This window comes from Eptesicus fuscus, chromosome 10 (assembly GCF_027574615.1).
Source record: "Eptesicus fuscus isolate TK198812 chromosome 10, DD_ASM_mEF_20220401, whole genome shotgun sequence".
NCBI classification, from domain to species: Eukaryota; Metazoa; Chordata; class Mammalia; order Chiroptera; family Vespertilionidae; genus Eptesicus; species Eptesicus fuscus.
In genome coordinates, this window is record NC_072482.1 from 97,310,052 (window position 1) to 97,371,285 (window position 61,234).

Sequence of the window (61,234 nt, forward strand, 5' to 3'; positions counted from 1 at the left end):
TTCAGTCCGCAGGTCAACGCCCTATCCACTGAGCCAAACCGGCCAGGGCGAGACCGGCTTTTAAATGCAAAGAACAGACACCCTGACTTCACCGGAAACACAGGACGCTTTTACCGCCTCCCAGTTAATCAGAGGCAGACGCAGCCTCAGCGGGAGCTGGTGCAGAAGCAGAGCCGGCAGGTCGGCAGGTCGGCAGGTCGGCGGCGGCTGCAGGCTGACACCGGGGGCTGGCCTGGGCCCACACCTGCATCACTAACAATGTGCTCGCTCTCCACGTCCAGGCTGGTGGACAGACATGCTTCTCCCACTCCCCTCACTACGGACACCCGACACCTGGGCCGTCTCCTAGACAACAAACCCGCGGCGACGAGCAGGCGGAGAGAAGGCAGCCGGGACCAGGGTAACGGAGGAAGCTCCGGCTTCCGCCCGTGTGTCCCACACTTAGAGCTGAAGAACACAGTGACCCCGAAATGCCCGTGGGCACAGGCAGGAGGGAGCCCCGACGAAGCTGCTGCCCCGTGCGGGGAACAAGGGTACCCCTGCCAGGCTGTAAGGAGGCACCCCAATGTCCCCACACGGGTGGCACCCACTGGCCCCGGCAACGAGGCCACCCCCCCTTTGTACCAGGCGAGGTCAGCGGGGAGCCAGACAGCCCCCCCCACACACACACACACGGGAGAGTCGATGAGGCCGTGCAGACCCGGGCCTTGCACCGTCCCTGGCGTAACAAGTGGCACCACTTCCTGCTGGGGTGGCGTCAGAGGGGCCGTTAGACCAGAGCCCCGATAAGACCTGCAGCCGCAGCTCAGCATCCTGAGCGCGCGCTTCCGCTAATCCGCTCCCGGCCCAAGAAGGGCGATCTCACTCGCAAGGAGAAAGCCAGGCCACGACGAGGCGACGGTAACGCCCTGACGACGCCCCAGCAGCCGGGAGCTGCTCCAGGGAGCAGTGCACACAGCGGCCCCGGAGGCCGGGCGCCAGCCGAGCGCGGGAGGCCTCAGCCAAGGACAGCGGGCGGGCGGGAAGCAGCAAGAGGAAACCGGGTCTGAAGACACAGCCCCCGGCTGGGCTGGAGAGCCGCCTGAGGGAGGCAGAGGCCGGACGCTGGCCTCCGACGCCGAGAGCAAGGCGAGCAGCATCGGCCACACACCCGGCACAGTGACCACGCACACGGGCACAGTGACCACGCACACGGGCACAGTAAACACGCACCCGGCACAGTGACCACGCACACGGGCACAGTGAACACGCACACGGGCACAGTGAACACGCACACGGGCACAGTGACCACGCACACGGGCACAGTGAACATGCACACGGGCACAGTGACCACGCACACAGCACAGTGACCACGCACACGGCACAATGAACACGCACACGGGCACAGTGACCATGCACGTGGGCTCAGTGAACACGCCACAGTGACCACGCACACGGGCACAGTGACCACGCACACGGCACAGTGACCATGCACACGGCACAGTGACCACGCACACGGGCACAGTGACCACGCACACGGGCACAGTGAACACGCACACGGGCACAGTGACCACGCACACGGGCACAGTGACCACGCACACGGGCACAGTGAACACGCACACGGGCACAGTGACCACACACACGGGCACAGTGAACACGCACACGGGCACAGTGAACACGCACACGGGCACAGTGAACACGCACACGGCACAGTGACCACGCACACGGGCACAGTGAACACGCACACGGGCACAGTGACCACGCACACGGGCACAGTGACCATGCACACGGGCACAGTGACCACGCACACGGGCACAGTGAACATGCACACGGGCACAGTGAACACGCACACGGGCACAGTGACCATGCACACGGGCACAGTGAACACGCACACGGGCACAGTGAACACGCACCCGGCACAGTGACCACGCACACGGGCACAGGTGACTACACACATGGGCACAGTGACCATGGAGTGCCGCCGAGTCCAGAGTGAGCCTGGGCCTCTCGACAAGGGGGGTTCACTAGGAGCCCCTGAGCCGTCCACCGCCCCGCGGCCTGGCCACCTGCGCTGTGACTGGCACCTCGCCCTCGGGGGGAGGCAGGTCCTGCTGGGAGCAGGGGAGCGCGTCGGTGGAGGAGGCGGGGGCCTCGCGGCTGGAGGAGGCAGCCACACGCACAGGCACAGACCGAGAGGGCGCAGCCACGTGGCCACAGACCACGAGACACGTCCCCTTCCCACTGAGCTACCACGTGCCACGCTCCCCCGCGCTTGCTCCGGATGTGGGTGTTTTTAAAAAGTGGCTTCGCTGTTGAGAGTCTTACGGATGTCCCCCCTTTTCCTCCCCCTGGACCCCCCACCCAGTTCCCACCCGCCCCCGGCCATCGCCACCCTATTGTGTGTGTTCATGGGCAATACTTACATGCACACGAGTTCTTTGGTTCACCTCTTCCCACCCAACCCCTGACCCTTGACCCCCGCCTTCCCTCTGAAGTTCATCAGTCTGTTCCATGCTCCCATGCCTCCGATCCACTCTGTTCATCAGTTTATTTTGTCACTTAGATTCCACACATAAGTGAGATCATGTGACACTTGTCTTTCTCTGACTGGCTTATTTCACTTAGCACAATACTCTCCAGGCCCCTCCATGCTGTCCCAAAGGGTGAGAGATCCTTCTTTTTTACCGCTGCGCAGTATTCCCTGGTGTAGATGTACCACGGCTTTTTATCCACTCGTCTACTGATGGGCACTTGGGCTGTTTCCAGATCTTAACTACTGTACATTGTGCTGCTGTGAGCACAGGGTGCATACAGTCTTCTGATTGGTGCTTCGGGTCTCTTAGGACAGACGAGCTCCCGTCCTTCCCTGCAATCCACAGGCTACCAGCCCCGCACACACGCCCTCGGCCACAGCCACACGGTCCCACACCAAGGCCCACGCGCCAACCCTCCCAGAGCACATCCTGTGTTTGCTCTCTTCCGAGTGTAGGGACCCCACGCCCAGGCTGACCTGTGGCCAACCGGACCCCGTAAAGCAGAACAGGACAAATCCCCGCCCGCTGCCCCCCTGAGAGACAGGAGGTTTCCTAACGTCATACCTGACTGGACAGCACGAGGGGGAATGGCTAGGGGACAGGAAAGGGTAAAGAGGGTTTTTATGAAAAGCGGATGGTCTCTGTGTGGATGTGCAAGGACAACCAGGCTCCGTTCCCGCCCTTGGCCTGCCCTCTGAACGCCGTGTCTGGGAATCGGGCCACAGCCCTGGGCAGACAGTGACACGCCGGCCTGGTGTGGCGGCACCGACAACCAAACACCGGAGCGGCTAGAACCCACCAAGCGCGGGTGAATGTCAGTCGCCGAAGCAGAGCCACTCGGTGCCGATCACACTCCAGCAAGCACGCCCCCCGCGGAGCTTCCTGAGGCAGTCGATGAACCAGAGGCAAAGCAACGCGTCTCGCCCCGGACGCCTGCGGGCAGCTCTGCCGTCTGTTTGTAGCCTGATCGATGTCCTGGCGCGATGGCGCGATGGCGCTCTGGAAACAGGAGCTGGCCCCATCGTGGCCGGTCAGCCAGTCACGGCGTCCTATTGATTTTTCCTACCGTGGCTCGGTTGTCACCCACATCAACCCCGTCACGGTTGCCATCACCCCGCTCACAGCCTCACTGCGTCACCCTCACCTCCCGCAACAGCGTGTCTGACCCTCCCTCTCCCTCCCTGTTCACCCCAAGACCCCTCCTGAGCTCGTCTTTCTGACATCCTGTCCAACCACGCCTATCTCTCCCCCCCCCGCCCCCGTCAGTCATCTGTGCTGGCGTCTAATCCCGCCCCCACCCCCCATCAGTCATCTGTGATGGCGTCTAATCCCGCCCTCACCCCCCACCCCCCATCAGTCATCTGTGATGGAGTCTAATCCCGCTCCCAACCCCCATCAGTCATCTCTGACGGCATCTAATCCCACCCCCACCCCCCATCAGTCATCTGTGATGACGTCTAATCCTGCCCCATCCCCATCAGTCATCTGTGATGGAGTCTAATCCCGCCCTCACCCCCCTCAGTCATCTGTGATGGAGTCTAATCCCACCCCCAACCCCCATCAATCATCTCTGATGGCATCTAATCCCGCCCCCATCCCCCATCAGTCATCTCTGATGGCGTCTAGTCCCGCCCCCAGGAGACCGCACAGGGGGGTTATCCCCCATGTGCTGTGGTGCGCGGCTGGGGAGGGGCTGGTCCGCAGGTTTTGTCTGTGCCACGGGTTGGAAACATGAGACGCATGCTCACATGGAGGCAACACTCGGGGCAATATTTGGTTTTCCCTGATAAGCCACGGGAGAGCATGTGCCCCAGAGCTGAGCCCGGCCGTGTAGGTTCAGACCTTGAGAAGACACAGCCATGAGAGGGAAGGTGTAGGGAGGAGAACAGGCCATTTCCTGGTCGCTGTGGGTCACAGGTGGCCCCCAAAGACGGATGAAGCCCTGCCCTCCGAGCCCTGGGTGTGGCCTTGTCTGGAAATAGGGTCTTTGCAGACGAAATCAAGTTGAGATGAGGCCATTAGGGTGGCCCTGATCCAGTGACTGGTGTCCTTATGAGACGAGGAGACAGCCCGGCTGGCATGGCTCAGTGGTTGAGCTGTTGACCTATGAACCAGGAGGTCACAGTTCAATTCCTGGTCAGGGCACATGCCCGGGTTGCAGGCTCAATCCCCAGTGCGGGGCGTGCAGGAGGCAGCTGATCCATGATTCTCTCTCATCATTGATGCTTCTATCTCCCTCTCCCTCTCCCTTCCTCTCTGAAATAAATAAAAAATATATTTTTTAAAAAAGACGAGGAGACAGATATGCAGAGAGAAGAAGGCCCGTGAAGAAGGAGAGGGATTGGGGTGAGGGGTCCACAAGCCAAGGACACCCCGCACCGCCCACAGCGCCAGGCTGCTGAGGAGGGGGAGGGTCCATGCCGTCGGGGCCGTGCTCACAGGAGCGGCACTGGGTCCTACGTGGGACAGGCTGGGGGCGGGTGTACGGACTGAAGGGGCTGAACCAATAGAAAGAGAGAGACTCGCCCTGGCCGGGTGGCTCGCTGGTTAGAGCATCGGCCCTTGGACTGAAGGGTCGAAGGTTTGATTCCGGTCAAGGACACATACCTGGGTTGCAGGCTCCATCCCTGGCTCTGGTCAGGGCACATGTGGGAGGCAACCAATCAATGTGTCTCTCCCACATCAACGTTTCTCTCTCTCTGTCTCTTCCCCCTCCCTCCCACTCTCTCTGAACATCAATGGAAAAGATACCCTCTGGTGAGGATGAGCGAAAACTGAGGAAGGAGAGCCTTGGCGGCGGAGGAGAGAAGCTAAATGAACAAATAAGGTGTGAAAGGCGGTGGGGAGGCAGGCGCCCTAGGAGGGAAGAGGCCTCACCCGGGAGTGAAGGCGGGTCGGCGGCGTGGGGTCAGGGGGACACAGGAAGCTGAGGTCCTGAGGCTCTTCCGTCTCTCGGACCTCAGGGGCCGAGGCCAGCTGCCCAGACGGTGAGGACCTTGAAGGGGGAGAGGAAGTGCCCGTGGCCCCTGCCCAGCCGGGAGTTGACAGACACGCCCGTCGCTGCCCCTGCCTCCTCTCTCTCCAGGAGCCGGTGTCGCTGGGCCCTGGGGGACTGTTGGCGCTGACATGGTGACCAGCTCGAGGCTTCCCCGCACTGGGCACTGGGGGGAGCAGGGGTGGGCTCCCGCCTCCTCCAGCCCCGGAGAGAAGTCAGCGGGGCCGCCCTGTGGCCGCCTCCCCCACCCCCGCTCCTGGCGGCTGAGAGCTGCTCAGCGAGGAGGAGGTCCCAGCATGGCCCCTTCGGACGCCAATGAGGCTCTCGGCGCCCTTTGTCCTGAGCCTCGAGGAGCCTCCCGGGTTTCGGCGCGGGAACGGCTCGGCTGCCTCGGTTTCCCTGAGGCTCACGGTGACCAGAGAGCGCCGCGGGGCTGGCCGCACCGACCCCGAGCCCGCGCTCGGCGAACCCTGTTTGTTCCTAAAGCCGTTTTCCCTCCGGCACTTCGACGCTGCACCGTTTGTCTCCTGGAATGCTCAACAGCCCCGATCGATCGCGGGACACTATGGAGCGCACAGGAATGCGACCGCGGCGCAGGCTGGCAGCCACGCCCGGGCACCGCCGTGGGTAACACGCGGCCACACAGAAAGGGTCTCCTGTCAGCTGCGGGGTCGGCTTCCCCGGAGCCGGTCACGGGCTGGATCCCGTCTCACCTAAAGCCACGGCCGGCGGGGCCTCTGCTCACCACGGCGGCATCGCTGTCACGTGCCTCCCTGCCGGACTGCGTGTGACACCTCGTGTTGTCACTGTCCCGTGCCCGCCTTCTGCATGTCCTCATGTGGGTCGTCTTCTCATACACTGACACTTGGAACCTCCCTCACTGCCACATGTTCCAGTTGTGTGTTGATGTACATTTCGGTTATGTCCACTTTATTACCATTATCAGTAAAATGACCGAAAGGGAAGCTATAACTCAACAATCCTCAAAGCCAGTGCTTTGAAAGGAAGTCACCAACATTGAAAAAAAAAAACAACATTTAAAATTGATTTTCAGAGAGAGAGGGAGGGAGAGGGACGGAGAGAGAAACACCGGTGTGAGACGGGCTGCCTCCTGCAACCCTGGCGTGTGCGCCCCCACCCAGAACCGACCTGCGGCCTTCCGGTCACCGAGACCAACCCGCTGAGCCGCGCTGGCCGGGGCGGGACCCCAACGGTTCAGAAACCCTCCCAGCAACTCCCTGGGCCAGGCCCCAGCACAGGTCCTGCAAACCATCACTTGCTGCTGGGAGGCCGCAGAGCGCTGGGGGTGGGGGGAGCCCCACTTTGGAGGAAGACGCAGGGGGGGGGGAGCCCAGGCGCCACGGCCGCTCGAGAGCAGAGCAGAGGCCACGGCAGCGCTGGGAGCAGAGGGTCCACGGTGAAGGCCACGGCCAGACACCCGGGCCGCAGCACGAACACTGGTCTTTCCTGGGGCCTCCGCGGGCGCTGCCCTAAGCTCGGCACATGGTGTGGTCTCAGGCTCGACGCATTCCGTCTCCCACGGCCCCCAAGCGGCTGCCGGGATTCGCTCCACTTTACAGGTGAAAGGGATCCGGCTTCTCAGCTTTAACGTCTACAGAACTGGGCGCAGAGATTCCCTAGGGCGCTGACGACTTCTACACGGACCTGGGAGCGCCAACCCGGCGTTTCAAAGGGCACGTCCGGTGGAGCAACGTCTGATTCCAGCCGTGACCCCGCCCCCGAGAAGCACCCACAGGCGTCACGGCCACTCGCTCCTTTCCCAACACGGCTCTCGAGAGACAGATACCCCCACTGACAGGAGACACCCCGCCTGACCGGAGACGCCCCACCTGACAGGAGACACCCCACCTGACAGGAGACACCCCGCCTGACCGGAGACACCCCGCCTGACAGGAGACACCCCGCCTGACCGGAGGTGCGGGAGAGCCCGGAGCCCGAAGGCGTGTTTTGAGACTCGTGACGCGGAAACGGACACAGGGGGCTGGGACGTGCGCTCAGCCCCACGCCACGCCCACAGCGTTGCTCCAATGGAGACGGTGGGAAAAGCACGAGTTATTTTTATCGAGAGAGAGAGAGAGAGAGAGAGAGAGAGAGAGAGAGAACACCCACCCCCAGAAACAGATGCTCAGGAGCCAGCAGATGTTTCTAAACGCATGACAACCGCGGTGTCTGCGGTGAGTCACTCGATGTAACTTGTCCAGACGCCTCTCCAACCGTCTGCACTTCCTCTTTCCTAGAGAGATGGCGGGTGAGAGTTCCCAATCTGCGGGCAGAGCTACGACGCCAGAGCTTCCACTCGAGCAAACAAACTTAGAAACGTGAATTCCAGGAAACCCACGAGGCCCGAGGATCCCGAAATAAATACTTGGACACAAGTGTTCGGGCAAAAGCAGCACCAGCTCAGCCGGCTGCTGGGGAGGCGGCTGCAGTAACTCCCTCGGAAGCGATGTTCTCCCTGCTGCCTGGGGTGTGTGTGTGTGTGTGTGTGCGTGTGTGTGTGTGCAGTGTCGGATCCACGTCCGGGGGTCACCCGGCCCAGGTCACAGGGAACCTCGGCACTCTCTGTGGGGAGGACAGAGCCTCCACCACGTGGGACGCGGCCCCTAAGAGCTAACTCTGCAGGCCCCGGGCTCCCAGGCCGGGGCGGCAGCCGCAGGGGCAGCTGGGCAGGGAGACCTGGAGGGCAGCCCCAGGGACCGAGGAACAAGCCCAGTCGCCGGGACCCAGACTCCAGCTGCTCCTCAGTCACACGTCCTACCTCGCGCGTGACACCGTGACGGGCAGACGAGCCACGGCACACGCAGGTGAGCACGGCAGCTCTGGCCTTCGCTGCTCTGACAGCGCCGCTTACTCTGCAGAGACCTGGCGAGTGCCCTGCGCCGGGCACCGCTCCCGGGGCGCCCTGGCACCTGGTGCATGGAGACGGCAGGAGGCTGACAACACCTGGACCCGCCCGCCGGCGTGCGCCGTCCTGGGCACGCGGTGCTGCCAGGCTCCCCGCCCCCTCACCTTTCCCACGTCCGTCCGTCACCCCAGTTCCCAGCCCGGCCTCCGTGGGCAGGCCAGGCTCCCGCAGCAGCAGTGAGAGCAGGACCGGCTCAGACCCCGGGAGCCGAGCCGTCTCCTTCCACACGGGCTCTGGCGCTGCCGTCCCCATCGACCGCCGGGGCCACGCCGGGACCCCAGACTCCCCGCAACCGCGAGTCTACGCCTGCGTGCGCCCCCGGGGCCCCGGAAACAACGCTAACGCGCCCACGGGCACCCTGGCGCAGGCCTGGATTCGCGCACCGACCTGCATGTTTCCGCGCAGAGCCTCTGAGGACACGCACCCCGCACACGCGGCTTCCCGGGGCCGCCGGGCCTCACCGCGCCAGGGAGGCAAAGGCCCTGACCGGGGCGCCCGGCCGCCGCCCTGCGGGTCCCCCGTGGGCCATGGCGGCACCGACGTGAAGCCTGGTAGCTGCTGCCCGCACGACCGGAGCCCGGGAGCCTCTGGTGGCCTCAGGTCCCCGGGGCGTTCTGCCTGCAAACACGGCCTCTATGGCGACGGAGGCAGCGCAGCGCTGGGTCCTCCGCCCCCTCCGAGGACGCAGAGGCAGCGGGTCCAGGGCGGCAGGGCGGGTGGGGGCAGGGCGGGCACCAGGGAGACGGCGCCCGCAGGCGGGGGCAGAGCAGCTGAGGCGGTTCGTGTCGTCCCCCACGTCAAGGCTGCAGGTCAGTCTCTGGTCAGGGCACGCACCAGGACCAACCAGGGAATCGTGGACACGTGGACAACACGTCTCTCTCTCTTACATCAACAAATTAAAAAAATGTTTTTTTAAAATGGGGGAGTCCAGCCTCCGGGGCTCAGTGATTGAGCGTCGACCTATGAACCAGGAGGTCACAGTTCAACTCCCGGTCAGGGCACAGGCCGGGGTTGCAGGCTCCATCCCCAGTGAGGGGTGTGCAGGAGGCAGCCGATCCATGATTCTCTCTCCTCATGGATGTTTCTCTCTCTCTCCTCCCTCCAAAAGTCAACAAAGGAAGAAATACGATTTTTAAAAAGGGAAGCTTATGGCTCCTCAAACCTCACCGCACGGTATTCGGAGTTAAGAGAACAGTCTCTATATAAAAGCGTAAGAGACTGGCCGCCCAGCTGACCGGCCAGAACCATGACGCTCAATGACCACCAGGGGGCAGATGCTCAACGCAGGAGCCACCGAGCTGCAGTCAGTTGGCAGCAGCGGTTCTCGGGTGATGCACCCGGAACCAGAGAGGAGGGAGCCGATTCCGGGGGGCGTCACCCAAGAACCGTCCTCTCGCAATCCGGGACCCCTCGGGGGATGTGGGAGAGCCAGTTTCGGCCGGGCCCCCACCTGCAGGAATCGTGCCCCGGGCCGCTAGTATAAAGTATTTTCTTTGAGACTTGGGCTCTTGTGGTAGCGTCCTGAATCTTTTGTTGTAATTATTTCAGTAGTTTCTGATTTAGCCAGAGAACGTGGCATCCAGGCTTGCGTGAGGCTTACAGGAGTTTATTCCCGAGCTCCTTTGTGGGCGGTATTATCCCAGACACACGGGACCCCCCGTCGCTCTGTGACCCCCGAGCCCGTGGGAAGGTGCTCATCGGGGCGTCCACAGCCCCCACACCCTCCCTGGGGGTGGCTCTCTGGAGGCACAGCCATCTTCTCTGGTTATTTTTCGCACAAACTAGAACTCAGGCTCCTGGAGAAATGGTTTAAATGACCCCTCAGGGCACGTCCATCTGGTCTACCACCGACCGGGAGCCATCCCAGGGCTGAGCACCGACCCACGAGCACCTCTCCAACCGCAGCGCCACGGAGCTCTCTGCGAGCGAGCGGGAGCCGCCGGGAGGGCGGGTGCCCAGAGCGGGGCCTCCCTGCGGGCGGGTCCTGGCGCCGGAGTCCGAGGCTGGTCTTCCTGCCGGGACACCATCGGGGCAGGAGGAGCACAAGCCACGGGAAAGCTCGGAAAAGGCGCCCCTGATTCACCACCGTCCCCCTCTTCCACGCTGCCCACAGCACGGGAAACGCCCGCTCGCCGGCCACTCGCTCCCCGCCGGGCGCCGTGTGCCCGGGACAGCGCGGGAGGGGCGGCGGGCTGAGCGAGCCGGCCCTGCAGTCAGAGGCGCTCAGTGTTCCGGGACCCCACCGCCCTGGAGGCGCGCCCCCCCGAGACGCAAAGGCGTTGGCCGGGCCGGGCCTGGGGTCGGCCTCCGCAGGGCGGACGGGCCCTGGGCCCGGGCTGGCCGGCCGCGGCAGATCCGGCGGCTTCGCCACAGAAACCTTTCCCTCTTAATGGGCTTTAAGTGCAGGTGCAGGGAAGCACGTGGGCTGGATGTTGCCATGGTGACACTGGCAGGAGGAGTCTCTCCTGTGGTGCACGGGAGATTGTCATGACAATCGGGCTCACGCGGCTTCCCAACAGTCCCAGGAAGGAGCCGCCTGGGAAGAGGTCTCTCGCGTGTGGCGGCCCCTGTGGGAGGGGCTGCGCTGCCGTCCGGGGGCACCCCCTCCGGGGACAGGACCAAGTGCTCACACCGTGCGGCCGAGAAGGAAACCCGACCAGAAGCGGTTTCCTGCCCCCGTGGACCCCGCCCAGGACCCCCCACAGCCCGCCCCCCCAAGCCCGTCCTTTAGACAATGCTGCCCACACTGGCGGGGAGGGCGGGGCGCCACGCGGCACCCCCAGACAAGAACGCAAACACCTCTCCTACTTGTTTGAAAGACCCGAGGCCGCCCGGCCGGTGTGGCTCAGTGGTTGAACCAGGAGGTCACGGTTCAGTTCCCGGGCAGGACACATGCCCAGGTTGCAGGCTCGATCCCCAGTGCAGGGTGTGCAGGAGGCAGCCGATCCATGATTCTCTCTCTCTCATCATGGATGTTTCTCCCTCTCCCCCTCCCTTCTTCTCTGAAACAAATAAAAATATATGAATTAAAAAGAAAAAGGACATGAGGTCAAGCACGGTTATCTTGCAAAAGAACAGATTGCTTCACAAATTACTAAGAATTAAAACGACATCAACACACACACACACACACAGGCACACACACACACGCAGCACGCGTGCGTCGGGCACATCATCCTGTGTGGTCAGGTCTGGGCGGGCCTCTGCAGCCCTCAGGACTCAAAGCCAAGGAGCCCACGGCGTCCCGTGAGGCCCCGGCCTGCATGGCCACAGGCGGCCCCATGTCCCCGGCCGGCGTGGAGCTACTAGGAAGCTGCCAAACACGCAGAAACCGAGGTGTGTTGCTGTTTAGTATGAACCGGAGGCAGGTTCACGCATTCACATACTAACCACGCGTGACCGGGACCGCGTACCTGCCACACCTGCGTGACCTTCAGCCAGGCAGTTCCTGTGCAGGAAGCACGCTGCCCCCGGACTGTGGGAGCCGAAGAAAGGAAACACCCCAAACCACCTCATAAGACTTCTTATCTGTAATGTCACCGTTCAACCCACACGGCGGCTGGAAACACTTCCAGAAATCTGCCTCCATCTCCAGGGATCCATTCCAGGCCTAACTCCTGGAAAAGCTCCCGATGGGAACCTGGACGTCCCATGCAGAGGCTGGTACCGCTGTGGCACCACCCGCCACCTGGGGGCCACCACCCGCCACCTGGGGCCACCACCCACCACCTGGGAGCCACCACCCACCACCTGGGGGCCACCACCCACCACCTGGGGGCCACCACCCGCCACCTGGGGGCCACCACCCGCCACCTGGGGGCCACCACCCGCCACCTGGGGCCACCACCCGCCACCTGGGGCCACCACCTGCCACCTGGGCCACCACCCGCCACCTGGGGGTCACCACCTGGGGGCGGGCAGACGCAGATGCCACGCCACATCCCAGCTTCGTCTCACTCTCATGTCTCTCTTGCCGTTTGAAAAGCATCTCAGAGGTTTTTGAAGGAACGCGGCACATAGAGCTTTATACAGGGGTGCCCCCCAAAATGCACCCACACGTTAACAGCTGGTAACTCACTTAATTTTCGCTCCTTTTCAGGTTTGATTGGTTTGAAATATGGATGAAGCCAGACTAAGCTTTGAACAGAGAGAATGCACCCTAAACTGCCACTAGCCCTTCTGTGGGGTCACTCGTACATCAGAGACCGTTTACGGACGAAGCCAGCAGCAGCCGGTGACGTGGGGCCGCACAGACTCGGAACAGGCTGGTTCTCGACGTGTGCGACCCCACGGCTTCGTGCCAGCAGCAGCGCCGGACCAGAGGGCGCATCGGTGTGAAAACAGGTGTGGACAAAACACCATTCGTCTCGGTGGATTCCGGCATGTTCATCAGAGTGCGGAGTTTCCGGAACTCCCGAGTGTGGTGTCCCTGGCGTCCACACCGCGGAATAGACAGTCCTCCCAGAAAGCTGGGCGCTTCGTCCCGGCCCCCAGAGCCCTGCGCGGCCGCCTTCGCCTTGCTCACCCCCAGGCCGCGCCTGGCACACGGGCGGGCGGCGGGCGGCGGGCGGCGAGCAGCTTAAACTGCCTGTGTCGGCCCCATCCTTCCTGCCGGCCTCGGGCGGAGGAGAAACCAGACCAACGGAGAGAAGACTGACGTCTAACTTGCTCTCTAATGCAAACCCGGAGGGCGTCTTACCTGGGCAGGCGCGGCCCGCGGCTCCCGCGAGGCGGAGTCACACTGGCCCTGCGGAGGGAGGCAGAAGGCGAGAGAAGCCGTGAGTGGGGACGCGGTGCGGCGAGCAGGCGGCAGCTGCGGGCGGCACGGGGCACCCACCAGGCCCGGGAACCTCCTGCTTCGGAACATGAACCTCCACATGGTGCCGGCCCGGGACCCGCTCAGGACGCCTCTGTGGCGCCCGGAAGGGAACTGGAGGGCTTTGTGCAACAGGACGCTCGCCAGAGGAAGCCACGGTGTCCCCATCGCTAACCTCAGAGCTCAGCCCCGTGCCGTCCCGCCCCCAGGCCCCGGCTCCCTCACAGCCTGGCCCGTCGGCGGGACTTCTCCTCGCCATCCTGTGCCAGATGCTCGTCCGTCCCGGCCCCAGGAGCCTGAAGGCTCCATCCGCCCGCCCTCTGCCTGCGCTCAGACAACAGCCACGCAGCCACAGGGTTCGAGCCCGAGTCTGCACCCCACACGGCCGCCCGGCCTGGGGTCCTGGTTTGCGACCTGGGGCGGGGCAGCGCCTGCGGGGGGGTGGGGCGTGGGAGAGGCCCGGCGTGCAGTGGCCGGCTGGACCCAGGGCCTCTGCCCTCTGCGAGGACCCCGCCTCTGTGAGCCGTTAGCACGCGGCCCCGAGGTGTCTGAACAGACCTCGCTCCTCATTCCCCACCCGTCACCCCGAGGCTGGTGAGGGTGAGAAGCAAAGAAGCACCAGCAGGTGGCGCCGCTGCGCAGGACTGAGGACCGGCTGGGCCCCGCGGACTCGCAGGCCGGCTGCTTCCCCTGCAGAAGAGGCCTCAGAGCCGCCTCCCAGGCCGCCGCGGGGAAGCCGCCGAGACATCAAATCGCTTATTGAAGACGGTGGGTTCTTCCAGACCTTTCTCTGTAGTGTGGGTCCTTTACACGCGTCTTTGGGGGGCTTGGCAGGCACACCCCACCCACCGCACCGCACCCACCTACCCCACCTACCCCGCCCACCGCACCCACTTACCCCACCCACCCACCTACCCCACCCCGTCCACCTACCCCACCCTGTCCACCTACCCCACCGAACCCACCCACCTACCCCACCCCGTCCACCTACCCACCTACCCCACCCCACCCACCCACCTACCCCACCGCACCCACCCCACCCCGTCCACCTACCCCACCCACCTACCCCACCCCACCCACCCACCCCACCCCGTCCACCTACCCTACCCCACCCCACCCACCTACCCCACCCACCTACCCACCTACCCCACCCACCTACCCTACCCCACCCCACCCACACGGGGAGGCTCAGAGCCGGCCCCCAGAGAGTCTGTGTCCACAGGCCCCAGAGCCTTGGCCACCAGGAGGGGGCAGCAGAGGACACACCGCAAGGACCTTCCCCTCCTGCTGGGGAGGCCAGGCCTCTGTCCCCCGAGGCCTCAGGATGCGGAAGAAAATGCCAGTTCCATGGGGCCCAGCCTGTAAGGGAGGTGCCCCTGTTTGCCATCCTGGCCTCTCCCTCCAAGGTCCCCCCCTCTCCCCCTCTCCCCTCTTCTCTCTTCCCTCTCCCCCCTCCCCTCTCCCCGTCTCCCTCTCCCTCTCTCTCTCTCCCCCTCTTTCTCTCCCTCCCTCCCCCTCCCCCCTCCCCTCCCCTCCCCCTCCCCCTCCCCTCCTCTCTCCCTCCCCATCCCCCTCCCCCCTCCCTCCCCCTCCCCCTCTCCCTCCCTTCTCCCTCTCCTCCCTCTCCCTTTCCCCTCCCCTCCCCTTCCCCCTTTCCCTCTCCTCTCCCCCTCCCCTCCCCTCCCCCTCCCCCCCTCCCCCTCTCCCTCTCCCAGGGCCCCTGGACCTGTCAGCCCTGCCTGGGTACTTAACCTCCCAGGGACCCGTCGCGGATTTACAGCTTCCACCCAGAAAGCCGCTCCTTCGGCTGCTGGCTGGTCCCGGGTTGTGATCTGTCTTCTCCAGGGGAAGCAGGCCAGGAGGGGTGACCAGTCTCAGGGGGGCCAGGCCACGACCAGAACGGGGTGTCCGGAGGCAGCTCCCCGCCCCCCCCCCCGCCCCGGTTCCAAGGGTCATGTGTGTGACTTTCTTGAGGAGCTGCTAGATTCTTCTCCGCAGCCACGGAGCCCCCACACCTCCCGCAGTGAGCGGGGCGCTGGTTCCTGCCGCCTCACTCAGAATTCTCAAAGCCACTAGCGTCTGTGCATGCGCGTCTCTGGCGCCCCCTGTGGGAGACGAAAGCCATTTTCCTTGGACACGAGTGACCGATGGAAGCGTGCCTGGGCTAAGGCACAGCGTCCGGGACGCGCGGGTGGATGACGGAGAGGATCAACAGGGACGCACAGAAGGAAGCGCGCACAGCCCTCAGCCGGCAGAGGCTCGCCGCATCCCGCTCCTCCTGAGACAGTGTTATCGAAAAGAAACACACCGCCCCCGCCGCCCCCTGGAAGCGGCCGGGTCGCAGACCCCCTTATCCCCGGGAGACGTTCCAAGAACTCCATGGGTGCCCGAACCCGTGGCTAGGACTGAACCCTGGATACTGTGTTTTTTCCTAAACAAACACACATAACTGGACGCTCCCGTGGGCGTGTCCGAATCGCCAGCACCCCTCTCCTCGCTTCGGGGCTGTTAGACGATACTAGAGGCCCGGCGCATGAATTCACGCTCAGGTGGGATCCCTCTGCCATCTCGCCCAATCCTGATCCGGCCCGTGGCTGGGGAGAGACCGCGGGAGGGCTCCAGGGCATGTCTGGCCCTGTCTCACCCAGTCCTGATTGGCCGAACCCCAGCAGCAAGCTAACCTACTGGTCAGAGCATCTGCCCCCTGGTGGTCGGTGAATGTCATAGCAACCAGTCGGTCGACCACTCGGTGGGACACTTAGCATATTAGGGTTTTATATAGAGAGATAATAAAAGGCTAATATGCAAATCGACCAAACGGTGGAACTACGGGTCGCTATGATGCACACTGACCACCAGGGGGCAGATGCTCAATGCAGGAGCTGCCCCTGTGGTCAGTCGCTCCCACAGGGGGAGCCGCTCAGCCAGGAGCCGGGCTCACGGCTGGCGAGCGCAGCGGTGGTGGCGGGAGCCTCTCCTGCCTCCGCGGCAGCACTAAGGATGTCCGCCTGCCGGCTTCGGCCCGCTCCCCGGGGGCGGACATCCCCTGAGGGCTCCCGGACTGTGAGAGGGCGCAGCCGGGCTGAGGGAACCCCCCCCCCCCGCCCCCGAGTGCATGAATTTTGTGCAGCGAGCCTCTAGTTAAGTAAAATGCGGGTGACTGAGCCCCGCATGAGCCCAGGTGCTGGGACGGAGATCCAGCCTCCGAGACACCACGAAGCGACCCAGCAGCAGCTGAGGCGGGCCCGCGGGGTGGGATGGGGACCCAGCGAGGGCGCGCCCAGGGGGCAGCGGGAGATTTCCGCAGGCCGCGTGCCGAATGGCACGGAATCCGAAACGTCTGTAGCTCAGGTAACGAGGCCGTGGAGGCGAAACCGCAGCTAAGGGGCCGATTCCGAGTCCCGGTCAGCCGTGGACACGCCTCCGGCCCCCCCAGGGCTGGGCGACAGGGGTGACTCTGCCCACCACGCCAGGGCCGCAGCCAGAAATGCAGTCCTGTGACCCGCTCTCCTGAATCAGGGCCTCACGCGGAACAAGGCTCCGGAGAGGAGCAGGGCCGCACGGAGGATCACGGACCCCAACGCCTCGGCACCTCAGCACCTCGCTCAGGGGCAATGGGGGCTGAGCACAGTCCCGCTGCCTGCCTCCCCCCCCACAGCCCCCACCTACCCCCCAATGGCTCCCACCTCCCCCTCACGGCTCCCACCTCCCCCCACGGCCCCCACCTCCCCCCACAGACCCCACCTCCCCCCACGACCCCCCCTCGCCCCCCTCCCACCACGGCCCCCCCCCCCCTCCCCCCACGGCCCCCACCTACCCCCCAATGGCCCCCCCTTCCCCCCACGGCTCCCCCTCCCCCCCACGGCCCCCACCTCCCCCCACAGCCCCCACATTCCCCCCCCTATGGCTCCCACCTCCCCCGACGGCCCCCCAGCTTTCCCTTCAGGCCTCAGCTCACGCAGCAGTGCTCACAGAGTGCCCTCAACGCGAGGGGGCTGAACGCCTGGCGCCCCCCTCCACTGACTGTCCACGGGAACAGCCCAGTGACCCGCTTCCAGAACCTTCCCCGGCAGGTCTGATCCCCTCTCCTGCCACGTCAGGTGTTCCTGCCTCGTTCATGGACAACTTTAAAGACGTGAACCCGCTTGCGGGCTCCGGGGACGTGCTGAGCAGATCCACTGAGCAGCCTCGTGGGGCCGCGTCCTTCGGCGTCACCGGTTCCGACCAGGAACACGGCCAGGGGTGCTGGCGGGTGTGACCCCAGCGACCCAACACCGAGCCGCACCCAGTTTCCTGCAAAAGCCAGAACCCGGCCCCGCGGAGAGTCGTTCACGACTCAGAGGGAATGGCCTCCTCGGCTGTTTCCGAAGAACTCGAACCCGAGACCCCCCGCGTCTCTGTGGGCAGCTCCAGGGCCCGAGGGGAGGGGAGGGCTCACGGCCGGACCCGGACCCGGACCCCCGAGAAGGCGCCGCTGAGAGCAGCGCGGTCTGCCCCCCGCCAAGCGGGACAGGAGCCGGCCGCTCGGCATCGCGCCGAGTCCCGCTGGAAGGCGCCGAGCCGGTGCCCAGGGCCGGTTGTCCTGAACCCCAATGATGGCCGACACGTTGCCTGCGTCTGGCATTCAGCAGCAGCTGGCTGACCCATAGTCCTGACTCATTCCACGTCCCTGGGGCACACACATTTTGTTGTTTTCTGTGTGTGTGTGGTTTTTTTTAAAATATGTTTTTATTGATTTCAGAGAGGAAGGGAGAGGGAGAGAGAGATGGAAACATCCATGAGGAGAGAGGATCATGGTCCGGCTGCCTCCTGCACGCCCCCCACTGGGGATGGAGCCCACAACCCAGGCCTGTGCCCTTGACTAGGAATTGAACCATGGCCTCCTGGTTCCTAGGTCAACATTCAGCCACTGAGCCACACCAGCCAGGCGTGTGCACGCATTTTGCCATAATAAACATATTTAAAGTTTGTCAAAGACACGAATGGCTTTATGCTTAAAACGTGGAACTGCACCAGGATCATCTAATGGGCCACCACGCGGAGAGGCACGGCTGTTCTTCGGAGATTGAGACACCGGTCACGATCAGGAGCCGTGTCAGAAGGGGGCTGTGTTCGCCGGCCAGGAACACGGGAGCATGTTCCTAAAAGCGAATCTGACTGTCAGGCAGCTCTTTCCCTCTGAGGCGCAGGAGACCAGCGTCCTCCTTTCCGATCGCTCATTAGTATTCGCCGGCGCTAAAGGGAGAGATCTCGGCATCCGTGCTAATGCTTCTTCCCCTCAAACCCATTAACGCCGGGGCGTGGCCGCCGGCACGCGGGAAGGCGCTCTGTGGGAGGCGGAGCGAGGGCGAGCTCGAGGGAGCTGCTTCCTGTACACGGTCTTGGGAAGAAAGAGTGACCAGGCATCACTGTGATGAGGATGGAGCAGGAGTTAAAACTGCTCTGCAGCCCTCGCTGCTGCGGCTCAGTGGATAGAGCGTCGGCCTGCAGACGGAAAGGTCCCGGGTTCGATTCCGGTCAAGGGCACATGCCCAGGTTTGGGGCTTGATCCCCAGTGGGTGGCGTGCAGGAGGCAGCCAACCAGTGATTCTCTCTCATCATGGATGTTTCTATCTCCCTCTCCCTTTCCCTCTCCTTTCCTCTCTGAAATCAATAAAAATATATTTTAAAAAAATTGTTCTGCAGCCGCCAGCCCACAGTCTAGAAAATGTTCCTTCTCCTTCGTGTCCCCCTGACTGACGTGGGGCCAGGGAGGCGGGGGACGGGGATCGTGGGGTTACCAGGTTGAGGGGCTGAGCCAGGGAAGGCTGCTCACCAGCGACTTCGTTGGCTGCGATGTGGGAAGAGACGAACATGTGTTCTGTCAAAGTGCCGAACTGTGGGGCCGTGTCCCTGCTTCCAGGCGGCTTGGCTTTCTAGATGCGGACACGCAGCCACACGCTCACGATGCAGACACGCCTGAACCCTAAATCCACACGACCACACCCTCCCGCGGTGTGTCGTCCCGCCGGGACCTGGGACCTGCGGGTACCACTCGGCCTGGGAAGATGTCGGAGCACGAAAGGAGACGGTCCTCTCACGGAGAGCAGGCCTGGCTGCCGGTCCCACCCCGTCTCTTCTCCCCAGGACACGGGCCAGTCGGCGGAGGGGACGGGCGCTCCGGGAAGGCCGTGCGGGCCTGTGGAGCGTCCATGCCAACAGGGTTGGAGAGGAGCAGACCGTAACGGGAGGAACGCCGAGGACGGCGGGCGGAATACGGCGGGAACGGCCGCGCAAGTCTAGTCCGGTGAGGGGTCAGGACCATGGACAGGGCCCGGCGTTGGCCTATTTCTCTTCATTTTCATCGACAAATAAAAGCAGGGAATTCAAACCAGTGTCGATCCTACTGGGAAGCAGCCGTGGGACTCACTTCCACGAGCACCCCGCCCCGGAGAGAGCTTTCGGGGGTTTGAAAACGATGCCGGGGGGGGGGGGGGGGGCTGCGGCCTCCTCTGAGGACGGCGAAAGGCGCTCAGCGACTATGACGATGGGCCACTTGCTTCTGTGGGTTCTCTGCTGTAGCTTTGACCCCTTTTCACAAGGCTAATCCAGGCAACGGAACAAAGCCTCCTCTTCTAGTACCCCGAACCCCAGCCTCCTGCCTTCTAGACCTCTTAAACCGTTTAATGTTCACGTCTGTAACACGGCCCACGCTTCTCCCACCTCTGGCCACGCCACCCCTCCCACACCGCCCTCACGCCCGGCCAACTCCTCTCCATCCTGCAGGGCCCCTCCTCTGACGCCCGTTTCTCCTCGAAGAGTTCCCCGATCTCCTTTCTCCGTCTCAGCCCGAGACCCAGCTAAACGCCTCCGCCTTGAGGCCCACGTTCTGTGGTTTGACCTTGGTTTCCATTATGTGTGGATTCCTCGCTGTGTCGACGGCATTGAAAGAGAAGCCTTGAGCAAGCCGAGGGCTTTGCCTTGGGCTGTTCAACAAGAGCGAGCAGGTCAGAAACATTCCCATTCCCGCCAGCCCACGCTTCACCCGGACGCCTGGCCTGTCCCCAACGCGTGGCTGTGTGTGTGTCTGCCGGGAACATGGAGGGTTTGTCTCACGGACTCCAAGACAAACTCGGACGCTGCGTACATCCCAGAAAACCTCGTCTCTCGGAAGGTAATTGTGCCTGAGAAGTATTTCCAACTACGTGTGTCATAAGAGACTAAAGTGCCTCCTTAACGAAAATAATTAGCCCACTAATGACAGCCTCAGATTATCTTCACTCTAATGAACCAGTTACCGAGTTAAACGTGCGCTGTTAATTGCTCGCTGAGGGACGCCATTTTAAATCACTTCCCTTTGCCTAAAACCTTCCGCAGTAAAACTCAGGGCCTCTACCGCGACTCTTCGGACGCAGCACAACACAGCGCTTTATCAGGAGGGGCTGCAGGCTGCAGGCGACCGAGGCGTGAGCCCTGGCGCGGGGAGGGGGCCACTCTTGTCCCCACAGGCCGGCGGGGCTGGGACGTGCACCGATCGGGATGGAAGAGTGTGGACGAGGCACATCTGAGGTGTGATTTCGGAGTGCTCCGCCACGGACTCCCCCCAGCGTGCGGTGGCCGCCCCGAGACCCGCCCCCTGAGCATGGGAACCGAGTGGGGGGCCGAGGGGGGTCTCCGCTCTGCAGATGCAGTTGAGAGGTACAGGCATCGCCCGCAAACGCACACCAGCACCAGGCGCTCTCGGGGTTGGCCATGAGCCTGTGAACTGGGTCTGCTCGTGAGCGACCACCTCCCCCGAGGCCCACAGACCGCCCCAGCTGGGTGCCCAGGGACATGGCCTCCACCGCAGTTCATTCCTGCAACCGAGAGGGTGTCACCCCCCCCCCCCCCAGTGAGGGGCAGGGGCGGGGGGGCTCCGAGGTGCCCGGCCTCCCCGTGGGACGCAGCCGTCCGTGTGGGCTGCGTGTGGAGGAGGAACGTGACGGCTGTGGTAACCGTGCTCTCAGCCCCCCGGCGGGACGACGCAGCCCACACGGACGCGGAGACGCAGAGCACTTAACAAGCGTGACACACGCGTCCAGACGATGAATCTGACTCATCGCTTAAAAGAGGAGCTGCCAGCCACGGAAAGCTCTGGGGAGGCGACGCAGACCATTAGCGGGGAGAAGCCGATCTGAGCGTCTCCACGCGGTGCGACTCCAACCGCGTGACAGTCGGGAAAAGACAGAAAAGCAACAATGAAACCTGAAACTCGGGCTCCTGAGCTGCTGTGACTCAGCTCCACGCCGCTTCCGGTCCCTCCGCCGGGCCAGCCGAGGGCGCCGCAGGAGGGAGCCTGGCGGTCACGGGTACAAGCAAGCGGGCGAGGGCCCGGCGTTGGTTCCGCTCAGGCTGCAGGAACCCGGGCACCAGCGCGCCTGGGAAACGGGCCAGCGGAAAGGCTCTCCTTTGAAACGACTCGCTGGCTCTCTGCTGCCTCGCTGAGCGCCTTGGCCGCCTCAGTTTCCCCTCCCGAGAAACAGAGGGCGTAGCAGCCCCTCCCAGCGCGGCGTCAGGAAGGACTCTGCGGGGGGCCTGGCCCGGGAGGCCCCTGGGCTGTTCTCCCCTCGTGCTGACGTCAGGAGGCGCCGCCCCACTGTCCGTGCTGCCGTGGACACACCAGCGTCTCCCCATCGACCCCGAGACGGCCTTTCAGGAAGGAAACGCCCAGGACCACAGGAAGGCGAGTGGACCATGCGGTGCTGAGACTGACTTTCCGGACCCGTCTCTGCCGCCGGCAAAGGGGCCTTTCCGAATGAGCCCCGCCGGCACGCAGCCCGGAGCCGCACACACAGCCCCAGGCTTCCCACGGCGTCCCACGGCTTCCCACGGCTTCCCACGGCTTCCCACGGCGTCCCACGGCTTCCCACGGCGTCCCACGGCTTCCCACGGCTTCCCACGGCTTCCCACGGCGTCCTGCGGCATCAGCGACGCGCCTACAAGTCCCCGTGTGCCCGAAAGACAGGGACTGGAGCTCCATTCCGACGGTGAGAGATGAGGGTCTGGGCGGCGTCCACGCCTCGGAAATGGCCCAGCCCCGGACACGCGTCCTCCTCCGGCCCTGCTCGTCCCCGTCCCCAAAACCGCAGCGTCCCCCCTCCCCCCGGCTAATGAACCCTCCCGTGTGGGGTGAGCACCTTGGAGCACAGCGGCCCACACAAACCCCTGCCTGCCGATCGGCAGCCCCCGAAACGAACAGTCCACACGCCCGCCCTGGCCGCCATCCAGCTGCCTCCTGGGCCGCCTGCTAAACAGCCGTTAACCTGCGCCCGAGAACCAAAGTCCCCGGGAAGGCCCAGCCAGTGGCACTAAGGGGCCGGCCGTGCCGGGCTCCTCCGAGACCCGGGCCCCGGGCCTGTCCATCCGCAGGGGCCTCCTCATCCACCTGCTCGGGCAGGTGTGGAGTGAAGCTCCATCTCTGCGGAAAGCCACTGGCTCGGATGTTTGCCCTCTCACCCCGTGGAGGCCCCCCCCCGCCCCCCGGGAATGCGGGCCAGGGGGTCGTGTGGGCACGCTCGGCTGCGAACAGGCAGCGGCCGAAGCCTGGGGCCGGCTCCATCGCGCTCCGGCTCAGCCACCAACGCCGAAGGGCAGCCGGCGAGGACGAGGAGCCTGTGCTCGGCTTAATTTAGCCGACACGGGTGTCACGTGACCGCAGATCCGGTGCCACGGAGCTCAAAATGGGAACTGCTGTGTGTGCATTTAGACTAAGCGAAGGGTGGACGGTCTGCAGACCCGGCCGCTCCTCGCCCGCCCTCCGGCCGACGCTGCCCCGCAGCTGGTCTGTAAGCCAACGGACTCACAGCCTCCGGTCCCCCGTGGGGCACGGCTGAGCCACGGGGTCACTGCGTCTCCCGACCTGCCTGGCCCCGGCCCGTGGTGCCCGCTGCCTAGAAGGAATTCTGTACCAGCGGCAGAAAGACGATCCCTTTCCTGCAGCCTCGACGCAGCTTTGGACTCGGCGTTCTCACGTCCACGCTCCCGCGGACCACACCGGGCACCACGGCTCCCGGTGACCCCAGCGAGGCCACATTGTTCCCACAGCTCCGGCTCTCTCTGCCTCCACTTCCTCCCCGGGACGCCACCCTCCCGGCAGCGTGCAGCTCCGTCTTCACCTGCGGCCCCTCCCTCCCTCTGCAGGCGGCCCGGGCGCTGCCACGGGGAGCGGCCCCTGACCCTGAGCCCTCCCGCTGCACGGGCTGTGCCGCCGGGCACTCACGCCTCTCCGCTGCTCCTACATCCCCAGGCAGGCGAGGGCGCCCGCTCAGACTCCCAGCAGTGAGAGATGTGCCTCACCTGAGCCCCCCGAGTCCTCACACCTGAGTCCCCTGAGTCCTCACACCTGAGCCCCCCGAGTCCTCACACCTGAGCCTCCTGAGTCCTCACACCTGAGCCCCCCGAGTCCTCACACGTGTGTCCCCGAGTCCTCACACCTGAGCCCCCCGAGTCCTCACACCTGAGCCTCCTGAGTCCTCACACCTGAGCCCCCCGAGTCCTCACACCTGAGCCCCCTGAGTCCTCACACCTGTGCCCCCTGAGTCCTCACACCTGTGTCCCCCGAGTCCTCACACCTGTACCCCCCGAGTCCTCACACCTGAGCCCCCCGAGTCCTCACACCTGTGTCCCCCCGAGTCCTCACACCTGTGTCCCCCCGAGTCCTCACACCTGAGCCCCCCGAGTCCTCACACCTGAGCCCCCGAGTCCTCACACCTGTGCCCCCCGAGTCCTCACACCTGAGCCCCCCGAGTCCTCACACCTGTATCCCCCCGAGTCCTCACACCTGTATCCCCCCGAGTCCTCACACCTGTGCCCCCCAAGTCCTCACACCTGTGTCCCCCGAGTCCTCACACCTGTTCCCCCCGAGTCCTCACACCTGAGCCCCCTGAGTCCTCACACCTGTGTCCCCCCGAGTCCTCACACCTGTGTCCCCCCGAGTCCTCACACCTGAGCCCCCCGAGTCCTCACACCTGAGCCCCCGAGTCCTCACACCTGTGTCCCCCCGAGTCCTCACACCTGTGCCCCCCGAGTCCTCACACCTGAGTCCCCTGAGTCCTCACACCTGAGCCCCCTGAGTCCTCACACCTGTGCTATTAAAACACAGGCCACTCCTCTTTAAAAAGCCTGCGCAGCCCTGGCCAGTGTGGCTCAGTGGATAGAGCGTCGGCCTGCGGGCAGAAGGGTCCCGGGTTTGATTCCGGTCAAGGGCACATGCCCGGGTTGCCGGCTCAATCCCCAGTAGGGGGCGTGCAGGAGGCGGCCAATCAATGATTCCCTCTCATCATCGATGTTTCTCTCTCCCACTCCCTTCCTCTGTGAAATCAATAAAAATATATTTTAAAAAAATAAGTAAAAAGGCCGCGCACACCCAGGTAACGACTCAGGGCTGTCACCTTCAGCACCCCTCCCCCAAGGAGCCCTGTAATAAAATGCGTGTAGTTACCTCTTCCGCGGCGGCGTCTGCGTCCGCGTCTGCGTCCGTGGTGGGCGCGGAGTCCAGGGCCATGTCCTCCTCGGGCGTCTGGGGAGAGACACACAGGACGGCCGTCAGCAGGCGGTGTGATTACGAGCAGCGTCGGGCCGGTGCCGATCCAGAGGGCTCACCAGACCCCGTCAGCCTGGAACGTGGGCCGCCCACACCCTTCACCCCCCCCTCCCCCCGAGCTCACTGCACCTGCGCATGCTTCCTGCGCCCGCCCCGGACAGGCCGCAGGTGAGGCAGCGATCGGTTAGAGCCACGAGTGCCCGTGACCAGATTGGCCAATCGTGTGCAGCATCCACCACACTCGGGAGCAGCCGGGCGACGGACGCACCTCCGGCAGGCGGGGCGGCGTGGAGGCACCCTGGCGACAGGGCAGGCGTGGAAGGCCCCTTTGCTGGGCGGGCCCCCCACCCGGCTCCGCTCCGAGGAGGAACTGAGTCTGGGAGCGGATCTGCAGGGCAGTCTCTGCTCGCTGCTCAGGGACCTCAGGCCAATCGCAGGGCCCGAGCCTCAGTTTCCCCATTATGCAGTCAGGGCTGCAGCAGCGCCGACGGCCTGGATGCGGGGCGGGATGCAATGACATCATGCGGACACAGCGTCTGCCTGGGGGCTCTGAGCGGAGGCCCTCACCCAGGGAGCCCTCGGCATGCCCCCCGTACCCCCGACCCCCTGTACCGCACCCCCCCTCCCCGTACCCCGCGCTCCAAGGCGTTGCTGCACATCAGCCTCCAGCACTCAACGCCCGCCCTCTGGGGGGGCCAGGCAGCGCCGCCCGTCAGCTCGGCTTCGGGCGCTTTGGGGTGCGACAGGTGCTTAAAGGGGGTGTGTTCCCTGCAGGCCCACACTCAGTCCATCTTTACAAACATGGCCTGGCCGGTGTGCTCAGTGGACAGGGCGTCGGCCTATGGACGGAAGGGTCCCGGGTTCTGTTCCGGCCCAGGGCACGCACCCGGACTGCAGGCTCCATCGCTGCCCTGGCTGGGGCACGCGTGGGAGGCAACCCATCTTGGTGTCTCTCTCACGTCCATGTTTCACTCTGTCCCCCACCCGTTCGCTCTCTCTAAAATAACCCATGGCAAAAGTATCCTTGGGTGCGGATTAACAACAAATAAGGAAATAAAATAAAAACATTAAAACCATCAGCTGGTCTCGAGCTCCCGTCAGCAGCAGTAACGCCAGCCCCGAGGCCCGGGGAGGTTTCCAGAGCCTCCCCTCACTCCTGCCTCCGTCCCGAGGCCAGGCCTCCCTGCGCAGGGCCTCCCTCCCGGGCCGGCGGCTCCAGGGCCGACGCGGGGCCTGCACCCAACACACACAGTGCAGAGGGCAGAGGACACAGGAAGGATCCGACCCCTGTGGGTGTTGGGCTCCGTCTGAGGCCCCGCCGTCACCGTCGCCACGCACAGACCGTCTCCCCGCAGTGAGAGCCGGGCCGCCTCCCTCGGCCGGGAGCCTCCCCCTCAGCCTGTCGCGCCGTCACCCGGAAGCAGGCTCTGCACGGGCCGCGCTCCCCGTCTCTGCTGAAACCTCCGTGTGCGCCCAGCTATTCGGGGGGCCTGGTCCCCCCAAAACAATAGTAAATACAAACTAGTAACTTCTCTAAAACAGAATCTCTCATTCAGCTTGAAGTTACGTTGCGTGACTATCTAAATACAGGGAGTATACACTCGTGCATGTATAAAGCATTTAAAACAGTAAGAATTAAATGTACAGGCGTGTTGGTGGGTACAGGAAATACGGCAAACATCAGAGCCTGGATTTTGTGGAGGTTTAGCCAGAGACGGAACCCAGCCGTCCTCCAATGTCGGCAGCACCGGCCGCCGGGTGGTCGTCGGTCGGCGGCAGTAACTTCGGGGACTTCTCCTCCAGGAGGCGTGTCTGCGGCCGGCTCTGGTGCACCCCGAACACATCCAGGCCCCGGGCAGGCGCCTCGGTCCCCCCCCGCCCCCCCCCCGCCAGCGCTGGCCCGAGGCAGCTGACCTGGCCGTCCCACCCCCACCCGCCCTGCTCCTTAGGGAACAGCCGGCCGCCGCTCTGCCTCCCCCTTCCCTGCAGCACGCGGAGTTTCCTCCTTCGGGCCACTTGTTGAAGGAAAAACCCAGGATGCGGGTAACCGGGCAACGCGAGGGCTGAGAGGCAGGCTGAGCGGCGCCGAGCAACGCTGTCTCCATTCATTCGTCCATAAACACGTCTGCACCACACTCCGTGCTGAGGGCGGGTGTGTACACACGTACACGGTGTTCACGTGTGTGCCTGTGTCTGCACACGCGTATTTATAACACAGTGCGCACCTCCATGCACGTTAAGTACCCGGGTCCCTGCCACAGACGGTCCCGCACTGAGCCTGAGCCGCGGCAGTACACACTCCCGTGTGCTGTGGGCAGGGTCCCCCGACGCGGAGGAAGTACGCCCTCTCCCCGCACGCACCTCGGTGTCCATGGGCTCCACCTCGATCTTCTTCCATAGCTCCAGCAGCTGTGCGATCGGCATGCTGACCAACTTTCCCTCTGGCCGGGCGCTGATGGGAGGGAGGAGACGGGCAGGCGGCGCCGAGGGGCCCAGGACGTCAGAGCTGACGGCAGAGGTGGGCCCGCAGGCGGGGGGCCTGGGTGGGCAGGGAGCCCGGGGTCCTCAGTATGGCTGAGAGCGGGTGCGTCCCCTCCCGCCACCCCAGGCTCCTGGCCGCGGCTGCTCCCGGCTCCCCGGCTCCCTGCTCCTCCGGGGCTGCAGGAGGAGAAGGAGCCGCAGCTGGAGACCCTGCTGCGACCTGGTGAGTGCACGCGGGACTGGCAGCATCCGGTCGGGTCCCTCCCCCCCCCGCCCCCCCGCACCCCCCAGACATCGCCACCCCCCCACTATTTTACCTTACTTGGCTCTAGAGGAGGGGTGAGAGTTGGGTCTGAGGATGCTGCTGCCATAGAAACTGCCTAGCAACCAAGGGCTGGGGGAGGGGCGGGAGGAGGGAGGGGCCCTGCTGCAGGCTCTGCCCTGCTCCCTCCCAGCGTGCACGCACACACATGCACACACTCTCTCTCTCTCTCTCACACACGCTCACACACACATGCTTACACACAACAAACACACACACAGACAGACACATATACGCACATTCACACACTCATACACACACATGTGCATAGACATTCACACACACATGCTTACACACAACACACACACACACAGACAGACACATATACGCACATTCACACACTCATACACACACATGTGCATAGACATTCTCACACACACACACACACACACACACACCCTCCCTTCCTTTGCCAAGGGCTCCCCTAAGCCCGCACGACCCCCTTGAGCCCGGTCAGGAGGGGCCAGGCAGGAAGGCAAGCGGCCAGGTGCGGGCTCCCTGTGTCCCCGAATCGCAGCTGAAGGGCGGCAGAAGCGGCCTCTGCCCGCCCGCAACCCAAGCCTCAGTCCAGCTCCGGGAGGAGAGGCCTGAGGCCGTGGGGGGAGAGGCCTGAGGCCGTGGGGGGAGAGGCCTGAGGCTGTGGGGGGAGAGGCCTGAGGCCGTGGGGGGAGAGGCTGAGGCCGTGGGGGGAGAGGCCAGAGGCTATGGGGGGAGAGGCCTGAGGCCGTGGGGGGAGAGGCTGAGACCTGGGGAGGAGAGGCCTGAGGCCGTGGGGGGAGAGGCTGAGGCCGTGGGGGGAGAGGCTGAGACCGTGGGGGGAGAGGCCTGAGGCCGTGGGGGGAGAGGCTGAGACCTGGGGAGGAGAGGCCTGAGGCCGTGGGGGGAGAGGCTGAGGCCGTGGGGGGAGAGGCCAGAGGCCGTGGAGGGAGAGGCTGAGACTGTGGGGGGAGAGGCCTGAGGCCGTGGGGGGAGAGGCTGAGACTGTGGGGGGAGAGGCCTGAGGCCGTGGGGGGGAGAGGCCTGAGGCCGTGGGGGGAGAGGCTGAGACTGTGGGGGGAGAGGCCTGAGGCCGTGGGGGGAGAGGCTGAGACTGTGGGGGGAGAGGCCTGAGGCCGTGGGGGGGAGAGGCCTGAGGCCGTGGGGGGAGAGGCTGAGGCCGTGGGGGGAGAGGCTGAGACTGTGGGGGGAGAGGCCAGAGGCCGTGGGGGGAGAGGCTGAGACCTGGGGAGGAGAGGCCTGAGGCCGTGGGGGGAGAGGCTGAGGCCGTGGGGGGAGAGGCTGAGACTGTGGGGGGAGAGGCCTGAGGCCGTGGGGGGAGAGGCTGAGACCTGGGGAGGAGAGGCCTGAGGCCGTGGGGGGAGAGGCTGAGGCCGTGGGGGGAGAGGCCAGAGGCCGTGGAGGGAGAGGCTGAGACTGTGGGGGGAGAGGCCTGAGGCCGTGGGGGGAGAGGCTGAGACTGTGGGGGGAGAGGCCTGAGGCCGTGGGGGGGAGAGGCCTGAGGCCGTGGGGGGAGAGGCTGAGGCCGTGGGGGGAGAGGCTGAGACTGTGGGGGGAGAGGCCTGAGGCCGTGGGGGGAGAGGCCTGAGGCCGTGGGGGGAGAGGCTGAGGCCGTGGGGGGAGAAGCCAGAGGCCGTGGGGGGAGAGGCTGAGACTGTGGGGGGAGAGGCCTGAGGCCGTGGGGGGGAGAGGCCTGAGGCCGTGGGGGGAGAGGCTGAGGCCGTGGGGGGAGAGGCTGAGACTGTGGGGGGAGAGGCCTGAGGCCGTGGGGGGAGAGGCCTGAGGCCGTGGGGGGAGAGGCTGAGACTGTGGGGGGAGAGGCCTGAGGCCGTGGGGGGAGAGGCTGAGACCGTGGGGGGAGAGGCCTGAGGCCGTGGGGGGAGAGGCCTGAGGCCGTGGGGGGAGAGGCTGAGACCGTGGGGGGAGAGGCCAGAGGCCGTGGGGGGAGAGGCTGAGACCGTGGGGGGAGAGGCCAGAGGCCATGGGGGGAGAGGCCTGAGGCCGTGGGGGGAGAGGCCAGAGGCCGTGGGGGGAGAGGCTGAGACCGTGGGGGGAGAGGCCTGAGGCCGTGGGGGGAGAGGCTGAGACTGTGGGGGGAGAGGCTGAGGCCATGGGGGGAGAGGCTGAGACCGTGGGGGGAGAGGCCAGAGGCCGTGGGGGGAGAGGCGTGGGAGCCGGCGGGGGCTGGTCCCCGGGAGCCAGCTGCCTGGGCAGAGCTCGGGCCCGGTCCGGAGCCGGGCCGCGGAGCCGTCCTCGGGAGAGAGCGCGGACGGGCAGTGCGGTGGAATCTGCCCGCTCACGCTCTGCGGAGGCAGGACCAGGGTTTGGGGCAGGATCTTCACTCAAACAACAGAACCCCACGATCCCCAGGTTCCGGAAGAGTGCCCCGTGGGCCGCCGGCTCCCTCACTCACTTTCCCGCCTAGCGTGGCTCACACCCATTTCACAGTGAGAACACCCGGGCGCCGGCGGGAACCGCCCAGCCACGCGCCCAGGCGGCAGGCGGGCAGGAAGCCCGGGGTGGCCGCCTCACTGGGACGCCCTCCGGGGTCTGACTGGGGGGGGGGGGGCACACGGAGCACAGTTTTCTGGGGAAACTCCCTTTTCTTCTCATTTGTCTCTTTAGTCTTCTTCCTCACCCGTACCTGCCTCGGAGTAGAAGGGCGTGGAGACGCTCTCCTCCCCAGAGGGCTGCTCTGACCCCCCGGCCTCCCGGGGAGCAGCGCTCACCGCTAACACAGCCCCTGTTCCTCCGGCGGCTTCACCTACGGGGCAAATGGCCTCCCCTTTGAGAAAAACATCTCAGAAAATGGCTTCCTGCTCCGACCATTATCAATCCCTTTGTCTTTCTCATCTTTATAAAATCACTGAGAAATCTGCCCTGGCCGGTGTGGCTCAGTGGATGGAGCGTCGGCCTGCGGACTGAAGGGTCCCGGGTTCGATTCCGGTCAAGGGCATGTGCCTTGGTTGCGGGCACATCCCCAGTGGGGGGTGTGCTGGAGGCAGCTGGTCGATGTTTCTCTCTCATCGATGTTTCTAACTATCCCTCTCCCTTCCTCTCTGTGAAAAATTAATAAAAATATTTTTTTTTAAAAAATCACTGAGAAACCTAGTTTATTAGCAAAAACAAAAACAAAACAAACAAAACAAAAAAACACACAAAAAAACAACCCACTAAATTTAAAAAAATAGCCCAAATCCCAGACTTTGTATTTAGAGCAAAAACAAACAAAAATGAGAGTCCGACTCCACAGGAGAGGGCCCTTCGTGCTGATTTGAGAGCGTCCCTGTGTGTGTGTGTGTGGGGGGGGGTCGGACCTGAGCAGAGAGGGGGCCGCAGGTGAGAGCCCCAGCACCCCGCGAGGGGCACGCCGGACAGCGGGGCCTCGCCCGGGCGACCTTTCCCCCCAGCATAGCACGGTCATGCGGTTTGGGTAGAAACACCCATGATGAGAATCATGGATCGCTGCCTCCTGCACGCCCCACTACTGGGGATGGAGCCCGCAACCCGGGCCTGTGCCCCGACCGGGAATCGAACCCTGACCTCCTGGTTCCTAGGTCGACGCTCAGCCCCTGAGCCGCGCCCACTGGGCTGTAGTTGTAATTTCTTAAGATGAGGTCCCTCTGGAGAAGGGTGGTCCCCATTCAACACAACGGGATCCTTCTAAGGGGCGGCCTGGCCCTGCCCACCCCGTGCCCTCAGCCCCCGCCGCCAGAGGGCGCCCTGCATTTCCTGGTTCCGCACCCAGTTCCCGGTGCTTTGCTACAGCAGCTGAGGACGGGGAGGGGGAGGGGGAGGGGACGGGAACAGAGGGCCTCGGGCCGGGCTCCACTGGGAGAGGCTGCGTGGAGACCCCGTCTGCAGGTGCCAGGGCTCCGGCCACACCGTGTTTGCCGGCGACGGTGACGCTTCAGGCAGCACACAGCGGTGCCCAGGAGCGCTCGGCAGCCCGTCCCGGGGTCCGCCGAAGCCCCATCCCCACGCAACGGCGTCGTGACCGGCAGAGCCACCCTGCAGCTGCTTCCCGAGGACGCTGCTCAGCGAAGAGGCTGGGCCAGGGGCGCCTCTGTCGGGGAGAGGAGGTCCCAGCGAGGGGCTTGTGAAGGAGGCGCGCGCTGTGTCCTCGCCACCCGCCGCTGGGAGGTCAGCGTGACCCCGCCCGGTGCCCGGGCCTCCTCCCGCCAGCCAGGCCCCCCGCGGGCTGGAAGGGTCTCCCTGTGGGGGAGAAACAGCCGAGCAAATGCCCATCGGTTCTAGATGCCTGAGCCTCAGGCTGGAGACAGAACACACGCACACGCACACGCACATGCACACACACACACGCACACACACACACGCACATGCATGCACCCTTCAGAAGGAGTGAGGATGGTGAGATCTCTCCAGCTTCCTTTTCCAGCGCCCACCTGGCTTGCCAGCAGAATGCTCCCCAGAGCTCAGCACAGTCGGGCGGAACACGCCCGGGACACCGGCCTGTGGCCTCACGACCCGCAGAGGCAGGGCCGGCGCGGCGCCCTTTCCCGACGCGGCTCCTGGGCAGCAGCTGTCACCCGGCAACTGCCCGTCTTCTTTCCCTCAGCCTCAACCAGACCCGTTTGTCCCAGGTTCCCCGCAGCCTCCCTGAGGCTGACCGCAGCCTGTCCCTAACACCACGCACACACCAGCAGTCGGGGGCCAGCCTTGCGTGTCCCGCCTGCTGGGCCTCGTCCAAAAGGCGTCAGCATCCTGTGGAATTCACGTGGGTAACCATGGCCTTCAAGAAAGAGGTTGAGCCCCGAACTGACCCCCCTGGAACCCTGACCTGACCCCCCCGGAGCCCCGACCTGACCCCCCGGAGCCCCGACCTGACCCCCCACCACCGGAGCCCCGGCCAGGACGAGCGAGAACAGAGCCACTCCTGGGTGGAGCTCCCCCCGGGAAACACGCGTGTGGGCGGTGTGAAACGGGCCCTCAGCCTCCGATCTGCTCTCCATCAGCTTTTGCTGTCGCTTTTCTTTGAAAACAGCCTTTTGTCTCGTGTCTGAATGCCCCCTTCCCACAGCTGCGCCCGCGGCCCAGCGCCCGCTCGCCTCCTCCTCCCGCAGACCCAGGCGCGTTCTGATGGCGTGGACGGCGCTCCTCGGCCTGCCCACCCGGCGGCTCCTGCCGTGCCCTGGCTCGCTCTTCGGAAGTGGCTCAATGACCTTGGGAGCCGGAGCGGACACGGGCTTCTCCGGGCCTCCAGAGCCTGCCAGGACCGCGGGCGGTGACCACACGGGGACCAGCCCCCGTCCGGGACACCTGTCCTCGGGGGGGCCCGGGTCTGGCCGGTGCCCCCACGGGAGTCAGGTGACTCACGGGAAGACAGGACTTGGGGTGCCCTGACCTCCTCTCTGTACAAGCTTCCCCTCCCAGGACCCACACAAAGGCACAGCCCTGGCCGTGCAGTGACCGAGCAGGGACCCCTCTCCCCCGAAGCAAGGGGGCCACCCACCCCACAACGGGGACGGCGGCAGACGGGGCGGGCGGGTAGGGGGGCGAGGGGGAGCTGTCCCCTGACCTCGGCCCCTCCCCGGGAGGCCAGCCCTGGGCTCCGCTGAGACCGCCCTCCGTGAGTGGCCACACTGCCTCTCGGCCACCCTGTCCCCGTTCTGACCTCTCCGCGTCCTCGGGGGTGAGCACAGCTGGTGGGCGAGGCTGCTCCCGCGGGAGCCGGGCGGGCCCGCCCCGTCACTCCCCAGGGCCGGCACATAGCGGCCTGGCCGGTCAGGTCTGCCGAAGGCCTTGTCCCCGCGCCCAGGAGCCCACACGGCCCGGGCATAACAACCGAGCAGCGGGGACTGAGCCCCGCCCGAGACGCTGCAGCGGGAGCAGCAGCAGGAACCGAGTACAAGGGGCCGTGTGCTCGGCGGGTCCGGTGGGACTCGGCCATGAACTCGGGGCCGGGGAGGGGCCGGGCTGGGCTTGGCTGTGAAGAGGAGCCACAGTGGAATGAGCGGGGACGTAGGAGGACGTGCAGTCACCTCTCCCCACGCGCCCAGGAAAGCCTCCCGCGCGCAGCCCCCGGGCCTCTCGCCTCCGTGTACGGTGCGCTGCGCTGTGGGGCGGCCCCCCAGATGGACGCCCGCGCAGAGCCTCCCAGCATCCCGGGCGTGGGCTGCTCGGACGGGCGTGAGGCGGCGGGGCCTGGAGCGCCGCGGCAGCCGAGCACGCTCCATGCGAGCTTCACCACAGGAGGCGGGAGCGCTGCGCCCGCGGGAGCTCTAGACGTGGCCGGGAAGGTCTTTGCAGCTCAAACACGCTCTCCGCCCGGGCCGTGCGCTCGAGCGCGGATGTGGCAGCATCGAAGGCTGACTTGCGGACGGAAACTCAGGAACGTCCCATGTCCTGCTGGGAACACGGAGACACGGAGACACGTGTGTTCTACAAAACTTCACTTCAGTTGTCCCGTGACGACAGCCGAAACCCACTGGTAGTTTACAACTAAAGGGAATTAACAAGAATTTCACACTAAACAAACAGAATAAAACAGCAACAACAGTTCCTGCTCTAAAGAGGCAGCAGCTACGCCAAAGGCCCGCCGCGGAGGGCAGAGGTCGGGACGGGTGCGCACGCGTGTCAGTAAGCGTGTGACAGCAGCTCCGTCAGTCACCGCAGACGACGCCCATGGTCTGACCGTAGTATTTAATTACTTGTGCGGAAATCGGCAATTTGGGGAAAAATAAAGATCTCACATCCCCAACACACAAAACCAGGGATAATTAAAATCTTTATTGTAAAGTGAAATCACAACAGGAAGAAAACAGGGGCCTGCTGACCGGACTTGTGTGGGGACCACCTTGTGAACAGAAAACTGGGGTAAGTCCCAACGGCAGACGAGCAGCTGTGTCTGTGTAAACGCCGGACGGCACGTCACACTCGGCCCGGACAGTCCAGCGCTGCGACCACCGTTCTCGGCCCGCGTCCCGCAGAGGCTGACGCGTGGACAGGCCCGGCTTCGTGACGGTGAACGGGTCTGAGAAACGCCCTGCCTTCCCCTCTTCGGGGGGCGGGGGAGGGGCTCCTAGCGTGAAGGCGGGGCTCCAGCGTGGATTTCCTCCGTGTGGGTGACACTTGTGCTGTTTCCCGCTCCGTGTAACGAGCCATCTGTCCAACACGGGGTCAGGACGGAGACGCCTGTGACGGGGAGATCACAGGCACGTTGGGGTTCACTGGGCGTCTGAGCTGCGTGTTCTGAGGAACGAGGACGTGATGCAGGTTGGACACAGGACCCCGGCAGCCACGGGGACCCGGTGACACGCACAGAGACCGGACGTCGCCTCGGTCTGCCAGAGACAGACACGGACATCACTGCGTGGCCTGGAGAACATCCCCCGGGGACTGAAAGCAGAACCCAACAGCGCGACTCATTTGGACAAGGGCAGGGGGAGGGCCAGCGATACAGGATGTTCACACGGTAACACGCAGAGGCGGGGACGGAGGAGGCTCACACGGTAACACGCAGAGGCAGGGACGGAGGAGGCTCACACGGTAACACGCAGAGGCAGGGACGGAGGAGGCTCACACGGTAACACGCAGAGGCGGGGACGGAGGAGGCTCACACGGTAACACGCAGAGGCGGGGACGGAGGAGGCTCACACGGTAACACGCAGAGGCGAGAGGACGGAGGAGGCTCACACGGTAACACGCAGAGGCGAGAGGACGGAGGAGGCTCACACGGTAACACGCAGAGGCGAGAGGACGGAGGAGGCTCACACGGTAACATGCAGAGGCAGGGATGGAGGAGGCTCACACGGTAACACGCAGAGGTGAGAGGACGGAGGAGGCTCACACGGTAACACGCAGAGGCAGGGACGGAGGAGGCTCACACGGTAACACGCAGAGGCGGGGACGGAGGAGGCTCACACGGTAACACGCAGAGGTGAGAGGACGGAGGAGGCTCACACGGTAACACGCAGAGGCAGGGATGGAGGAGGCTCACACGGTAACACGCAGAGGCGGGGACGGAGGAGGCTCACACGGTAACACGCAGAGGCGGGGACGGAGGAGGCTCACACGGTAACACGCAGAGGCAGGGATGGAGGAGGCTCACAGGGTAACACGCAGAGGCAGGGACGGAGGAGGCTCACACGGTAACACGCAGAGGCGGGGACGGAGGAGGCTCACACGGTAACACGCAGAGGCGGGGACGGAGGAGGCTCACACGGTAACACGCAGAGGCGAGAGGACGGAGGAGGCTCACACGGTAACACGCAGAGGCGAGAGGACGGAGGAGGCTCACACGGTAACACGCAGAGGCGAGAGGACGGAGGAGGCTCACACGGTAACATGCAGAGGCAGGGATGGAGGAGGCTCACACGGTAACACGCAGAGGTGAGAGGACGGAGGAGGCTCACACGGTAACACGCAGAGGCAGGGACGGAGGAGGCTCACACGGTAACACGCAGAGGCGGGGACGGAGGAGGCTCACACGGTAACACGCAGAGGTGAGAGGACGGAGGAGGCTCACACGGTAACATGCAGAGGCAGGGATGGAGGAGGCTCACACGGTAACATGCAGAGGCGGGGACAGAGGAGGTTCACACGGTAACACGCAGAGGCGGGGACGGAGGAGGCTCACACGGTAACACGCAGAGGCGAGAGGACGGAGGAGGCTCACACGGTAACACGCAGAGGCGGGGATGGAGGAGGCTCACACGGTAACACGCAGAGGTGAGAGGACGGAGGAGGCTCACACGGTAACACGCAGAGGCAGGGACGGAGGAGGCTCACACGGTAACACGCAGAGGCGGGGACGGAGGAGGCTCACACGGTAACACGCAGAGGCAGGGATGGAGGAGGCTCACAGGGTAACATGCAGAGGCAGGGATGGAGGAGGCTCACAGGGTAACATGCAGAGGCGGGGACAGAGGAGGTTCACACGGTAACACGCAGAGGCGGGGACGGAGGAGGCTCACACGGTAACACGCAGAGGCAGGGACGGAGGAGGCTCACACGGTAACACGCAGAGGCGGGGACGGAGGAGGCTCACACGGTAACACGCAGAGGCAGGGACGGAGGAGGCTCACACGGTAACACGCAGAGGCAGGGATGGAGGAGGCTCACACGGTAACACGCAGAGGCAGGACGGAGGGGACGTGGCGCTGACCTGGGCCCGGCTGTGTGTGCAGAGCCCCGCTCGGACCTGGGACACTCAGTCCACAGGGGACTTGGGCGACCTTTGCACCGGTGACCTGAGGTGTCCGCACGCGCACACCTGGTGCTTCCCGCCACCGGCTCCCTCTTCCACCGGAATCAAAGGCCGTGCGAGCACAGACCCGACGGCTCCCCGTTCTCTGCCGCCTGGTCACTCCGGTGAGGGTTTATTCTGCTACAAGGTGAGCCCGCCTCCTGGCAGGTCCCCCCACCTCCTCTCAGGTGGGCGGTGCTCGGTCCAAGGGCCAGCGTGGCTCAGGCCCGGGCGTGGCCGTACCCAACGGCGGGGGCGGGAGGCGGCGTCACGGGCCGACGGGCTTGTGGCTGGACCCGGCTGGTCCGGAGCGGGAAGCGGAGGGAGGAGAGGGTTTGACAGTATCCGGGTCAAGTAAATGGCATTTTTTTAAAGAAAAGACATTTGTTTTCATCTTTTAACTGACCAACCTGCCCCGCCCCCCGAGAGGGACAAGCACGGACCCCGCAGGCTCGGGGAGCACCGGAGCGGGCGGGGGGCATGGAGCGGGTGGGGGGGCTGCTGGCCAAGGGCAGGAAGTGGCTCCGAGGCACCCGCTGTCGGCACAGAGGGGGGCATCGCCCTGAAGCAGAGGCTGCTGCTCGTCCAGCCTCGCTCGCCTTCACAGCGGCACCGGCAGGGAGCGGGCCCCGCGGGCGCGCGTACAGGTTCTGACGCATTTCCGACGCCCAGCAGCCTCGCCGCGCCGAGCAGGCGGCTAAGCATCCGTCCGTCCCCAGGTCCAGGGCGGGTCGCGGCGGCAGGCTTGTGGTGAGGATTCAGTAAGATCTCGCGTGGGGAGCACGGGGATAGGACGCAGGCACTTGCTGTGCCGTGATTAACGCAAAACGTACAACGTGGCCGTTCACTGGAACCCTCCCGCTTGGACCAGCGCCTGCAGGGAGGGGCCGCTTGTCCCAAGTCCTACACAGAGAAAAGGAGAACAGGAGGCTAGGGAGCCCGGGCGGGGGCCGGCCCAGCTGCCGCCTGTTTGTCCCTTGGTTCCGGGGAGAAGCCAGGCGGCGGGAACAGCCTCTGCGGGAGGACGGAGCCCAGCCAACTCCACAGGAGCTGAGTGGGACCCTGACCAAACTGTACCTGAAGGCGCGGTTCTCAATTACTTGGGCCAATAATACCCATTTTTTGGGTATTTTTAATGTATTTTTAAAAATCTTTATTGTTGAAAGTGCTGCATATGTCCCCCTTTTCCCCATTGACCCCCTCCAGGCCCCCCCCGCCCCGCCCCCACCTATAGTCCGTGTCCATGGCTTATGCACATGTGCATACAAGGTCTTTGGTTGAGCACCTCCCACCCACCCACCCTCCCCGCCTTCCCTCTGAGATTGCGCACTCTGTTCCATGCTCCCATGCCTCCGATCCACTCTGTTCATCAGTTTATTTTGTCACTTAGATTCCACACATAAGTGAGATCATGTGATACTTGTCTTTCTCTGACTGGCTTATTTCACTTAGCATGATACTCTCCAGGCCCCTGCATGCTGTCTCAAAGGGTGAGAGATCCTTCTTTTTTACCGCTGCGCAGTATTCCCTGGTGTAGATGTACCACGGCTTTTTATCCACTCGTCTATGATGGGCACTTGGGCTGTTTCCAGATCTTAACTACTGTACATTGTGCTGCTATGAACACAGGGGTGCATACATTCTTTCTGATTGGTGTTTCGGGTCTCTTAAGATATATTCCTAGGAGAGGGATTACTGGGTCAGATGGAAGTTCCATACTTAATTTTTTGAGGAAACTCCATACTGTTTTCCATAATGGCTGCGCCCGTCTGCATTCCCTCCAGCAGCGCACGAGGGCTCCTCCCATGTGTAAAGATCCCGCCCATGTCTTGTCACTTATGGCTGTACGGACCCTATGTGACAAGCACGTGTGTGGATCCTGTTTCCGTGGACACACGTGTGTGCGTTCCCTTTGGTGAAACGCGTTGGAAGGTGGAGGGACCGCCTGGGGGTGTGATCACGGGTCATCGTCACGGAGCTCCAGTCCCCTCACTGTGCCTTCCCCCCCAGGTCCTCCCCGCCCCCCAGGGCTCCGCCTCAGGAAGTGCCCCCCCCCCGACCCCACGGCACAGGGGCCCTTCCTGCAGGTGAAATCCTGCCCGTCACCGTGAACGAGAGCCGCTGCCCCCCAGCACCGCCCTCCGCCCCCGGCTGCGCTCCTCCCGGCTGCTCTGACCCTCAGACCCCTCAGGGGACACCCAGGCGCCTTCCCAAGCACCTCCTAGTGCAGCGGCTGTGCAGGGCACTGTGGCCGCTCGAGCAGCGCTCGTCTGGTGGGGCGCCCAGGACGTACCCCGACAATCCAGAGAGCAGAGCAGGTGGCAACGGCCCCACCCAGGCCAACCAGCCAGGTCGCCACGTGCTGTGACGTGGGCCCGGCCACCCTGCAGCCCCTGGACCGCGTGGGGTGACCTGGGAGAGAAGGAGGACTCCCCACGATCCCAGGCACCTCCTTTCCCATGTGGGTGCCTGGCAGCGGGTCCCTACGGCCGGCCCACAGGGACCCACGTTTCCAAGGACTGACCTATGACCTGGTGGCCCAGACCTCCGACAGGGAGGAGGGGCCTGTGTGCCTGACCTTCGGGTTAGTGTGCAGGGCAGCGCCGTGCCCGCCGGGAGCCGCCTGGCACCTGTGAACACACGCAGGTCCCCTCTGGGAGGGGGAGAGTGCAGCCCTCAGAGCCGCGCCCAGGGCCCGCGGACCTGCGCCCGCGCCTGGGCCAGGCCGCCGAGGGGACGCTGCGGGGAACGTGTGGTCACCTCTGGCCTCGGGGACCGAGAACTGTCCACCCCGAGGCAGGAGGGGCGACGCCCCAGCTTGAGAGCGGGAGCCGAGAGGAGCCCGCGCCGAGGAGGCAGCTCGCGGAGGGACAGCGCGAGTCCTCGGTCCCGGCCACCTGCCCCGACGCCAAGGTGTCGCCTCGGCGAAGACGCGAAGAGATGACCACAGGAGGAGAGAGAGAACGGCTTTATTCAGGGATGCGGAATCCATCCACCCGTGGAGTGAAAAGCAAAACGGAACAGGCTGAGCCACGGCGCGGGGGCCACGGCAGCCACGGCAGCCACGCGGTTCCGCTGCCTTTGGACAGCAGCCTGTGGGTCCTCTCACCACTCGGACGCCCCAGGCCCAGACGCGCCTCAGGGCCGGGCTAGGGGGGCGGCGGGTAGAAGACGGGGCCGTCCTTGCACACCTCCAGGTCCTGGGCGAGGCCGGCGCCCCACGCCCCGCCCGCCGGCTCCCCGGGCTCCGTGCAGTTCCGCAGCTGCAGGTCCTTGGTGAAGCACAGCTCGATCTGCCCCAGCAGCTGCACCTCCTCGCCCTGCGCACGAGACGGAGACGCTGCAGCCCTCGGACCGGGGTCACTCACAGTCCTCCGTGGTGACCGGAGCCTGGTCGCCCCGGGCAGGGCCTAGAGCCTGACCCAGAGGCGGCTCCCAGCCCAGACCGGCTCCGGGCACCCCGTCCTCCAACGCTGCCCGTGCAGGCCAGGCCCTCCTCCGCGGACAAAGCCCAGCCCGTGTGTGAGCTGGACCGGTGGCCACCAGCATCGCAGTAACATTCCCAGCTCCGATGCCAGCCCACAGGTGTCCCACCTCAGCCCTCCCAGGACAGGTGCATCCTGGGTAGGAAGGGACCAACACCCTGCCCCAGGGCCTGGAGCCAAAGAACAGGTGATTTCAACACTCACACACACACACACACACACACACGGCACATACACACATGCCTGCACCACACACATGCACACGCACACACACATACACACAGCACATGCCTGCACCACACGCACGCACATGCACACACACGCCGCACCCACAGCATGTGCCATGTGCACCCACACAGCACATGTCTGTACCACACACGTGCACACACACACAAGCAGCACACGGAAACTCCACGTGAGCACATAGCCGCCAGCAGCGTGGACCCCGGCTGCTCGGCACAGACCGCAGCCGCACAGCCCTGACCTGCTCCGGCGGGAGACACTGGATCTTGGGCGCGACTCCGTACAGGCCGGCGAGGGCGTCTTTGATGTCTGACACCTGAAGGGAAGTCACGTGCGTCAGAAGGGAACTCCCCCAGAGAAGCCAGCGCCGTCCACGCAGCCCTGACACTGGGTCCCTCCCTCGCACACCAGCGGGACCCGGGTCCTGGCTGATCGCCGGCCGACGGACAGGAGGCGCTGGGTGCCCCCCACCAAGGACAGGATGTGGCCGCCAGACCTCCAGCTCCCTCTCGAACTCATGCCCTGCTCCCCGTCGGCACCAGGGCCTGGGGCGGGGCAGACGCAGGAAACGCCTGGTGGTAAAGCACCCGACCCGTGGCCGGGACCCGTGGCCGGGACCCGTGGCCGGGCCCTCCCTGAGTCCCGCATCAGGCTGGTCCTGGCCCCCCACGTGCCGGCCGCCTGGAGAAGGGGTGCCACAAACGCGTGTCACTGCCGCTTCAGCGCACGGACACCCAGCCCCCCATCCGCTCCGGCGGAGTCCGATGAACCCCGCGACCTGCACCCCCTCTCGGCCTCCGAGGAGGAAGCTCAGGGCAGCGAGACGCCGTCCCAGGCCTCATCCTGCCCCTCCCCTCCGTGGGGAGGACACAGACCCACGGGCCCGGCCGGCCGCCCAGCGCAGGTGCCACAGAGCGGGACCGTGGGGCAGGGGTGTCCCACTCTGTCCGGCCACGGGGCCCCAACCCTAAACTACTGTCGGGGCCTAGCCCTCCTCACCCACAAGCTGAGTCTAAGGAGGGGACCTGCTGGCCTGGCCGCGTGGCTCAGTGGGTGAGCATCAACCTGTGAGCCAGGAGGTCAGGGTTCGATTCCCGTCGGGGCACGTGCCTGGGCTGTGGGCTGGATCCGCAGTGCGGGGCCCGCAGGAGGCAGCGCTCCACGATTCTCTCTCATCAGTGATGTTTCCTGGCCCCCTCTCCCTCGCTCTCTGCACCAGTCGGAACCTCTTTATAAAAATCCGCTCAGGAGCCGCCGCGAGGCAGCGAGGGAGGCCGGCGGGCATGTGCTGGGCGCCGGTGGGGGGCGCAGCTGGCAGGGGCTGGCAGTGACTCACCTGGTAGTAATTGCCCCCGGACGGGAGGACCCCCAGCTTCTGGAGCATGCTGAAAGCAGAGTGAGGAACAGGCTGTCTAACCAGGCCCCTCTCCTCTCTCCTCCTTCAGCATCACTTTCCCAGACCCAGTCCGATGTCCTAAAGGCCACGCTTCCCCGGGACTCCGGCAGCCAGCCTGTGAGGGCAGCCAGCGCGTGGCCGAGGCGGCCGGACCCCCTGCCGCGCCCAGCGCCGCCCGGCCAGCGCCCCCCGGCCAGCGCCCCCCGCCCCCGCCCCCAGCACCCCCCTGCCGCGCCCAGCACCCTCCCGCCAGCGCCCCTCTCCCCCGGCACCCAGCACCGCCCCCGGCCAGCGCCCGCCCCGACGCCCAGCACCCCTCCCAGCCAGCGCCCCCTGCCCCCGCCCCCAGCACCCCCCCGCCAGCGCCCCCTGCCCCCACATCCAGCGCCCCCCACCCCCGCACCCCATGTGTCCGCGCCCGGAGAGGCGGCCCATGTCCGTGTCCGCACCACGTGGCCGTGACCAGGGGCCTGGGCAGGCCTGAAGGAGGCCCGAGGACGTCTCAGAACCGCACCGCCTCTCAGCAGGGGCCCCGGCCCCGCAGGGCAGCTCCACCAGGGCTCCGGGCGCAGCGGGGACGGACGTCACACCGAGTCAGGGGCGGGGGAGGGGGTGGAGGGGGGGGGGGCTGCGGCCACAGCTACCTGTTGAGCGCCAGCCCCCGGTACAGGTCCAGGGCCTTCCCGAAGTACTTCCTCTCGGAGCTGAGGGCTTCCAGCTGCGCCACGCAGGTCCCGTGCTTCTCCCACTCGTGCTTCCTGGAAGGGGGCCGCCTCCGCTGGGACCTCAGGAAGCCGGGCCGCCGCCAGAGGTCCCCGGTCTCTCCCGGCACCGGGCGCCCAGCGGAGGCCTGGCGGCGCCTTTACGGTGAGAGCACAGGGCTCCCCAAGGGCCGCCCAGGCGCTGACCCCCCCCTCCGCCCAGCCTAGGCGCCACCCGTGACCTCGCGGCCTCGGGGCCCGCCTCTCCTCCCATGAGCACGGCGGGGGGGGGGGGCACTGAAGGAAGGCGCTGCCCCCTCGCCTCCCGGCACCCCCCGCCTGACAGTGCCCGCAGCCGGGCTGCAGAGCGCGGTCACCTCCGAGTGCCTGGCGGGCAAGGCCGGTCACGGAGAGACGCCGAGGCCTGGCCCGCTCCGCTCGCGGTTCGGGCGTCCATGTCCGCGGAACCCAACGGCCCAGCCCGATGGCGGCCACTGCGCAGCGACTTGTATTCGAGGAAACAGTTACTGACCGTTCTCTACGGTGTGGTGCAGACCAACGTCTTACCAACGTTCCCACACGCTCCATTCTCACAGCTCCCCAAGGCTGGTTACAAGTGGGGAAACTGAGGCTCGGAGGGGCTGGCTGGGCACCACGCCACAGGGCACCGGCCAGGAAGCCCGAGCCCACACTCGAGCGCCACCCCGACTTCCGGGTCACGCCCTGCGGTGGCGCAGCCACCCGACCCCCCGTCAATCGCAGACCACGGGCCCCACCTCCACGGTGCCGGCAGCTGCCGGTGCCGGCGTGAGCCATTGGCAGCGTGGAACAGACGGGCACCAGGCCCTCCGCTGTGCCAGCGACTCATCAACCACCAGGTCTCAACATTCCCACGAGCTGCATAAAGCACACCCCGCACCTCAGAAGTACACCTGCTTGTGCACCAAGTCACCCCAAAACCCACCCAGGCCAGGGCTAGCCTGCAAACAGGAGGAGACAGACATGGGGGGTCACTGAGCCCCGTCCAGAACAGTCTCCAGAGTAAATCGCTCAGGAACTTCCTATGCCCGGGGGCCGTGGTCGGCAAACTGCGGCTCGCGAGCCACAGGCGGCTCTCTGGCCCCTTGAGTGTGGCTCTTCCACGAAATACCACGGCCTGGGCGAGTCTATGTTGAAGAAGTGGCGTTAGAAGAAGTTTAAGTTTAAAAAATGTGGCTCTCAAGAGAGATTTCAATCGTTGTACTGTTGATGTTTGGCTCTGTGGACGGATGAGTTTGCCGACCACGGCCCTGGGGATGGAAAACGGAGGCTCCTCCCCCACGGGAGCTGCACCTGAACGGCAGGGGCGCTGGTCTGTGTAAACGGGACGATCACCGGGACACTCCGCGGGTGCTGCGGGGCCAAGCGGGGCGTTCCCAGCTCAGGGCAGACTCAGCGGCCCCTGGCGTGGGGAGCGAGCTTACGGCCGCAGACGCGGGGCCTCAGCTAAGGGACCACACGGATGTGAGCGGAACCATCCCTCACGTGCTGCTCACGTCCCCGCGGTAACTGACCACTCAGGGACCGACGCCGAGGCCCACCCCCCGCGAGCCGCAACGCCCCACGCCTGGCCCACGCTGGGCCTTTCCCGACGAGAGCCCCGGGCCCCTCAGAGGGCCACCCAGGACAGTTTTCCGAGGAAGCTGTCCCCGCTGACGGCAGCGCCGGGGCCGAGGCCGGGGACGTCCCTACAATCTCCCGCCATAAAGGCGACCGGGCCACCGTGAGCCACAGGCGGTGATTCGGGGGACAGCGGCCACAGCGCCACGTGCGCGGCCTCCCGTTCCGTGCTGGGAGCTCTGGAGAGCACAGGCACGCGTTAGCGCGTGATCGCGACTTCTGTCGTTTAGAGCACGAAGGCGTCACGTGTGTGGTTGAGCTCTCCACCTGAAGGGAACCCCTGTGCCGTGATCGAGCACACGTGACGCATACATGGCCCACGCGGTTTGGATTAAGCCTTCCAGGCCCCAGCCCCCCGGAGACGTTCTTGGTTGTATTTTTAAGCCACGTGGCAAACGTGTGACTATCACTGGACATGGTAGCCATGGAGCACACACTGTGCCACTCAGTTGTCACCCGGGAACACTGTAACACCCGGGAGTATTACACGTTGTTCCTTAGTCACCCGGCCCTCCCGGAAGTGCCGTGTGAATCTTTTTCCACCGTTTTCCCGGTTCCGGTTCCGGTTCCTTCCGCCCATTGTCCATGCGGAACCAGCGTCTGGAGCGCAGGCTGCACAGACGCCAATGCCAACCTGAACCTCTCCTGGCCCCAGTTTCCCGAGCGTATCTCCTTCGTGTTGAAGGGAGATTTCAGCCCACAGCCCCAGGATCCGAGGGTCCTGAACCCCTTCCCGCCACGCCCCCGAGTGAAATCTCCCCCAGAACAGCAGTGACCAGGCCCACAGACATCACTCACCCCAGTTCCTGTGCAAAAGCTTTTCTTTACACCCTAACTCTTTTCCTGAAACCTAGAAATCTTCCAGGTTCCACCAACCTTGTTGGACAAATTCTGATCAGTTGTAGCCTGAACTATAAATGGACACACGGGAGTGAGGAGGAGGAAGTAAAGGGTTATCCTCAGTTACTAAAGATATAAATAAAAAGCACGTTCGTGGTATCTTCTTCCAAGGTGACGATTTTAGGAGCTACTCTGACGAAACAGCGTTTTTCTCGTCGGCTCAGCTCTCGCCGGAGCCAAGTGTTTTGCTGGCACAGCCCGAGGACAGAGCCTCAGCGACCCCCCCCCTCCCCCCCCAGGCGCCCCCGCCTCTGACCCGGGTCTTCTTTTCCCTCACAGAGTGCAAGGCAGCAGCTCTTCCCCGAGAGCTAGTCTCTCCTGTCTGATCTGGAGCGACGGCTCCGAAGATACGCACGTTATTTAAACCTCGACAGAGGACGTTTTTAAGACAAAGCAATGAGTGAAACACCCGATGAAAAACAAGTGTCTAAAGGAAATCCGCTCGCCCTCATCTGCCGCCCGCTGGCGAGAGGGAGGCCGTCCACACCCCCGGCTGGACCACGGCTCCGTCGCCTGGGCCCACAGTCCCCGGAACACGCACGCGCCCCCCGCCTCTCACGCGGGTCTCGGGCTGGCGGTGGCGCAGAGCTCACTCACCATAAGTAGCTGCTGTTGGGAGACGGGTGGAGCACGTCGGGCCAGTACATCTTCATGTCCGGCATGAGGTCCTGCGTGCGGCAGAGGAGAACTCGGGTCCAGGCCCACGGGGGAGGCGCTCTGGCCTCCCGTCACTAGGGGGAGGGCTGCTCATTTCTGGGCTCACTTGGCCTCGGGGTTCGGGCCGAGGAGGCGAGGGCGTCCCATTGGATTTGGGGGATCGCTATGGTTACGCATGGCGCTAAGGTGCCAGCGTCCGGCCTGGCGAACGCATCCAGGGCAACCCCCGGCCGTGGAACAGAACCCAACGTGAATACCTTAATCTCGTCCAACTTAAAGGGCCACGACCGATTACACATGTCCGCTTTGTCAGCCCTTGAAGTAAAAGAATAAGAAAGGAGAGGTCAGTCTTGGTGGGATGGGTTCTGAAGGACACGAGGAAACCCTCCGGCTCAGCGCGCAGAGGACATGGGGGGGGGCGCGGGGGGCTGCCTGGGAGCCGCGGGCCGTGCCTGTCCGCACAGGCTCGGGCTCAGGGCAGCCTCACAGCCCCGCTTCCAGGAAAGAGCTGGTGGGGAAGGCCAGCCTCATGCAAACAGTGGGGGAGCCTAAGGCACCTGCAGGGGGCGCGAGCCAGGCCCCGGGGGGGTTTCCAGTGGGTCCCAGGGACCTGCCCTCTGCTCCACAGCCACCGGGAGGCCAGCGGGAGGTCTTCCCCTTTAAGAGGAGGTGAGGCTTAGGAGGTAGACTGTGCGCTGAAGGCTCAGAGCCTGGCACGCCGTCTGACCCGCTGGGATGACCTTTCACAGCACCGAGCCCACGCCCTCCTCCTCAGCGGTAATCCTGTCCCCACGCGTCAACTCTGCGTCCACTGGCAGCTCAGGCCACGGGGTCACCACCCTGCTCCCCAGACCTGGCCGTGTTTCCAGCCGCCACAGCTGTCCCGGACCTGGGCCTGCGCCTCCGCCACGGGGCGGAGCATCACCCTGCGCTGACCTCCCCGCTCACAGGCAAGGACCCCAGAGAGCCAGGGTCCCCGACAAGCCGGGAAGGTGGACCATGGGCCGGGTCCCCAGGCCCCGCTTTAAGCTGCTTTCTGCTGACCCCGTCCTGAGGGACAGGTGCACAGTGAAACCGGTGGTGGGGGGGGGGGCTCCTCTCAGCGGGGCAGCGGGACAATGTGTGCGATTTATAGCACACACCGTGCACACACAGCGAGAGAATGAGCTGCACAGGATGCAGGCAGAGCCAGGCAAATCGATCTGGGCGGCTGTGAGGTGTCGCTAATACAGATTATGCGTATAATTCATATTTATATGTGTACTTACTGCCCCCAAATGAGAAAATTAAAATCCAGTAACCCTAACATATACTCAGAACCCTTAAGTCAGTGATGGGCAACCTTTGGAGCTTGGTGTGTCAAACTTCGCCAAAAACCTGAGCATAACTCGGGTAGTGTGTCACTTTGAGGAAAAAACATTATTTCGTGATATTTATAGTTTAAATAACATAAATGTTTCATCCTCGGCATGCGGCCGCCTCAGTGGCCGCGTGTCATCAGAAATGGCACTGACACGTGTGTCAGAGGTTCGCCATCACTGCCTCAAGTGCATATGTAGCCTAGACTATTCCTCCTCTATCGGAACAGCACTAAGCAGCAGGATGGGGTCCTGTTAGAAACGGGAACAATGCTTTCCGGTGAGGGGCTGATCTACGGCATGAACCCCAGGGTCTCAGAATGAACACCCAACAACATCTCAAGGGCAACTCTCAGGACCAGACGCGCCCGCGTCTCGGGGCGGCCGCTGGCCTGCGTGGGTTCCCGCAGCGAGTACTCGCCACAGCCCGTGGATCGTCCAGTAGTCCGGGGGCTCTCTGCAGCCATCTTCAGCTCTCTAGGAAAAAGACAGAACAATTGGCTCGTTGCTTTTACTTAAATAGACTTAGCAACTTTCCTGTCTTTCGACACGAATCAGTGACAGGGCTAACACAAAACAAACTCCAGGTTAACTTGGCGGTAAGTTCACCCCAACAATGCATTCAGGAGGAAACTTCATGGGGCTGGACGTCATATCTGCAGTGAGTGGACCAGTCCTCAGTCTAAAGGACAGAATTAAAACATCATTTTTTATCTCTTTTTATGGGCTCGCAAATTAAGTCAATCCGATGGAAACACGCTATTTGCCTATGAATAATTTTCCTACCATATAACCATAAACAAATGGTTGAGAACAGAAGGCGGGTGATACCCCACTAGCCTCACGTTTGTTCAGGCACCAAGTCCGAATACATCAGTGAGCCAGGAACTCTCTGGAGCCATAAGAAATGCCAAGGTGAGAACAGGAGTACATGGCAAGAGAGAGAACCATAGAGCCTCAGATCTCAGTAGACCTCCAAACAGTTTAGCTAAAACGAAGACTTTATAAAATAAACAGCCATCAAGAAATATATTTTCACTATCAAATGAAACACACAAGTAAGAAGCAGATGTTGGAGTTGACCAGGTGAGACCAGGTGGAGACCAGGTGAGGGCCAGGTGAGGACCAGGTGAGAACCAGGTGGGGACCAGGAGAGGACCAGGTGGGGACCAGGTGGGAACCAGGTGAGAACCGGGTGGGGACCAGGTGGGGACCAGGTGGGATTAGGTGGGGACCAGGTGAGGACCAGGTGGGATTAGGTGGGGAGCAGGTGAGGACCAGGTGGGATTAGGTGGGGACCAGGTGAGGACCAGGTGAGGATCAGGTGAGGACCAGGTGGGGACCAGGTGAGGAGCAGGTGGGGACCAGGTGGGATTAGGTGAGGACCAGGTGGGATCAGGTGGGGACCAGGTGTGATTAGGTGAGGAGCAGGTGGGGACCAGGTGGGGACCAGGTGGGATTAGGTGAGGACCAGGTGGGATCAGGTGGGGACCAGGTGTGATTAGGTGAGGAGCAGGTGGGGACCAGGTGGGAACCAGGTGGGGTTAGGTGAGGAGCAGGTGGAAACCAGGTGGGGACCAGGTGGGGACCAGGTGGGGACCAGGTGAGGATCAGGTGAGGAGCAGGTGGGGACCAGGTGTGATTAGGTGAGGAGCAGGTGGGGACCAGGTGAGGACCAGGTGGGATCGGGTGGGGACCAGGTGGGGACCAGGTGAGGACCAGGTGGGATCAGGTGAGGAGCAGGTGAGGACCAGGTGGGATCAGGTGAGGACCAGGTGGGGACCAGGTGAGGACCAGGTGGGATCAGGTGAGGACCAGGTGGGATTAGGTGAGGACCAGGTGGGGACCAGGTGAGGACCAGGTGGGGATCAGGTGTGATTAGGTGAGGAGCAGGTGGGGACCAGGTGAGGACCAGGTGGGGACCAGGTGAGGACCAGGTGGGGACCAGGTGAGGACCAGGTGTGATTAGGTGAGGCAGCGTTTGTGGGACACATCACCCACCAGAGGGCCTGGCCCCCTCCCGGAGGGAAAGCCTCCAGTGCTACCCAAGCAGCTCAGCACACACAGCTCCTTCCGGCCACAAATCCTGCTGCCCAGGAGCCAGAACCAGAGGGCCAACCCAACTGGACACAGGTGACAGGGACTGCGCGCGCACACGTGTGCACACACACATACACACACACGTGCGCACACACACACACACGCGCACACGCGCGCACACACCCCCCAAGAGCGGAGACTGCTCTGAGGGAAGAGACGACAGCTGTGACGTGAGAACAGCACGCCCAGCAGCTGCGCCCTCTGTAGACACCTTTCGGGTCAGGAGTACAATCTGGTGAGACTAACAAGGGACATTTCATTGTCATTTGTCCACAGAAGACCAGCCTCTGAGGAAGCGGAGAGCGCCACGGTTACCGAACGCTGGCGGGAAACCAGAGCGGGAGCTCGGAATGTCACCTGAGCGGACCCAGCCGCCCGCTGCCAGCGCCCTCCAGGAACTCAGGGCAAAGGCCTCTTCGACTTAGATTCTCGAGTGAACATTTCAGAAACGTGATCAGTAAAGTCAGGGAGAGCTCAGCCACAGGATGAAACACCTGTCGGGGCAATGGACTCCGCTTTACAAACCGCCCAGGGGAGGGTGAGGGGGCAGGGCCTGCAGGGGCAGGCTGAGGCAGGCCCCCATCTCAGACAGCACCCCCCATTTCAGACAGCACCCCGTCTCAGACAGCCCCCCACCTCAGACAGGACCCCGTCCAGAGAGAAAGAGCCCCCCTCCCCCCTCACTGAGGCAGGGCTCCTCCATAGTGACACTTAGGGCACGGGGCCAGGACAAGCAGAGGCACAGACAGAAAGACCAACCACAGGTGACAAGAGCAGGCCAAGGAGACAGGCACTGCTGAGTTCTGGGAGACAGTGGTTTTAGAAATATTTATACTGATGTCAGAGAGGAAGGGAGAGGGAGAGAGAAACATCAATGAGGAGAGAGAATCACTGACCAGCTGCCTCCTGCACATCCCTTTGGGAATCAGCCTCCAGAACCCAGAGCACCAATGTCGGCCGCCCTGAGCCCCTCAGCGGTGGCACTGTCACAGCCCCAGGCACCGGTCGCAGGGCCCTCCTGGAGGGAGTGGCTGCCAGGACGGGAAGGCACAGCCACACGGAGCAGCAGCCCCAGGCCCAGAGGAGACAAGCGAGACTTCCTAGGGGAGTCCCTGGTCAGGGGGCCGCGGAGGCAGACACTCACCTTACACACGGTCGCAGGCCAGTGGTGGACCATAATCAGCTTCTTCCACTCCTGGCTGCCACTGCGGAGACAAGGAACCATGTTCCTAGAGCTTTCCAGTTACTGAAAAATTAGCCCATCCATCCATCTGTCCATCCATCCATCCACCTATCCACCCATCTGTCCATCCATCCATCCATCCATCCATCCATCCATCCATCCATCCATCCATCCATCCATCCTTCCATTTGTTCATCAATCCATCCACCCATCCATCTATCCACCCATCCGTCCATCCATCCATCTACCCGCCCATCTGCCCATCCGCCCATCCATCCATCCATCCATCCATTTGTCCATCAATCCATCCACCCATCCATCCACCCACCCATCCGTCCATCCATCCATCCATCCATCCACCCACCCATTCGTCCATCCATCCATCTATCCGCCCATCTGCCCAACCATCCATCCACCTATTCATCCATCCATCCATCCATCCATCCATCCATCCATCCATCCATCAATCCATTCATCCATCCATCTGTCCACCCATCCGTCCGTCCGTCCATCCATCAATCCATCCATCCACCCATCCGTCCATCCATCCATCTACCCGCCCATCCGCCCATCCATCCATCCATCCATCCATCCATCCATCCATCCATCCATCCATCCATCCATTTGTCCATCAATCCAGCCACCCATCCATCTATCCACCCATCTGTCAATCCATCCATCCATCCATCCATCCATCCATTCGTCCATCCATCCATCTATCCGCCCATCTGCCCAACCATCCATCCACCTATCCATCCATCCATCCATCCATCCATCCATCCATCCATCCATCCATCCATCAATCCATTCATCCATCCATCTGTCCACCCATCCATCCATCCGTCCATCCATCCATCCATCCGTCCATCCATCCATTCATCTATCCATCCATTCATCTATCCATCAATCTGTCCATCTATCCATCCATCCGAGCACTCATTCATTCAATGAACAGTGAATACCTGCTACAGGCCAGGCATTTCTGTGGGACAGGGTTACTGCCCTGAGCAAGGGATGAGTCCCACCCTCCCGAGACGCACATGGCCGCCAGGGAGACGAGGGCCAAGTGAGAAAAGCACAAGCGCAGTGTCATGTAGTGCTGTAGTGCAAGGCAGGGAAGCCATGGGCAGGGCGGGGCGGGGCACGGATGGGCAGGGAGCCACGGGCAGGGCAGGGAGCCGATGGGCAGGGTGCGGATGGGCAGGGAGCGGATGGGCAGGGCGGGGCGCGGCAGGGCGGGGCAGGGCGGGGTTGAACTGGGGTCAGGAAGCCGGGAAGGCCTGGAGCCAGGGAACAGCACCAGGCGCCTCTGTCCGAACTGCGCTCACAGGTCGGAGACAGACCATCGCCCTCCTCCCACGGGGAAACCCCCAGCACAAAAGGCGCTGAAGCCGCCGGGTGCCTCTGACCTCCCCCTCCCCCATCGGGAGAGGCCTCCCTGCTCCCCGCAGAGGGGGTGACGTTGGAGCAGAGGGCGCCCTTCAGAGTCCTTCACGGTGGGGGGGCGCGGAGGGGGCTGGCAGCAGGAAGCTCAACCTCTTTGTCAGGCTCAGCAGACAGACAGACAGACAGACAGCCCAGGTGGAAGTACTCAGGCCACAGATGGAGATGGGGTTCACGGGAAACAGAGCTGGTCCCCACAGTCGTGCTGGTGGGTAAGGAGGACCGCTGGGTAACGGAACTCGGACGATAGGAAACCTGGTTTTAAGTCTGAAATGCTGACAAGAGCTCGGCATGGAAGAAAAACCGGCGTCCGCCCGGCAGCGTGAGCGGCAGGGCCGGGAGAGGGCCCGAGCCCTTTCCTGGATGCGGAACCTTGTCTCACAGGTGGAAACTGAGGCTGCGGGGGCCATGGCTCGGCGGCCAGACCATCAGCCAGCGTTCCCAGTAAAACAGGAAGCCTCAGAGCTGGGCGATCCCCACCTGCAGTCCAGGGGGGGACGCGTGGAGCACCCCGGCCCCTGAGAGACGGAGGCCAGTCACCGGGCCCTCAGCCAGGCGGGACCGTGGGAACAGCCCTGACCTGTGCGCCCTGAGGGTCTGTGCCCGCCCCCACGCCGCGGGCGGGCGGTGTCCCGGTGAAGCAGGTGTGTGACTTGGGGGGGGGGGGCACCTACTCCGGCTCCGTCTTTAGCTGCATTGGCATCGGCCGATGCCCTTGGCCAGGCAGGGATTCACAGAGTCCTCCCAGCAACTGCCTCCCCTCGCCCGCACCCACTGTCGGGGCAGGTGTGTGTCCACGTTACAGGGGAGCAGACGGCAGCACACAGAGCCCCCGGGGACCCTCAGCCCCACCCACGGCCCCTCCGCCACCCCCTTAACCTGGTGGCAAACACTCAGGACCGGAGCCCTGCAGGAAGCACGCCTTCCGGGAAAACTGAGCTATGTTACCCCTGACCGCGTATCCAAACAGCAACATGTGATCAGAACCCTGGCTAACAAGTTGAACCCCTTCTCCAAGGCCAACCGCACAGGAACCCGTCCCTCCATCAGTGCGATCAGCACCCAGCACAAGAGGAGGAAAGTTCAAATCGGCGGCTGCAGCTGGTTTCCTGTGCTGTCAGCCCGGAACCCACCCTGACCCCCCGCCGGGCCGGAGCACGCGGGGAGGGAGGGACCCCTTCACCCAGAGTCTACACCAAGGCTGCGCCGACCGCCCGGGGGGGGGGGGTTCAGAGCAGGGACACCCCGCGTCCACCCGGCACGGCCCGCTCCGAGGCTGGGACCGCCGCCGCCCAGGAGAGCACCCACCTCCTCGGGAGCCCGTGCGCGCAGCTCAGGCAGAGGGCCAGGCCGAGGGCGCACAGGAGGGCGCGGCCAGGCGCTGCCGGCTTCATCGCGGAGCCCGTGGAGCCGCCGGGCGGGGGCCGAAGGCTCGGCTTCCGGAGCCCGCGGGGCAGGCGGTCCAGCCGGCCCTGCGCGTCCCTGAAACTGGACACATTTCCTTAAGCGTCTGGGCGCCGGGCGCCGGCGAGCAGCTCCGTCAGCCCCGCCCGCGAGGGGTTCCCGCCGGCCAGATCCCCGTCCCCCGCCCCGAGCCCGCCGTCCGCCCGCCGCCCAGCCCACCCGGAGCGCCTCGGGGCCGCCGCCCACCGGAGCCCGCCAGCCGCAGCCGCGATCCTGCCCGCGCCGCGCCGCTACCCGGCTGTCCCGGCCGCCGCTGTCGCCAGGCCTGGTCGTTTCCGCCCCGGGGCCCGGCCCAGCTCCGGACCCGCCCACACGGGCACGCCCCTGCCGCCTCCGGGGACTGGCAGACCCGCCCCACGGCGCCCCCGCGCTGCGACCCGGCCCCAGACACGCCCCGGCCCGGAGGACAGGGCCCCAGCCCCGAGGACACGCCCCCAGCCCCGAGGACACGCCCCCAGCCCCGAGGACACGCCCCCAGCCCCGAGGACTCGTCCCCAGCCCCGAGGACACGCCCCCAGCCCCGAGGACACGCCCCCAGCCCGGAGGACACGCCCCCCGCCCCGAGGACACGCCCCCCGCCCCGAGGACACGCCCCCAGCCCCGAGGACACGCCCCCAGCCCCGAGGACTCGTCCCCAGCCCCGAGGACACGCCCCCCAGCTCCGAGGACACGCCCCCAGCCCCGAGGACACGCCCCCAGCCCCGAGGACACGTCCCCAGCCCCGAGGACACGCCCCCAGCCCCGAGGACACGCCCCCAGCCCCGGGGCCCGCTCCGCTGGTCTCCTGGGAGAGGCTCTCCTTCCAGCCTGGCCGCCCTGCTCGCTCGCTCGCAGGAACCTCATTAAAAAGTTGTGGCACTTTCTTTTTCCCCAAAATGACATCAATGGGGGGGGGGGGAAGGAGGGAGAGAGACCCAGGGAGGCAGGGTGGCCCACTGAACTCTGCCTGTCTTGAGGTTCAAGGCCCTGTGTTGTGTGCTGGCTCCCAGCGCCCCGCCAGAGCTGATGCCACCCCCACTCCTCCGCCTCACCCCACCCCTGATCACTTGGGGGTGATGTCTGCTTCCACGTGAATTCTTGTGGTCCCGCCGGCATCAGCGGAGTGGAAAATATTCTCCTCCTACAAGTGGGGGCACTGGAGTCACAGGGCAAACGTGGGGGGCAGGTGGGGAATGACGGCAAATAACTGGGAAGAGTAATGGCCTAGCATAAGTGAGGAGGCAGCAGCGAGATCTGGGAGGGGGTCGATGCAGACAGCATGGGTGCTGGGGAGAGGGTGCCCTGTGCTTAGGGTGGGGGGGTTGCGGAGTCACAGGAACCAGGGGAAGCACCGACGTGTGGGCGAGCAGCATCTGCCGGGGAATTCGTCAGATGCAAACTAAACAGCAGCCAGCCAGCGACCCGGTGTCAGAGCGGAAACTCCTGTCCTTCCTGGAGACCTGCATTCCTGCTCCAGGAAACAGCCCAGGCCCCCAGGGTCATGACCCGTGAGAGCCCAGGCAGGGTGCTGGGGTCTCCAAACTCACAGCCCTGTCCTGCCAGAGGCCCAGGGCCCGCGGAGCTCTGGGTCAGGCTGCCCCTCGGAGAGCCCAGGGTGCCCGGCGGGGAGGGCGGGGCTGGCGCTCCGGGTGGGTCCTCCGGGTGTGGATTCAGATTCTCCGGCTCCTACCTGGGTAACCTGGGACGCGAACTGGCTTCTCTGGGCCCGGTTTCCTCATCTGTGGAGTAGGGACGCGATGCACTCTAATGGCTTTATAGTTGGGACTAGAGATGAGACTAAACCAAGCCCAGCGGCTCTTCCGAGGTGGGAGATAAAGGAATTTCTTCCCGTCACTCTCTGGTGACAAATTTTAGGCCTCGAGACCAAGGAATCATCTCCAAATTTTTACCCAAAAGTCTATGACTTATACCACTTCTGACCCCGTCATAAAAGGCTTCAAAAAAGAAAGAGAAAAAAATGAGCTCACTCTCACATACACACACACACATGTGCACACACACCTCCACACACTACTGTGCACTCCTACGTGATATTAGAAAAGACTTTTCAAAATTTATCTCTAAAACGTACGACGACACCTGAGGATTCAGTGCCTCGCTGAGCTGCCTTTCTGTAGAGAGCCCTGCGTTACACAGAACGGCGACTGTCGCATGAGCAGGCAACCGGGGAGCTTACAAGTATTTAGTGCTTTTAAAGAATTTTCCGTATGTTTCTACGTATTCCACACTCTACTGCAAAAAGCACCTGCGGTGCCTTCACATGTATAAACAAGAGGGTGAATAAGTGTTTACCAGCTGGGAAGAAAACCAGAGGCCGCGGTTCCCTCGTGAATGACCCACATCCCGCGTGGTTCAGGGTTCGGGATCTGGAAGAGGGGCCGCGTGCAAATGAAAGAGACGAGACAAGAAATAATAATTTGGAAATTGGGGGCCAGACGGGAGCCCAGGAAGACCTTCCACCGGTGCCCAGGCCTCGCCAACCTTTTATTCCATTTTGGAGGCACATCTCGCCCTTAGGCAGGCAGACTACCCCGAAGGTCAGTAAATGTTAGACAGGTTTACCCTGAGACTATCTGGTCAGGAAATGGCTTGAGCCCCCGTTGTCTGGACTAAACAGTCCATCGGTGCATAGCTCTGGCCCTTCCCAGGGCCTCCTTGTCTAACTTCTCCGATGGTGAGGACAATGGGGGCTTCCCACACTCCCTGGTAGTTACCGAGCCTGATCCCCTCAGTACGTGTGCACCGTCCCCCTGGACTCCGCACAGCCCTCGCCGCGAGAGGCGGGCACCACTCACCGGGTTTACAGACGCGGAAGCTGTCACCAGGACAGGCGGGGGCCAGACCTCAGCTCCGACTTCTAGCCCGGCGTGGGTTGCTGATGCCTGGGATGCCGAAGAGGGAGAGACCCAGGGAAGCAGGGGAGCCCCTGAACTCTGCCTGTCCTGAGGTTCAGTCCCTCTGCTGTGAGCTGGCTCCCAGCGCCCGCCAGAGCGGATGCCATCCCACTCCTCCGCCTCCCCCCCCCCCCGCCCCCCCCCCCCCCCCCCGCGCCAGTCTCCGTGAGAGGTCTTCTTAAGGAGCAGAGCCCTCCCATGCCTTTAGCACGAAACCACCCAGCCTGGTGTTCCAGGTTCCAGGCCAAGTCCGGCCCAGCCGAGTGTGCACTTGAGGATCATGTATGTGAAGGCGGATCATGAACCAAAGGTCATAGTCACGGGGAGTGAGGCTTTGGTCTCCATAGACATCCTGCTAACAACAGGGCCGTCTCTGCCCAGAGTGTGCTGGGCGCCCGAGGGGCGGGCGGCACGGTGGGCAGGAGCGCCCATCCCTGCGGCAGCCCCCACCCGCTGGGCCGGGGGTCCTGGCCTCCACTGCCTCTGCTTCAGCGCCTCCAGATCTTAGGGAGACTCTTTTTGTGTGCCTTTTCTTACAGACTTTTGGGTACATTTACGTAAGGGAACACTGCTGCACCCCTCGGCTGTAAAAGGAAGGGAACACCCCCCCCCACCCCGTAACAGTGTGGAGGGACCTGAAGAAATCAGCAGCCAGAGAGAGAGACCCCCCCCCGGGACCCCACCCACATGTGGAATCCAAGGAACAAAACCAACAGAAAAAAAGGCCCTCTCCACCCCAGGCCACACTGCAGTCCTCGTGGTTATTGTTGCCTTCCACAGAAACGCCGAGCCCATGGCCCGTAGCCGCCTCTCCGGCGAGTGCGGATGCCTCTGTGGATAGGAGGTGTCTGCTGCCACAGTGGGGCGCCTGTTGAGATAGGGGTGCTTTGTCATGACGCTGGGGGCGCCTTCATGATAGCAGGCACCTGTCGCGATCGTGGGGACCCGTCACGGCAGTGGTTGCCTTACACAGTACTGGGGTGCATGTCACAAGGCTGGGGTGTCTGTTGCAAGACTAGGGTGCCCATCAGGGTAGTGGCTGTCTGTCGGAAAGTGGGGTGCTTGTCGCGATGCTGGGGTGCCTGCTGCCATAGGGGGTGCCTCTGCCTGTGTTTCTCGCGATGGTGAATCTAAGTATTTCGTGGGTGACACTGTGTAGCCGCCGATATAAGCACAATCCTGAGGCCCGACCGTGCGGGAGGCGCTGGCCAGAGCTGTCCTCCCCCGGGCGGGGCTTGCACAGGCTCAGGCCAGGCTAAGGGGGCCCTGAGCGCCGGGAGAGGCCGGGCACCCTCCTACCCTCCCACCCCAGAGAGACCCTGAGCGAGCCGGGCAGAGGGCCCCCGCATTCCATGGGTGGGAGGCTCCTGCAAATGGGATCTCATGCTCTAACCCCGTTATAACCCCCGTCCCCCTTTCACAGAAGCGCTTACAAGTCAATTTACGAAACCCCACTCCTTCCACCGCAGCAGCTTCCTCTTTCCCCAGGAAATGGAGAACACGGTCGCCTGGGGTGCGGCTCCCTCCGTCCCGCCCCTCTGGCCTCGGTTCCTCTTCCCTGGGCGCCTGGCCCTCCTCGCCTCCCGCTCCCCAGACCCCAGGCGCCTGGGAAATTGCCGTATGGCCTTCCCCGTCCTGGGCCTCTCGAAGCTTTTTGAGCGGGAGGACAACCAGAACCTCATTACACAGTCCTGGCACTTCCTCCAGCCCTGCCCGCCTTGCCTGCCCCAGAGATGGGCCTCCTCCCGCGCCCGGGGGTGGGGGGGGGCAGGAGGGAGGAGGAAGCGCAGAGGCTGCGGTGCCTGCTGAGGTCCCCTGGCCCACGGCCTCCTGTCTCACCTCGGGATGCCCTCGGCGAGGACGCAGCCAGCAGTGCTGGACCCGCCAGGCCAGGCTCGCGGGCAGGCCCTGGAGAGCTGGGGGCTGGCAGCCCGCTCACAGGTCCCTGCCCGCCGCGGGCTCTCCCCTCTGAGCCCCGACACGGCACACCAGAACCAGGCCGCCCTGTGTGCCCGTCTGAACGGGTGACCCACCAAACCGTGAGGTCGCCACTGGCTGCCCCGCGGGAGGTGCGGGTGGCTGCCCACGGCCTCGGGAGCTGGGACAGGGGTCCCCAATGGAGGCGACTCGCCAGGGGCCGGGACGGGAGCCGGAACCCTTGGCGAGCAGCTGTTCTGCGGACTAACTTGAACTGGTGTGTGTTTCACGTAACTATGAGACACAGCTGAACCCTGAAAACACCACCTCCCGACACAGGGACTGAAGACAAAGGGAGAGACATGTCGGGGCGTAGCCGAGGCCAAAACCACGCCCTCAGTTCCCACCTGTTCGCGATCACGCGCGTTGTCGTGGGAGGCTAAGTGAGCGACATACAGCAGACGAGGAAGGAGGCGAATGCAGCTGTGAGGTCTCAGGCGTCACCGAAAGACACTCAAAAACAAACGCTACGGAAACCAGGGAGCAGGAAAGCGAAGTAAGAGTCTGTGGTGCTAAATTTGCATGTAGCAACTCATAAGTTTCCTACAAAAAGGAAGAACAACACAGGCAAACAAGAAGCCTTACTGCCCCTCGCCTCTGACAGCCCGGCCCCAGGCACCAGCGCGGGGCCACAGCACAGGGCTGAGGCCTCTGGGTGCAGCCTCACCCCCGCACCAGGGCTCCCAGAGCACCGTGCAGGCCGAGCCCGGAGCCCAGGGCGCAGGGGGCAGCCCCATGCCAGCCTGCCGGACTCAGAGCAGACCCGCGGGCTCCCACTGGCGAGAGGAAATGGTTTTATGTTTTTTTAAAAATGTATTTTATTGATTTTTACAGAGAGGAGGGAAGAGGGATAGAGAGTTAGAAACATCGATGAGAGAGAAACATCGATCAGCTGCCTCCTGCACACCTCCTACCGGGGATGTGCCCGCAACCAAGGCACATGCCCTTGACCGGAATCGAACCTGGGACCCTTGAGTCCGCAGGCCGACGCTCTATCCACTGAGCCAAACCGGTCAGGGCGAGAGGAAATGGTTTTGAGCACCAGAAACAACAGTAACTACAGTGGTTGAAACATATCAAATGTGTTAAGTCCACGGAGGCGTAAGGGTGCCCCGGGAGCAGTCTCGGTCACTTCAGGGACGTGGGAACCGGCTCGTTGTTCCGGAAGGTCAAGGCCGCGAGTCACTGTTCCTCCCGCCCCTGTGCCAGCACCGCAGCTTCCCCCGGTGACTGACGGGAAGGTCTCCTTCAGGGGGTTCCCGGGAAAGGAGGAGGAACGGTGGTATCTAACATCACCCTTCCACATACCCCCAAAGGAGCGAACCTGAGCCTCGACCACCAGCAGAAGCTAGGGCGCTGGAGGAGAAGCCAAGAGAGAGAGCCATCCTGGGCGGTCAGCGCGGCGCCCGCGGCCAGGATCTGCCTTAGTGAGGAGGGCAGACCGGAGCAGCTTCGGGTCCGACGCCGCAGGAAACCGCGCCAGGGCGCACCCCGGCCGGGCCCGCGTGTCTGTGTGTTGTGCTTTGGGTTGTTTGATGCTCTAATTTGAGCGTTTCTTTAATCACATTTGCCTTCATAATTTAAAAAAGGATCCTTTTTTGTATCGTAACATGTTCGCCTCCAATTCCACATCCGTCAACACACGCGTTGCTCCTCCTGCCTCATCGTTCAGGAGCCTGGTGCTGCTGGGAAGTCTGCGCTGAGAGACGAGTCCTGTGCCCGTGGCTACCGGGAGCCACAGCTGCGGGGCCTTTCAAAGCCAGGAAACGCGTTTCACTGGTTTGGGTTGGTTTGCTTTAAGGGAAACGCATCCTGAGCTCATACTGACATTTATGAGTAAATTCAGGATGAAAGGGCTTTCTCCTTTGGTCTGATTTGCATACATCTTTGCGTCTCCCTTTCATCTCTTTTCAAGCATTTAATTGGCTGCAGATGAAAGAGAGGACTCTACTTAGTCTAAATGCTACGGCTCCTTCTTCAAAACACAGCCAGTCATTCCAGTAACCCCCTGCCCTCGGCCTGGGAGCTCATTAAGCCGCAGGAGTCTACCTGGACCTGACCCAGGTGCGGCTCCACTTGTCCGGACCAGCGCACCGAGGCGGGATCGCAGGGTGAAGGCCTCCTCACCTCGGGAAGCCTGTGCTGTGGGTGGTCACTGCCTCGGCACTGCTGTGGACCTGCGCACCTGGGTGTTAATACGGCGTCACCCAGGGCGGGGAACACGGTGGAAGTGGGTCGTGGGGAGAGAAGAGGCTGCATCCTGCTGGGCCAGCGGCAGGACGAGAGCCGAGGAGGGCCCGGACCGAGAGGCCGGGGCACGAGGGCGGAGCACGGCAGGTCGTGCGTGTTCCCAGCCAGTCCCCGGTCCCTGCGGAACGTGAGGTCACTTCAGTTCTGCTGGGGCCGCCGATCCTCCTGCACCGCAGACCCCACCCCTTCCAACCGGCAGGGTTTTCAGTCAACACTGTACGTGCATCTCCTCTTCCCTGTGACTTTAACATGCCCTTTTCTGTAGCTTTATGGTAAGAATGCAGCGTGTAATACATGTAACATACAACAATATGTGTTAATGGCTTAAGGCTAGTTAAGACTAACAGTAGGCTATTAGTAGTTAAGTTTGGGGGAGTCAAAAGTTACACACAAATTTTTGACTGTGCGGGGGCTGGCACCCCTAACCCCCATGTTGTTTAAGGGTAAACTGTACAGCATATACAGGTATCAAGTCATTAGGTTGCACACCTGAAACTAATAAAATGTTATACGTCAATTATCTCTCAATAAAAAAAGAAGGAAATGCTGTACTACATTCATCAAAGCGCAACTCCTGCTTCATCTTTCTCTTGAAACTGGACCCTTTGCCCGTCCCGGTTCTGGTCTGAGCTCTGCCTTCGCGCGCTGGGTGGCGGTGCGGCTGTCCTGCGCACCCCAGGCCGTCGACCAGCATTGCTGGCTTCTC

At 63.8% G+C, this 61,234-nt stretch overlaps 1 protein-coding gene across 3 annotated transcripts; it reads right to left on the reverse strand.

Annotated features, from left to right (window-relative positions):
- Positions 1–39,771: 39,771 nt before the first annotated feature.
- Positions 39,772–53,783, reverse strand: RNASET2 (ribonuclease T2). 3 transcript variants are annotated; one of them, XM_054721878.1, is made up of 10 exons: positions 53,594–53,780; positions 53,252–53,431; positions 50,462–50,522; positions 47,639–47,694; positions 46,117–46,174; positions 45,800–45,870; positions 42,587–42,700; positions 41,883–41,931; positions 40,788–40,862; positions 39,772–40,138 (listed from the first exon to the last, which is right to left on the reverse strand). In XM_054721878.1, exons 2-10 carry the CDS (start codon positions 53,335–53,337, stop codon positions 39,968–39,970), a joined length of 741 nt encoding a protein of 246 aa, XP_054577853.1. In that variant the 5' UTR covers positions 53,338–53,431; positions 53,594–53,780; the 3' UTR covers positions 39,772–39,967. The 3 variants fall into 3 exon arrangements, with proteins under 3 accessions (XP_054577853.1, XP_054577852.1, XP_054577854.1); XM_054721877.1 differs by having other exon boundaries at positions 50,462–50,525; XM_054721879.1 differs by lacking the exon at positions 42,587–42,700 and having other exon boundaries at positions 50,462–50,525; positions 53,594–53,783.
- Between the last annotated feature and the right edge of the window lie 7,451 nt (positions 53,784–61,234).

What these genes read in the sequence shown, in the direction of transcription:
- RNASET2 (XM_054721877.1), bottom strand. Translation starts at nt 53,337, where the DNA reads ATGAAGCCGGCAGCGCCTGGCCGCGCCCTCCTGTGCGCCCTCGGCCTG. An exon ending in GGCCTGCGACCGTGTGTAAG is followed by an intron (nt 47,695 to 50,461) that starts GTGAGTGTCTGC and finishes TCTTTTTCCTAG; the next exon opens with AGAGCTGAAGATGGCTGCAG. An exon ending in TTAAGTTGGACGAGATTAAG is followed by an intron (nt 45,871 to 46,116) that starts GTATTCACGTTG and finishes TGCCGCACGCAG; the next exon opens with GACCTCATGCCGGACATGAA.